A 72,089-nucleotide genomic window follows, 5' to 3' on the forward strand; every position below is an offset into this window, starting at 1 on the left:
TGGGTACATGTGATGAAGAGGTTGTTGCCGGCTACAGTCGTTGTTGCTGTAGCCTAGTTATAACCTCGTCCTGACAGGTTGTAACTTCAGCCTGACTGGTCGCGTCATGCTGGAGGAAGTCAACTATTTGCTGCAGATGGAGTAATAATTCCTCCAAATTTGTCGGAGGCTAAGCCATGATAGGGGTAGATGCTCGGGATGAGCTGAACGAAGGTAATCTAACTAGTGAATGACGAAACAGTGGGTGAACCCTGTCTGGCCCTTCTTTGTCTCGCCACCGGCAAAAGTGAAGCAAACACTGGCTGCCTCCGAACTAGGTCCCCGACCTTACAAAGTCTATCGACACAAGTCCAAAGTACTTGGGGGATATCAGAGCCTTCTGAAGCTATGGTTCCAGGACTACCTTGCAAAAGAGAAAACAGACAGCACCTCAGCTCAATTTTACTAGAACAGATATGATCACAACTGAGTGACTGTACTCCACACTGAATTCTACCCCAAAATAGAAACCAACTTTGCAACTGATATGCACATTCCTGTACAATTTCATTGTAAAGCACATACCAGTTAGGTGAGAACCAAAACATCCCTATAAGGGGATAGGGTTAATCTGTCCTAATTTCATCAGGAACTAAGGTTCACTATTCAAACAAAGCGGTTTTCACGCAATCCTGCATTTCAGGTGAGCATCCTGTCCTAAGTTTGGAATAGTCTCTATGGTTTTTCAATATGCAACTAGGCCAAATGGTCAAAAGGGGTACCTCAGCAAGACTACCTAATAAACCTCCCACACCTAACACCGAGAAGTGAAAGAAGGATCAAATGGTACAGTGGTAGTCCAGATCCAAGGGTTGTGTTCCCATCATGGCAGAGCCCATGAACGGTCAGCCTTTTAGCAAGCTTTTTAGGCAAGCCTCCGACAAACCGTCCAGGAATAATAGATGGCAAACATAGTGATTTGGGCGCACCAATGCAAATGCAAATGCAAAGAATATATAAGTGTAGATAAAATTTCACATCATGAAGTTCGAGTCAAGTTCTCTAATTCCCCCAGTAGAGTTGCCAGAAACGGTAACTTAACTTTTTCACGCCATCTTTCGAAAAACGAAATAAGCCCTACAGTATCGGACTCTCGCGGTTTTGAATCTGATCTCACAAGTGCAATGTGAAATAGATAAACACCAAAGAGTCCTAATCCAGCAAATCTTTTAGAAAATCGATTTTGAATCAAATTGCCAAAAATAAATTGTTTTGCTAGATACAGAGTCGCCACATAAATATTTTTTGAAAAAATTTAGGAAACCGATGACTCATGCCAAAGGCTACGTGTCCATCATCACCAAGATTGTCTCGGCTCGAGAACTTAGGTATGAGAGGGAAAGATCATGAATTGAGCATCCCTGCTCGCCCAATCAAAGATCGACCTCTACTAATCATGATATGAATCTTATGTACATCATATGCTCTTGTTCTGATTTATTAGGCTAGCATTACTATGTAATGCGCACACACACAAGTATAGACTAACTTGCAAGAATTGGAACACTTGATTCATGTTTGTATTTAAAATTGTTTCGAATACGTACCACTTGAAAAAGTGATCGCATATAAACATTACTCAAATTATTCCAATTCAAGCAACTAGCCTTCATCTACAAGCATTCAAGCAGTTTATCAATTAAGCATTTAGTCTCATGGCAAGCATGCTAGACATGGCAACATCAACATGCGATATGCTAAAGTGAGTAAAGACTTACCTAGTACTCCAAACCAAAAAAGAGGAACGAGTTAGAAAAATTCATGATCCTAACTATGCGATATGACTAATGCAACGAATGCAATATGCAATCTAAATAGGCTCGGCTACTTAACATGGCATACGAATCAATTAAATAACATTGGTCTAAGCACGTATTCAAAGAAGTGTAAGCAATAACAATGCAAGTTAGAATGATAAACTGAGCCTCGATGCATGCAATACAAGTGGATGCAAATCATAAAATATGCTAAATAAAACATGATGCTTTAATCTAAACCAACGTAAGAAGTTAAATAAAAGGGAGAAAGACATGGGGTTGGAAGACATACACATTATTATAACATTGCGCTCTCACGAAGGAGAGTCCGAATGAACTAACTAGCTAACTAATTAAAACTAAACTAATTAATTAACTATTACAAACTGAATGAATAAATATAGCTAAACTACTTAACTAATTATTACAACAAATTAATTAACTATTCTAGTTAACTAAAATATTTAAAAGATGAAATCGAATAACTAGTTAACTAACTAATTAATTACAACACTTTACAAAATTAACTAGGTACAACTGATTAATTGCAACAAATATTTAAGCTAAATATTTAAACTAAATAGGCTCGATATGCGAGAGATGCACATGTACATGCTCGGTTTCCACCCAAAAAGACCATTGTTTTGCTTCCAGAAGTTCTCCGTTGCACAGTAGAACACTTACACCTTTGTCCACTTCCAGAATAGCTCTACTCTACTCAAAAAACACACTGCTAAATTTTGCATTAGTGGCCGGCCGGTCAGGAGTGATGGCCTGCCAGCCATTGTTGCACAGTTCATCTTGCTGCAATAGAGAACAAACAAAGCATACACATGGTATTCTCAAGGGTTTATTTGCACAATTCACCCCTCCTTATCATGAACATATCAAAGGAGAGATAAAACTTGGTCCACAAACCACCAATTCAAGCAATTTCATTGCATGATGGTTCATGAACCAAAGTCTGCAATTTCAATAAATGCAACAAAATAATACTCTACCCTCCTCCCTTTCATGAATTGATCAAGGGAAGTGGTGATCTTAGAAACTTGAATCATTTCATCACTAATGAGTATGAAATGCCTCAAGCTTCCATGTGTTCAATTAACGTCCGATTGAACACAAAACCAGTTATTATCTTGTACCATTTTAGTCCCATTTTAATTACCAACCATACTTTAATTCATTGACTCCAATGGTGAGTTTAAGTCCTCTAATGGAAAGAGGGCTAAAACTAAGTGTTTTTTTTTTTGTATGAAAGAGACATCATACCGTTGGTAATAAACCCCAAAGGGATTAAACCATTAAGCATGACATCTCAATCTCATACTTAAACAAACAAGTAGTTTGAAACCACTTTCAAAGAAAAACAAAAGCCAAGAAAGGAGGGATGTTGGAGGTTGCAGAGATGATTAAGAGTGATCACAAGTATGAAAAGCCATAGATAAATGCAATCAAGTCAAATAAGATGATGTCTAAGGCCTAGAACACCAAACTCGAGAGGACAATTGCAATATCAACCAAAGCTTAAATGCAACTATCAACCAAAAATAGTCCTAAAATAGTCTAAAAATAGTCTTAAAACATGCTGAAATTTAGACAAAAAGAGCAAGATTAATATGCTAAAATAGACCACAAGCTAGGCTGATAGGCAAGACACAAGGAGGGGAGACTAACCCTTCAAAATTTGGACTTTAAGCCATGATTTTAACCACTGAAATAGCTCTGAAAAACAGTGTTTGAAAGCTCAAAAACAAATAGTACAAGGATGGGAAACACCAGGGAAAAGGCCTTCCAAACAAGGTACAAAGGAGAGTGAACCACCCCTCAACCTTCAATGGCCTCAAAACCCAAGTTTCAACCTAAAAATACAGAATTTTTACCACCCAAAAACAGTTAGAAAATAGTAAGAAAAAGAGTAGTTAAAGCAAGTAAAGAGGCAAAGCTTTATACCTTTGAAGAAGAAAATCAATTCCAAGCAATAAAACCAAGCAAACACACCCTCAAGAGCTCAAACAAGGCTCTAAGATACCTCCTCTCAAAGATGAAGCGGTTTGGTTAAGAGTGTATAGGCAAAGATGAAGGATATGTCGGCTAAAGTGTAGAAATTTACTAGAGAGAGAGAGAATTGTAAAGAGAGAGAAATAATTTTGCTCTAAAATTTTTCTAACTATAAAACATGAGAGGGAGGCCCTCTATATATAGAAAACATGAATCTCCCTTAAGAACATCCAGCCATACACGTGGGAGTAGATACATGCATCTGTGCAAACAGCTGGCACAACTGTCTCAAAATATCTACAAAAGACAATGGTGGCTGACCGGCCATAACTGGTGGCCGATAGGCCACATCAGTGGCCGGAAACCAAGAGTGATGGCCGACAGCCCAAAGAGGTGGTTGACAGGCCACCAGAAGCTGCAGGCTTGAAAATCTTAGGTTTTGTCCAAGAATGAGGCAACAGGTGTACAAGGTTTGAAACGCTCAAAGCTGTGGCATTTCGCAAAGGACTTCGAGCACTTGACAAGAAAATAGACTCATCATCGAGTGTGCAAGCAATGACGTCCAAGTCGTAAAGACCGTCAACAATGGGGTGTCTACACCAGGCCTCACTGAGGCACGACTGAGCCTCAATATGTTCCCTTGTTTTTCTGTTTCAATCTTAGCATAAGGTGGTACAATGTGTAAAAATGGATTTCTTGGGTATAATCAGTGGGAATATGGTAGATTTGGTATTGTTTCGGAGCCTAAACATTGCGCCTTCATTGAGATCTCGAACCACGCACAACACCACTTTCATCATCAAGTGTACCAGACAAAGCGTTCGAGCCTTGCGGGCGATCAAAATGAGGTGTCCACAATAAGTCCATAGGTTTGGACTTGTCCTCAATTTGACCATTGAAGAGCTTACTCCTTTGCCAACTGTGGTTCTCAGGCAAGTAGTGACGAGCACCCATATACCCTATCTTACTTCGCAAACCCTATGACGATGCATTCATGTTACAATTAAGGCAAGCCAAGTAACCCTTCGTACTCCATCCTGACATGTTACCATATGCAGGGAAGTTATTAATGGTCCACATGACTGCCGCATGCATTCTAAAAATTTGGCCACTTGATGCATCATATGTTTGCACACCATGCTCCCACAAATTCTTCAATTCTTCTATTAATGGTTGCAGGTAAACATCAATGTCGCTTCCAGGTGCTGATCATCTAGGAATAAGTAATGACATCATGCAAAATCACTCTTTCATACACTTCCACGGTGGGAGATTATAAGTTGTTAAGATTACGGGCCACATGCTATACGATGTGCTCATATTTTCAAATGGATTGAAACCACCTATCACCAGCCCTAGCCTTACATTTCGAGAATCAATAGAAAATGTCGGATGTTGCTTATCGAGGTCCTTCCATGCCTCACCATCAGCCAAATGCCTTAATATGTCATCATCCACATGCTTCTCTTTGTACCATCTCATATCTACGGCTCTTTTTTTTTTTTTTGACATATACAATCTTTTCAACCTCGATGTCAAAGGAAAGTACCGCAATAGCTTGTGAGGAATCTTTATACCCCCATCATTGTTCAACTTGTATCTAGCCTCGTCGCATGTAGGGCATTTCTCCAAATTCTCATTCTCCTTCCAAAACAGTGCACAATTATGCTTGCACGCATGAATGGTTTCATATCCCAAACCCAAGTCACGTAAGAACTTCTTAGCATGATAGTGTGTCCATGGAATAGTTTGATCACATTCTGATAGAATGTCCTTGAATACCTCCATAACCATATGGAATGACTTGTTGCTCCATTTGTTGTACACCTTCACAAAGCATCTTAATAACAAATGACAACACTGAGATGTTCTCACATACTAGGTAAATTTTGCGTTGAGCATCTTCAAATAACCTAATGAACTTCTGCAAATCCTCTGTCTCCAAACTATTAGGTTCTTCGTCTATATGATCATCCATAAGACCACTCATGTAAATTTCTTCCAATATAATAAGCAATTCACCCATCATCGAATGATCAGTATCTAGCATACCTTCTCCAATATTTCCAAAATGGTCATTTGATACACTAGGATGAGAAATGGGAATAGGTTCCCCGGGGTGCACCCAAGTTATATACGAAGACGCAATTCCTCTTCGAATCAAGTGCGTCCACACAACTTGTCTGCTATATTTTGTGTCATTCATGCAATCGACACACGGACACCTAATTTCATCATGTGGGCCTAAATTTGAGGTAGCAAAGTCAAGAATGACTTCACCCCTTGTTGATACTCTTTGCTTGTCAACCTATTATTTATCAGCATCCAACTCTTGTCCATTATTGTCACCTACAAATCAAGCAAAGATTAACCTAGGAACAAAATGAGAATTTTGGTTCAAGGATTGAAAGACATCCCTTCCAATTTCAAATTATGTCCAACCAACTTATTTAGTTACAAGTATTTTGTTAAAATTTTAATAGAATTAAATTAAGTGTTGTATCTGAATAACTTGGAATCAGTTATATAAATCATTTCTCATTCTTTTGTCATTAAAATTAAATTCTCAATAAAATAAAATAAATCTATATCCAATTTCTTAAGTCTTACTCGCATATTTGTGTTTAGATTCATGAATTCATACTCAGAAGAGATCCACTAAGTTATCACGTTACCTAATTTTTTAATTTTTTTTTTTTTTTTTTATCAAGGAAGGGCGAGGGTATAAGCAAAAGGATCCTACAGTGGGGTGCACGATTAGTCTACATTTTTGAACATGAACTTAGTACCGACGATGTTGAATATGTACAACACATAGGGAATTCATAAAATTCATAGTTATATATATGGATATAGATGTAGATATTTGTAGTATGAGTCTAAACTAGTGGGCTAGAAAATATTCTAAAAATTAAACAAATCCAAATAAGTACATAATGCATTATACAAAATTGTAGACTACATATAAATCAAAGTCCAATCAGTTTATCTAATACAGCACACAAGGCACAACAAGCTTGCCAACAAAATTTAATGAAAATTTTGGAAGAGCAATTATACATTGGCTAGACTAAATAAACAAAATGAAGTACTGATCTATCTACACTCTTACCAAGTATGTCAGGAAAAAAGTGACATTAATTTAGGCTTTTTTTAAAAGAAAATAAAAAATCAATTTTAAGTCTCAATATTGACAAAAAGCTCCTTTCATAAACACGGGCAAATGCTGAAACTTAGGAATATGAAATTGTAAATAGCATATCGTATTTGTTTCTCTATTTTATATGCTAGACAAAGATAAACACATTAGGTAAAATTAAAAATACATATGTATAGGCAAATTAACCTCTATAAGAAGATATGAAGAAGAATAAGCGGAAGAGGTAGAACATGTGAATTTATAATAGTAATAGGCTTACATCAAAAAACAGAACTAAGTTCTTATCTTTTTTTTCATTCTTTCTTTCCTTCTTTTTTCTTTTTGTTTTCCATTTGTTAAGAGAAGAAGCATCTAGGCAATGAATTGAAATACAATATGATAGAGCTACTTTGCAGAAGAATTAAGGAAAAGGCCTTTAAGAGATCATACTGCTTAAATTTGTGTAGTTAGACAAATCCATGGTTTCATTTGGATTATGAATTTGTCTAACCATGTCTAAGCCAACAGCTAAAGAGCCATGTGGCATACAGTGCATGTATATAATTATATATTTATATATATATACATATATTGAATTGAATTGTAAGTTGAGATGGTGTAAAACTTGTTCAGTGAGTCATAGACACGATATGAGGTCTGTTAAGCATGTGAGTTAGCTGTATTTTGGCCTTTTCTTAATTATCTTTGAAGATGGGCTGAATACTACTAACTGTAGTGACATGAACGCACACATGCGCGCGCACACCCACACATCAAAAAAAGAAATAAAGGAAAGGAAAAGAAAGGAAAGATTTTTGAATAACACACCATTTTCTTGGCACCTTCCAAGTTCTGGAAAGCTTCCCTTTGGGATGCTTAATCTAACAAGATTGCGGTTATCAAGAGATTTAAGATATCATGGTTGGAAATATTTCCAACCTAAAACATCATTAATAGACTACTACCAAAAGAGATATGTGGTAAATATATACATCTACCATCACCTGGAAATTAGTGTTCTAAAGCAAGTTACATAGGCAATATTTGAGTAAATCATAATTCCAGCCTAAAATATCATTAACGAGTTCATGCAAGTGTTTCTGATAATTCTAATCAGTTAAATTATTGTGCATGTTGCCAGTCACCTTTTTACTTTGATTAGAATGACTATGTGTCTAGGGATCATTTCCTTTCTATAATTTACTATAGCACATCTTCAGTAAACAATTGATTTACATTTTTACACAGGTAATACTGAAGCTGAATGTATTGCTACAGAATCTAGAGTCATTCCAGGCAATCCTGCTCTAAGAGCAAGGCTGATGTCTATTTTTTGTCGGTCAATTATAGCAACAAATAGTTGCCCATCAACTTTACAATGTATTTTTGCCTGAATATATGGTAAGCAGCATAGTCGTAATCCCTTTCTATTTTATTGGCATACTATGCTCTGAATTTGTTCAAAATTTGGCGTGTGATAGGAAGTGCTACCACCTCAAGGTTGAGGCAAATGAGAATGGAGTTCACTATTTAGGTGTTCAAAGCATGTAAGGGGTCCTATCATAAAAACATAAAAACAAAACAAAACAAAAACCATGCAAGGATTTTATGTTTCATTTCTGACTTTTTTAAGCTACAGAGTTAATTGCCCTGTCCTGAATTTGGCATTTCTTGGGGGAATTTGTAGTTGTCTGTTTTTGTAAATGTTTAGTTGTCAGTTTCATTTCTGATTTTTTAAGCTACATAGAATTTTTAATTCTGTTTTTCCGCAAATAAAAACAATAGAAACAAATGTCTGCATGAAAACTAATGAACATTAAAAACCAAATAATATTTGAAACCCTTCTCTTTGTTCCCATTAAACATTTAGAAAATATTTATTTTATCCAAAAAAATTAAGTCACATATACTTAAATCTCTTAGTTTGAAATTCTTTATTTTTTCTAATGTTTTTATATTTGCTTACAAAATATTAATATGCGGGGGTGGATCCTTCCTCAACTGCGAAAGGACCCTTTATATCCCTAGGATGCACACAAATAGCGTGACACATCCAATTGGGTCATTATAGAGACAGAGATTTGTCATCCTTTCACATGGATGCATTCTGCTCATTCAAGTGTTTGACCTCTTCATTTCCCTAGATGACATCATAATTGAGTTTGACACAATTATCTGGACAAGCATTTCAAACATGAAAAAAAAAAAGAAATACAATCAAAACATGCTTTTTTCATTAAAAACCAAATCCACCACTAGCACCAAGATATCAATAACTGATGTACTCCCTTTCAAAGCTAGGGAGTACAAGTCCATGAATCTAATCACAAATCAATGCAAAATGCAAGCGATTAATTTTCTACATAGAATAGCCATATGATGTCATATCACAGAAGAGTTTGATGAATTTGATTTTAATTCCCAATCAGGAACAGTTTTGTTGTTTATGGAGCACAAGTAAAAACCAAAAATTGTAAATGGGGCCAAACTCGCAATGAAATCAATTGAGTTTCTAGGCACATATGAATAAAATGGTGTAAGCATACAAATTACAAAAATAGAAAATTTAGAATTCAATAGTAAAATTCAATTAAAACTAAAAGCCACAATTCAAGTACAAATACAAATAAATTAGAAAGTTTTGGATTATATGTTCAATACAAGATTCATTGACAGACACAATAACATTGCCTCACAGGTCTTGTAAAACTTAACTAACACAGCAATAGAAACTTTATTTATTTGCTTATGTTTTTCATAGATTCAATCGCAACATAAAATTAACAAATGGTTAAAAGGGAACCAATATTGATGGCAACAGTGATTACTTGAAAATCAAAAACTCAAAAGCATCTAAATTTGGTTGAACCTTGCAAATTTCAAGCTTTGAAAGGTTTCTGTATTGCTTCATATAATTCATACAAATGGTCAACCATCACTTCAATCACACAAATAGTTGCTATTCTACTCATTTTATAAATAAATAAACCCAAGGACTACTGCTACTACTGCTGTTGTATATCGCTGGTTATAAATAAATGACATGAATTCATTAGTGTTTTGAGGAAGTTTTTTACTAAGTTTTATTAAAAACTTCCTTAAGTCCCAGCTTGATTGAAAAACCAATACTATTCTCTTATTGGATTTGTATATACTGGAGTATCTCTTCTTTTACTTTACTTGATTCCCAAAGCCTAGTGTCTTTTTTATTTAATCAACGATTTGAATAAATAACAAGATGAATAGAAACAAATATATGAATATTAAATCGTTGTAACCGAAATATATGACATAATAACAAAATCACTTAAATGAGCTGCCATTATTACGTTCAAAAGCAAAAGTTGGAAACATTTGGTATATTAACAATCAATCAAAGAACTGCCGACTAAACAATGTAGCCAAAAACTAAACAAGTCAAAGTAATACATAAACAAAATCAGCAGAGCAGAACAAAATATCAAAATTTTTTGGAAAACATCTTCTTTCACCTTAAAAATAAAACTTTCCTCTATAGAGTTCGATATTAGTTAAGAAAATTGATTAAAAATAAATAAAAATAAATAAAAAATAGAAGGGAAGGAAAGGGACCCATAAAATATTATCACCCTATAAAATCACATCAAAACAAGTAGCCAGAAATATGAAAACGAAAACAAGAGACTACCTAATATAATTGAAACTTAACATGCAATAAAAATCAATGTAAGAAACAAAATAGTGAACCAAAACATAATAAGTTGACATAATAATAGAGAAATGATGATTTAGCCATAGAAATCAAACAAAGCAAAACAAGAACATTCAGAAAAAATCCCGTAAACTTATAAACCTATGAAACTATCCTTTAATTTATGTATAACTAGTTAACCAAAGCATCAATACCTATCTTTTTATTTATGATACTAACTTTCCAAACCATAATTACGCAACATAACACTTTTTCATGACAACACAACACTGCTTAAACAACCCCAGAACCCTCAAATGTAACAGATAGAGAAATGAAGTGGACTACCATACAAATGTAACTTCAAAATACAAACATTAGAGAGCACAATTTCAAAATGTATTTCATACATACACATAAATCTTTATGAGAAGGGATAATTTTCCATGGCATCAAATCAATTTGGGGTTGGGTGTGAAGGTATATACAAATGGAAGAAGACATGGATAGGGAGACAGACAGACACACACACACACACACAGAGAGGACATACCTACCCAAGACAAAGCGACGGTGGTGCTTCTATAACCCTTGTGGTGTGCTCGTCTAACCATGGTGCTCCTCCAGTAACAGAGAGGAGAGCAGAGGCGTGAGGCGTACGAGAGAAGAGACACAGAAAAGTGAAGCGTGAGAGAGAAGATAAAACAGAATCGTGGGTTTATTCAATGAATGGATTATGCTTCCATTCCCGACCACCTCAAAAGGGGTTATTTGCGGTGTCTTAAATAAGTGTATTTTTTATTTTTTTGAATTAAAAAGTTGAGAAAAAAATATAGATATTTGAGTTAATTTTTTGACTTTTTATGAAAAAATATGTAATAAAAAATTATAAAAATTGGTTTGTATAGGAAAATTAAAATTGAAAGTTGTGCAGCCGTAATTGTTGACTTTTGGTGAATAGTATTAACTTTTTAACTTTTTGAATAACTTTTTAATTTTTTTAAGTATTTCAAACTTGGCCTTAGTCATTGATTCATTTAGGAATCCCTCCAATTTTTGAAATCTTACCTCCAAAAATGAAATTACAATTGCCGTCTAAATTTTAGTCACTAAAAGTAAGAGAAATGCCAACTAAATAACTTTTAGGCCTCGTTTGGAAACAGGCTAATTTAGTAACTTTTTGGTTATTTGGTTAAAAAGGTAGGTAAAAAAAATTTGTATGTTTGGGATGACTTTTTGGCTAATTACGAAAAGATGTGCAAAAAGTAGAGAGAAAAAAGAATCTTTAACTTTTTAGTATGAGTTGTTGACTTTTTGACTAATTTAGTAACTTTTTGACTAATTAGCTAAAAAAGTAAGTCCCCAAATGGGGCCTTAGTAGCTACAAATTAATAATTCTAATGGTAACTCGTACTGTGTACAAGACTTTAGAAATTTTAAAAAAAAAAAATTATTATAAATATATTAAAGTTATTTAATATTTTGTCTTGTTGTATACATGAAATTTATAAGTTAATTTTTATGTTTATAACATTTTAAATTATTAGTTTAAAAAATTATGTGTAGTTTTTGGATGTGTTTATCAATTTTGTTATGTGGACATAAACAATTGATGTTTCAATTTAAAAAATTAAAAATATAAATAAAAAAAATAGATTGGATTTTTTGAGATAAAAGAAGTCATCTAACTCCTCTATATACAATTTTAAAATGGACTATTTTAATTACATAAAAAAATAGAAATTATGTTTGAAAATTATCCCTATATATTATGTTACTATATACAAATATAGCAGTAACATATTAATTAATATATATGAAAAGTTATACTAAGCTTTCATTTTCAATTACTTGAATTATGAATAGGATAGAAAGAGGAAAAAAATAAAAAAACACAATGATATTTAAAAGTTTTAAATTTAGCTTGTTATGCAAAAATATAATGTTATAGTACAATCTTGAATTCCCAATAAATTTCACATTTTCTATAAAATAAAATGACAATAAGAAATAAAAAATTCGATACTCATTTTTTAACTTCAATTTTACGGTTTTCAATAAAAAAATAAAATCTGATCAAAATCTTTGGCACAGAATGGGCATAGATACTTCAATTGCAACCATCATCAGCAATAATTCTTCTCCACTATATAAACTTGTAAACAAACACATAAATCTCACTAAAACCGAAACCAAAACCAAAATCAAAACCAAAACCAAACCAACAACAGAAAAAGAGAATCACACAGGAAAAAAATAAAATTAAAAAATAAATAAATTTATGGAGTGGTAGGATATTACCCTCCAACAACTTAGACCTTGCCCCGCTTAATCCGTCAACTCCTTCACCAGTACCTGCGAAGTCTAGGAGTTAGGATGACTAATCAAATTATTCTGTAAGTAAGAATTTAAAATTGATTAATTTGTCATATTAACTGATTTAAAATTTTGATAGATATATATCAAAAAAATAGATAATTATATTATTAATTCATAATTCAAATTTAAATATTGTCACATCTTTTTCAGATCTATATCTAAATTCTTATCTTCTTTGTTTTTGTGTGGTTTCTATTTTTGTTCAATTTATTTAAGATGGAGTTGTGGGTTTCTATTTTTTTTTTTAAATTTAATTTATCTATGATTTCTTTTTGTTTTTAATTATTATTATTTAGGTAAGTTATGATGTGAGTTAGATATGTGATAAACATGTGAGTTTTATTGATTTAAAATATGATGGTGTGAGATATTTTCAAATTAGATTTGCTTAGATAGACTTTAAAGATTTTTAAAATTTAAAATTAGATATTGAGAGGCAAAAGAAAGATTTTAACTGAATAAATAAAAATCATATTTAATAATTTTATCTGTTTGTATATCTGAATTTATTTATTTATTTATTTATTTTTGGTTATGTTATAATATAATATATAAAATATAGATAGATACCCATAATTTTCATAAAAAATATTATCTAATTTTTTGAGGAAGAGAAAATGAAGTCAAGTTTTAATATTTTCTTTTGGAAATTGATAAGAGAAATTAGAATGGAGAGATTATGAAATATTTATCTTTCCATTTGAAATCCATAAATTAAGAGATAATTATTATTTCTAAAATAATTAAATAGGCATGGAAGAAGTTGAAAAGGGGGAATAATTAATTAAATAGGCATGGGAGAAGTTGAAAATGGGGGATAATTATTATTTCTAAAATAATTAAATAGGTATGAGAGAAGTTGAAAAAGGTGTGTATAGGCGAAGTCAAAAAGCTTTGGAAGAAGTCAATAAGTGCTGAGGTTTTTACTATACAACAACTAAAAATTTTTTTAGTAGCTGAAAATACATTTTTGACGACCAAATTTGGTCGCCACAGATAAAAATAAATTTTTTGTTTTCATTCGGTGACTAAATAATTTTAGTAGCTAAAACTAACTATACAATGACAAAAATATTTTTTAGTCGCTGAAAATATATTCTTTGCGACCAAACTGTTGGTCGCCAAAGATAGCAATTAATTTTTTTTTTTTTTTTCATTTGGTGACTAAATAATTTTAGTAGTCAAAACTAACTATATAGCGACTAACATATTAGTTGGTCACTGCAAATAAATTTTTGGCTACCAAACCTTTGGTCGCCAAAAATAAAAAGTAAATTTTGGTTTTTCATTCGGCGATTAAATAATTTTAGTAGCCAAAAGTAGCTATATAGCGACTAAAATTTCTAGATGGTCACCAATTGTGGCATATTTAGCAACTAAAAATTGTTTTCGTTGCCAATTGTGACATTTTAGCAACTACATTTTCTTTTAGTCACCAATAATCAATATACCCCAACTAAAAAAAATTAGTAGCTAAATCTTATACTTTTGCCTACTAATATAATGTTTGGTAGCCAATTCCACAATTTTTGGCTGCTAAATTTTTTTTATTGCCAAATTTGGTCACCAAAAGTATAATTTCCTATAGTGAAATAGTCAAAGGAGAAAATAAAGAATAAATAAAGCAATTGAGGTGTTCTTTTTTCAATAACTCGGTATCCGGCCTACTAGAGCAACTAATCCGGGGGACCAAACCCACCACCCACTAGCAATGGAGGTATTCTAAAGCGTAGCACTTCCAAAAGGATGCATAGATTATCATTACCATCAAATCAAAAGAACTAAAAATGAAGAAAGAAAATAAATAAAAATGAACACATCCTAAAACAATGAACTTCCAAAGAATACCAGTACAAAATAATCAGAGGGCATAGTTCATGTAATTGGCCCGATTACAGCAACATAATGGCCTCGTTTGAGAAGTGGCTATTTTAGTAGGCTATTTGGCTATTTTAGTGGCTATTTTAGTTTTTGTGTTTGGGAATGTGAGATAATTTTTTAGTTGAGTTATTATATTGTAAAGTGTGTTGAAATGATGTTTAAATTTGAAATGACAAATTTATCCCTAAAAATATATTTTTTTAAATTGATATCAAGGGGTAAAATGGTAATTTAATTATTGATGGGACAAAGGTTGTAGCTGACAGTGTAGGCACAGCCTACACTGCCGGCTGTGCAGAATATTTTTTTTTTTTTTTTTTTTTTTTGAAAAAGGTTGCAACAGTGTTGCTTTTAGGCTAATTTGTCAAAATAGGCTATAATAGCCTTATTTGGTGCTTCCCAAACAGCGCCAATAAGTGAAAATATAAATGAAAAGCAACAAACTGAAAATTCATAGTTTTTCCTTAGAATGACATGCTGTAGACTCGACTGTCTTTGCGCGCCCCCCTTTCGGAGGAGGCGTGTATTGGTCGTCCTACAGTTCGGACTCCTGTCACGGTTCTGAATCTAATCTCACAAAGTACAATGTAAGACTGATAAATCACCAAAGAGTCCAAATCTGGCAATTGGTTTTGAAAAATCAATTTTGAATCAAAAAGCCCCAAACATGGACTGCTTTGCCAGATTACAGAGTCGCCACCAAAATATTTTGTTTTGGGAAATTTAGGAAATCCTGACTCGTGCCAAAGGCCACGTGCCCGTCATCACCAAAGTTGTCTCAGCTTGGGAACTTGGGTACGAGAGGGAATGGTCCTGAAATGAGCACCACCGCTCGCCCGATCAAAGGATCGGCCTCTACTAACATGATATGTTGTTTTATAAACCTCATGTGTTCTTATCCGATTATTAGCTAACTTACTACGTGATGCGCACAGCATACCAGTATAGACTAAATCACAAGATTTAGAACAAATCAATTCATGTTTGTTTTCACAAATGGTTTGAAAGTGCCACTCACAAGTGGGCTAAAGCGCGGATTTGCCACCCTCAAGTGGGGTTAAAAACATGATTTGCCACTTCGCAAAGTGGGCTTAAAACTCGCATTTATCGAATTGTTCTAATTCAAGCAACAAAGCCTCCACCCACAGGTATTCATGCAGTTAAAGCAATTAAGCAAATAGCCTCATGGCAAGCATGCTATCTCACACTCATGCAAGTATGCTAAAGCGTAAACACTTACAGTGTACTCCAAGCCAAAACAGAAGCTACTTAGAAATATGCATGATCCTAACTATGCTAAATGCCTAATGCAACACATGCAAAATGCAACTAAATAGGCTCGGCTATCTAAGATGGCATATGAATGCAATACTTGATAACATGCTATGAAACACGTATTCAAATAGGTATTGAAATACAATGCAGTTTGAATGATGCGCTGAGCCCGGTGCATGCAAGACAAATAAATGATGCAAACATGCAAAGCATAAGGTATGCTAATTAAAATATGCCCTAATCTAACCATCGAAAGTGGGTAAATAAAAGGGAGAAAGACGTGGGGTTGGAAGACATGCACACACACACGCACACTTATTACAACATTACGCCCTCGCGAAGGAGGGTCCGAATAAATAAGCTAAGCTAAGCTAAGCTAATCAACTAATCTAATTAAGCTAATTAGACTAATTATTACAAACCAAACAAAATAACTAGTAAACTAATTACAAATTATTACAACACTTTAATAAAGAAATAGCTAAGCTAAGCTACTTAATTATTACAACACTTAATCAATTAGCAAACTAATTAATTAAATTACAAAACCAATGCTAACTAACAAGTAAAGTATTAAATTACACTACTTCAGCTCTGCTTCAGAAAGTTGAATCATGCATGCATTCGGTTTCTCGCCCCGAAAAGCCTTCCAATTTACTCTTTAGAGGCCTTATTTGCAGGGTGTCTCCAAGAACTTCTGCTGAACCTTACCAAAACACTACTGGAGAGTGCACCAGTGGCCTGCTGGCCATGATTGGTTGCTGCCGGCCATCTGCCGGGCAAGAATGGGCTCTGCCGGCCAAGGATGAAGCATTGTCGGCCACTGGTGTGGCACTGCCGGCCACTGGTGTGCTGCAACACCAAACTGCAACAGAGCACAAAACAAAGAAAAATAGAGGGTTTCCCAGGGACATGTTTGTACTATGCCACTCCTTATCATCTCAAAACATCAAAGGAGTGGCACCATTGGATCCAAAACCATCAATCAAGCATTCACAATGCATGATGGCCAAAGATCCAACTTGTACACATTCAATAAATGCGCAAACACAAGACTCTAGGACCATTACCTTATCATGGATAATCAAAGGCAATAGAGACAAAGGAGATTGGCTCATATTCATCACTTCAAGTATGAAATGAACCAATTTTCCTTGTGTTCAATATAACGTCCGATTGAACATGTTTTACTTGATTCAATTCTTGTTTACACATTGTACATTACCGAACCATTCATTAACCGGTTAAGTCCAAGTGATTGTCCTCTAATAGGAGGAAGGTCAATTAAAAGATGACTTAAGACATGGGAGAGACCATGCCTTTGACTAGGAGGAACCCTCAAAAAAGGGCTAAAGCCATTTAAGCATAAGCCTCAATCCCAAGCTTAAACACAACTTAAGACCAACCAAGCCTCAAAACAAATAGAAAAAAATGAAGAAATGAGGGAGGTGGCAGAATTTCAGTGTTGAAATGGCATGAAACACAAAACTCTAACATACAAACAACTCATGTACAACATGTTAGGGGACTTAAACATTAAAACTAGTGAAGAGCAATACACTAGAAGCATGCAATATCAAGCTCAAATGACTAAACCAGCTATGGACAGAGCTAATACATACCAAAACAGTGGCTAAATCATGCTGGAATTGAAGCATAGAAGGCAAGAAAAACATGCTCACATATTGGCCCATAAACAAGGCATAAGGCATAACTCTCAAAAGCCATGAAAGAGTGGAATATGTGAGAGTGTGAAAAGGCTACATGCACTGAAATCATGTGTGAAATGATGCTATGACATGCCAACAACTCAAGCAAAACATGTTAGGGGCCTCAAATCACAAAGCTAGTAAAGCCAACTACACTATAGCCATGCAAGGCAAGTCATCTATGACCAAGACCACTTAACACAGAGTTAAAGCATGCTAAAATAGAGCCAAAAACATGCTAGAGTTGAGCTAACACGAGATAGAATGATAGGCTAAATCATCAAGTGTGCTAGGCTAGTAAGCAAGATTACACTACAAATGCAAGATGCAAGCAACAAGTGGCCAAACTAGCCAAAAATAGAGTTATAACATGTTGAAATAAGGCCAAAAATATGCTTGAACTAAGCCACAAAAAGGTAGAAACACATGTTCATATGTTAGGCCATCAACACATGTAAACAAAACACAAGGAGGAGAGGCCACCCCCTTCTATTTTGGGCCTCAAAACCAAGTTTCTACCACTGAAATTCCTCTGGAATTAAGTGGTTAAAGGGCCAAAAGAGTTGGTTTGAAAGGTGATGAAAGATGGCACAAAAGGTTTCACAAGCCAAAGAGCCAAAAGGGGGGACAACCCCCTAACACAAAATAGGCTCAAACTACCATTTTTAGGACATAAAAACAGATTTTTTTTCAGTTCAAAACCACGCCAAAAACAGCACAAAAAGATGGCAAAAACAAGTATGAAAACAAGCTTAAAAGGTGATAGTTATATCTCTTGAAGGGAAGAAAGATTCTTGACACCAATTCAAGACAAAAGCCACTTAAGGAGCTCTAAGAAGGCCTTCTAGAACCTCAGCTCAAAGATAACCAAGTTTGGTCAAGGATGTATAGGCAAAGGAGAAGTGTATCTACACTTATATGCACAAAGGTTCTTGAGAGGGAGACATGTAGAGAGAGAATTGTAGAGAGAGAGGCTCCCAAAATTTTACTCCTCAAATGTTTCTAACCCTCAAAACCATAGAGAAGCCTCTCTATATATAGAAAAATACAAGCTTTGGCCGAAAATATCTCAAGAGAGACAACTAGAACAACTGGAACAAAAATATCTGCAAAAAATTGACTTTCTGCATCAATGGCCAGCATTTCATCACTGTTGGTCGGCACTTGATCATTGTTGGCCAGCATGGGACACCCTTGGACGGCATGGGGCCGGCATTGGCCATTCATGGCCGGTACATGGCCAGAAAATCCCATTTATGGCCAGCATCCTTCACCTCTGGTTGGCCAGAAAAATCTACTTTTTGGGCCCGACTTCAACTGGACATAACTCCTTCATCTGGACTCCTTTTTAGGTCATTCTTGAGCCTAAATTGAATCCCTGGAAATCTCCTTTCCAATGGTGGCACCTCACTTCAAAATTCCAAGTATACAAAAAGTTATGCCTCTTTTAGTGAAGACTGCTCAATTTCGATCCTACCCGGATTCATGCTGAACTTGTCCTCAACTAGTTTTCTTGCCTCCTCTCCTCTTTTCTTCAACTCCAAACCCCTAAATAAGGTGTTTTGAAAGATTTTTTAAAGATCTCACCTCTCTTCCATTAATTTCCACTTTATCCTTGCTCGGTTTACCAAAAAGCGTATCATTTAACGAAAGGCGAGCATTAGAACATCGTAGGAACTTTTTCAAAAATATTTTGAAAGAGAGGATTTTAAGGTCTCAAGATCATTTTGGTCAAAATAGTTTTAGTCCAAAAAGGGGCGTGAAGTTGGGATTTGAAGCCCCTCTTGCTGAAGATATCGAACCTTTGCACTGCACACCTTTCATCACCAAGTAAATAAATCAGTAGCACCCAAGTCGTAAGGGTGGTCAAAAATGGGGTGTCTACACATGCCATGCAGAAATTTATTAGCAACATTTGATCAGATATCAATTAGTTTAAGCAATACAAACCAAATAAAGGATTGAAACTTGCAATGTAACAGTTTAAATCGCCTATGAACCACAAAAGGGAGGAAAGCCAAGTTGTGAGAAAAGCCATTGCTGCAACAAGATTTTGGGATAAAAGAAAAGAACATTCCACGGTTGATAGTAGACTTTAAAGAGACAGGATTTTGGTTGTTTGATTAAAATCCACAAAGGCATTGATGGGTGTGTCACCATTGTTTGGGAGTGTTGGTAGGATTCTTGCGACCATGTGTTTCTGATTTTGTTTTCCTACAAGAAACCATGTATTGTATCATTTGATAATTGGTACAAAATGAAAAAAAAAAAACAACTATAGAACAAGTCTCTGCAATTTACGAGTCTATGAACCTATTATACACACCAAATAAGCATAGTTCAAGTGGTTTTTTTTTACCTTTTTCATCACCTCAAAGATTCGACTATCATTTGTTTCATGAGTGTTTAACATGATGGTTCACAATATGAATTGTATATAATTTGGAATTAATATGATATGCAGATATCTCTTTGCACTCTTGATATTTCAGTTTGTTTACATGATTGCTTATGCACTTATGATTCATACTTCAATAACTTAGGCCCTTTTTTTTGTAATCTTGTCAATTCCCAGCTGCAATATTAATAGTAATTTGAGTTTGGGCATATCATGCTTTCTTTAATAAACACAAAAACAAAACAAAGAAAAAAATAGTTGCTTTGCTCATCTTCTAACAGTAGAAGTTTTATATCATGCTTTCTTCAGTCAATAAAATTTTTATAATAATAAATAAAATAAAAAAACTTTGCTACCACTGTGATTGCACAAAGGTTGAATCTGTTCAATAAACTAATGACAGAGAAAGGAAAAATAGGGGTAAATGTATCTCAAACCCATACTTCGGGCATCAAACCCATAGAAGTTAGAAATCAATCTACAACAACCAAATCCATTCCAGAAATCAATGCAAAATTAAACTGAATCGAGCATATAAAATTCTAAAGCAACAACCAGAAATAAGGAAACAGAGAGACAGAGACAAAGACAGAGAGACACAGAGAGATATACAGAGAGAAAATATGAGTGAGAGAGCTCAAGCGAGAGAAAGCGACGCACAGATAGAGCGAAAGCGCGAGAACAAGCACGACCACAAGAGAGAGAGAGAGAGAGAGAGAGAGAGAGAGAGAGAGAAAACCTGTGATATGCAGCTGTGGTGGTGGTGGTGGTGACTTGCGCCGGAGGCGATGGCAATGTCCTCTGTACAGTAGGCTACGGTGATGGGTGATTCTTTGCGAGGTTTGGTGAAAGACAGGGTGTGTGTGAGAGGTTTGAAGTTGTTTGTCTAACAGACAAAAGGGTGCGCAACAATAAATTAGTTCGTGCTCTAAAACATTTCAACCTTTAGCGACTAATTTCAGTATTTGTTGGAAAATGACCTTATATGCCGACTAAATTCTTTCGTAGCCAAATATAAATCAACAGTGACTAACATATTAATCGCCAAAAGTCCTATTTCGCGACTAGTGTTTATTTTGGTCGAAAAAAAGCAATATTGCCGACTAATTTTATTTTTTGTCACCAAAACCTAATATTTGCCAACAACGGTTTTTGGTCGTCAAAGAGTAACCATAAAAATATGCTTATTTTTTGGCAACAAACATTTCTTTTGTTGACAAAAAATATAATATGACGACTAAATAAAAATTAGTAGCCTAAAATCTGGACTAACAGCAACTAATTACTTTTTAGTCACTAAAAGTTAAATTTTTGCCGACTACATTTAAATTTAGTCGCCAATAAGTAATATTTCTTGACTAAAATATTTTAGTAGCTATACTCTAAACCAATGTCGATCAAAATAATTTTTAGTTGCCAAAATTGCACTTTTTGTGACTAAAACTTTTTTAGTCGCCAAAAGTGCAAATTGTTGTAGTGCATTTGCCACAAAAATGTATAATGTAATTAATTATCTTTTATTTATAAGAAAATAAAAATAAAAAATTGATAGACAAATATATTTTCATTAAAGTAATGGGGACGGTCAAAAAAGATCAACAATGAAAGGTTGAAAGCGGTAGGCAATGATCGAATGTAGTGAAAATTCACTAGAGATAGCTTAAAATTGTCAAAGATGGTGACCGAAGGTAAAGAAGACTTGCAGATGGCAGAATGTAAAGAGTAGTATTTCTCTTTTTCTCCCTTCTTTCCATTTTTCTCTCTACAATGACAATACCAACACAATTTTGCTTCATCTCTCTTTCTCTCCCTTTCCCTCTCCCTCTCTCATATTCTTTGAGTATTTCTCTTTGAAAATAGGTGCTCCCACTATCTCTATTATACACTAGATTGACTATGTGAGTCACATATGCTAACTTTCTATTAAAAGTACCACAACCATTTTCAATTTGAATAAATTAAATATAGAAACTACAAATTAAGGGATAAATTTCTTATAAAAATAAATTACATGCATTGAAGAAAATTAAAATGACATGTTGGATTTATTTTCTGGTGTAGCCTAATAGCCTACATATCTATCACATGTTTTATTTTATTTGGACTCCACAACTAGATAAAACCAATATTTGAGATAAAGTTCTGTAATTAGAATTTTAAATATGGGACAATTACTCTTCTAAGATAAGAAGGAAACTTTGATTGACAGGAATTCTTCTGATAAAGTTTATCTGGCCCTCTTCTCTCCTCTATATAAGGATGGGTGACTCCCCTTACATAATATGAGTATTTTTCCATCACTCTAAGTTCTATAGTCATCCTAATTAAGAGAGATAGAGAGAAGAATGTGAGCCAAGAATTCAAGGTATAACTATTAAGGGTATTTTCTCAACTTCTCTAATTCAATAGCTAACAAATGTATGTTCATTTTATTCTCGAGTTGTATTAAATTCAAGATCCTCTAAAGTTCAATTCCGTATTATTATTATGGTTACATATACACTAATTTCTTAGATGTGGTATCAGAGCCTTAGTTTTGTGAATCAATACACCTTGGAATAATAATATATTTATGAATATTATTATTATAATTATTCATAAAACGGTACATTTCTTACATGTGGTATTAGAACCTTAGATTTTTGATAGAAAATAATTTCTTACATGACCATCATTTTAGTTTTTTTTTTTATTTTTTTTATTTTCTCATCTTTCCATGAGAATAGACACGTAAAGAGTTTTGTTTTTTTTTTCTTCCTCATCTTTCCATGAGAATAGACACATAAAGAGCACGTGATTATTTCTTATAAAGTTTGATTTATATGAGAAAATTGTAGAGGGACAGATGTGCTGAACAAAAACGTCCTAGCGATTAGAGTTTTCCAAGAAAAATGGCCGCTAATGGGTGGATTCCAGTAGTAAAGCAAAGGAAAATGAGTGAAGCCTGGCACAAGGGGGTCAACAAAGGATTATTCTCTATCTTTGTGGATAATCTACCTTTCAATATGGATCCTAGAGCACTGTTTAAACTATTCTCAAAGTTTGGAATAGTGAAGGATGTCTTTATACCTCAGAAGAGAAGGAAAACAACAAATACTAGATTTGGGTTTGTTAGATTTGATTGCTCAGTGGCGGCAAATGTTGCAGTCCAAAAAGCCAATGGTTTATAGGTGGAAGATAAGGAGCTTAAAGTTAAAATGGTAGAGTATGGTAGACTCGAAAACAGAGCAGCTAGAAGAAATCAGCCTAGAAGGGGTATCAGTGGACATGAAGCTAGGGGAAAGTATGCTCCAGATCTTTATGGGTTACAGAGATCTTTTGCTGATGTTTTAAAAATGGGCGTAAATATACTGGTAGGGAAAGCAGTATCTACCATTAAGGTAAATGAAGATGGGCATGGCTGGTTATATGACAGTGTGCTAATGAAATGCCAAAAAGAGTATTCTTTATAGAGCATTAAGAAGGTGCTAAAAGAGAAAGGATTGGGGCATGTACTGGTCATAAATGGAGGTGGTAGGAATGTAGTATTGACCTTCTTATCAAAAGATGATGTGTTGTCAAAATTATCGTCGATCAAAGCATAGTTCAAGGATTGGTGTGAATATGTCAAAATTTGGGAACCAGGATTATGTGCAGAGCCAGAGCAGTGCATATGGCTCAGATGTTATGGTGTCCCTCTAAGTATGTGGAATAGAAGTACCTTTTATAAGATTGGTAGCATTTGGGGTAGCGTTCTTAGTTTGGATGGGACCATTAGCCAACCACGGTCCTTTAATTATGGCAGAGTCAGAATTGCTACAGGTTGTATGGAGTTTATCAATACAACCATTAATCTGGAATACAAGGGAAGACTCTATCCAGTGTTGGTCTGTGAAGAACAGCCGCACAATTCAGTTGTGAGTGGAAGCATACTATCCAGTGAGGTTAAGGAAGACCGTAGTTCAAATGAGGCCGATTAGCTTGAACCTGTAGGGGTGGGCTATGGTGATAAGACTGTTGAGAATTAGGCTATGGAGGAGGAAGATGATGAAGTTGAGTTGGCAAATTCTGGGGATATGGCAGCAGGAAATAGGCTGGAATTGACATATAAAAGTAATCATGGGGACACAATAGCGGCGGAGACTCAAAGTGCGTGGGGAACATCTTGGTGGTTGAAGAGCGTATGGAGATGGCAGTTGCAGAGAATAGCTTACAGGCTAATGATGATAATCTAAGGGTTGATGAGCAACTAGTTACACCTATTTTTATTGGATGTTTAAGTGGGTCTATTGGCCATAAGCCTAGTATTAACCTAGAAGTGAACTTGGGCCATATCCTTGATCTAGTGGAGAATAGCAAATCGGGTTTGGTAGTGAGGGGCCTAAATACACATTCAACTTCTATTTGTAATTGGGCATCTACAAGGCCCAACATGTACCAGGTGCAAACAAACCCAGATAAATTGATAGACAACATATCTGGTGTGAAGAAGTCAAAAAAGAAAGGTAAAGGCAAGGTAAGATTTTCTACTGCTACAAAATCCATTACTGAGGTTAAAGGATACTCATATCTAGCTCGATTGTATGGTCATAAAGGTGCATCATCAAGCAAGTCCACCTCTAAATGTGTTGTATTTAGGGCTACTACAGCAACTTTGTCACTCTCTGCTTCAAATGAGGATAGCTCTTGCAATAGAAGTCACATTCTTAGTGAAGCACAAGCAAACATACAGGTGGAGAAAATCTTGGGCATCAACTACAAAGGCAGAGAGTTTGAAGCTTTGGAAAGGTGATTGATCTGCAATTAGTTAACAAAGAAAGGAGGAACGAGAAAAGGAAAGAATAGGGGTTTTGAGTCTCTTTATGGGGATTTTGGTGCTATAATAGTTTATATATGAAGTTGATGTCATGGAATGTTAGAGGGTTGGGGAAATTAGAGAAGAGGGAAAGGATTAGAAAGCTCATATATGAAAGAAATGCTGATTTTGTGCTTCTTCAGGAGACAAAGAAAGTTTCTATTTCTAAGAATGAAGTCAGAGCTTTGTAGGGAAGGAGAAACATGAATTTTATGGTTGTGGGTTTTGAAGGGACTGTTGGGGGTCTATTTTGCATATGGAACCCAGATTTTTTTCAATTGGTGGATTGTTGTAGTAGTAGGAGATTTATTCTCCTCTCAGGTACCTTGCTAAATGCCTTTGATTGTGCTATTTTGAATGTGTATGCACCAAATGAGGTGAGTAGTACATGTAAATTTCGGGAATCCTTGCTAAAGTTAAAATCTGAGTTCCCAAAACCATGGTGTTTCGGGAGTGACTTAAATGAGATTAGGAATATTGGTGAGAGGATGGGTTGTTCCAGAAGAGATAAAGGGATGTTGGATCTAAATTCCTTTATTGAGAGTTGTGAGTTGAATGATTTACCATTTCTAGGTAGGAAGTTCACATGGCGCAATGCTCAAGATGAAGGGAAATGGAGTAGGATTGATAGAATTCTGCTTAATCCGGAGTGGCTACTGAAGTTTAACTTCAAATTACGGGGTCTTCCTAGGCTATTTTCTGATCATTGTCCTATTTTGCTAATAGATGATGAGAGGGATTAGGAACTTAAGCCTTTTAGGTTCATTAATGCCTGGACTCTTCATCCAAGTTTTCCCTCATTCTTGGACAATGTTTGGCATGAATCTAGAATTATTGGGAGAGAAGGGTATGTTTTGTTTCAGAAGCTGAAAATTTTGAAGCTAGAGCTGAAAAAAATGGAATTCTCAAGTTTTTGGGAATCTATCCACAAAACTCAAGAAGGCAAAGGAGGAGTTAGTTGAACTGGACATTCTGGCTGAAGGAAGATCTCTGGTTGTGGCTGAGAGGTTTAAAAGACGAGAAGTGAAAAGTGAAGTTTGGAAGCTTAATAGAATGGTGGAATGGCTTTGGCAACAGAAGGCTAGGTAAACTGAACCATTAATGGGGACAAAAATACTAAGTTTTTTCATATTACGGCTAGCAGCAGAAGAAGTAGAAATTCCATTAATTCCATCACAATTGAAGGTGAAGTTTTTGAGGAGCCAGCTAAGGTAAAGTATGAAGTCTTACAACACTTCAAGAGGCAATTCATTGAAATCTGGGTAAGAAGACCAGTTCTAGGAGGATTATTTAAGTTAGTGCAAGCAAGTTCTGTATTTCATGATCTTAAAGCAATGTTCACTGAAGATGAAGTATGGGTAGCTGTTAAGGAGTGCAATGGTGATAAGGCTCCAGACCCAGATGGATATAATCTCCTCTTTTTTCAGAAATTCTAGAAATCAATTCATCATGAGGTTATGTATTTCTTGAGGGAATTTCATGCTTTTAGCAAGCTTCCCTATGGGATTAACAGTTCATTTATCACTCTTATTCCTAAAACTGATAATCCCTGTGGTCTGTCTGATTATAGACCCATTAGTTTGGTGGGTAGTTTGTACAAAATTCTCTCTAAAGTTCTAGCTCATAGACTCAAGAGAGTCCTTCCTGTAGTTATTGGGGAAACACAATCTGCATTCTTGGGGGGAGAAGTATATTGGATGGGGTGTTTATTGCTAATGTAATAGTTGATGGATGGAAAAAATCTAGAAGAGAAAGTGCTATTATCAAACTGGACTTTGAGAAAGCTTATGATTCAATCAATTGGGAATTTGTATTCTCTATGTTATCTAATTTTGGTTTTGGATCAAAGTGGATGTCCTGGATGAGGGAATGTATCTCTACAGCATAGCTATTTGTTTTAGTGAATGGCTCACCAACAGAGGAGTTTTCTCCACAGAAAGGTCTCAAACAAGGTGATTCCCTTTCTCCTTTCCTCTTCAACATAGTGGCTGAAGGTCTGAATATCTTAATGAACAGAGCTTGTGAGAAAGGCATTATCAAGGAGGTAAAGCTGGAGTGAATGAGGTAGTGATATCCCATCTCCAATTTGCTGATAACTCCATTATATTTTGTGAGGCAGATATGGATCAAAATGTGCACACAAAGAGGATCTTAAGATGTTTTGAAATATTATCTGGGATGAGAATAAATTTCCACAAGAGTGTGGTGTGTGGTTTTGGTGTGGATGAGGAAACTTTGGTTTCTTTCACTGATATTTTGAATTGCAAGGTTCATGGCATGCCACTCAAATTTTTCGGTCTTCCCTTGGCTGCTAATCCAGGAAGGAAATCAACTTGAAAGCCAGTTTTGGATAAGGTAAAATCTAAGTTGGCTGGGTGGAAGAGAAGGCTCATTTCCTTTGCAGGTAGATTAACTACGATTAAGTCTGTACTATCTAGCCTGTCTATTTATTATCTATCTTTGTTCATAATGCCTAGTGGAGTGGTTAGAGAAATTGAAAGGCTTGAAGCTTCTTTTCTATGGAATGGGAATGGTTTAAAGAGGAAGGTTCATCTGGTGAAATGGGCTGAAGTATCAAAAAAAATATGAATCAAGATGGACTGGGGATTAAGAGAATTAAGGATATCAATGCAAGCTTACTTATTAAATGGTGGTGGAAATTTGGAAGTGAAGTGAATGCTCTATGGAGAAGATTGGTGTGCAGTAAGTACATGATTAAGAAGGCTAATTAGCTCCCACCTATGAACTCATCATCTAGACATCCTAGAATCTGGAGATATGTTCTTGCAATTGCAGGTCATAATCAATCTCTGGTGGAGTTCTTTTTGGGGCAGTATCAGATAAAGTTGGAAATGAGGATAGAATTAAGTTTTGGTTTGATAAGTGGGTTGGAAATAGGTGCCTTAAAGATGAGTTCCCTAGACTCTTTAGTTTGTCAAATGACAAGGAGGGCACACTGTCACATTTTTCAGAGAGGAATCCAGTTTGGTGGAGTGGAACTTTGCCTTCAAAAGGGTGTTATATGATTGGGAGAAGGCAGAGGTCACTAGGTTGGCTACAGCTTTAAGGGAGACCCTTTCTCTAAGTCCTGATGTGGAAAACTGTCATGCTGGGAAGATATCTATAGGTTCAGTGATTCCCTTTTGGGCCCTCATCTCAAAATTTGTAAGTTTGTATGGAACAATGGTATTTTCCCCAAAGTTCAATTTTTTTGGTTAGTTGGTTGGCTTGGAGGAATAGAGTTAAAATAAGGGCTTTTTTACAGCATGTTGGTGTCCTTAATAGTAGTGCTTCTGTCTTATTTGCCTTTTGCAAAAGTGAAAATGAATCTGCTATTTATGTTCTATTACACTGTCCATTTTCATGGAAAGTTTGGTCTAATTTGCTGCTTTGGTGGGGGTGTTTATGGGTGGTGCCAAAGTCTATTGATAGCTTATTTCAATGGTGGTTAGGTTGGAATCATAAAAAATTGGTTCGGAGGTTGTAGAGGGCCTTACCTTCTATTGTTCTCTGATCCATTTGGAAGTTAAGAAATGATTGTATATTTTTAATAGAGTCCAGCCTAGTAGGTCTGAGTTATGTGAGATTATTAAGGTTAGATTTGCTTTTTGGGTTAAAGCTTCATCAAAGGGGATAATGTACTCTGTCATGGACTTAATCAACAATCTGGAGCAGATTAAGGACTACAGCTGAGGGCTAATAGCTGGTTTGGTACCTTGGTTTGCCACCATTTGTTGTGATTTATTCTGTCATTTGCTGGTTGTTGTTTTGGTGTTGTAGGTGGCTTTTTTGAGTCTGTTGGTTTGCTAGTTTAGGCAACATCTATTTCACTCCTGGCTATGTATCTATTTCTCTGAGTGCTAGTTTGCTAGTTTGGACAACACCTGCTTGTCTGCCACCATTTGCTAGTTGTTGGTTTGGTGTTTTGGCTGGCTTTTTGGAGTCTGTTGGTTTATTACTTTACTGGTTTGGGCAACACCTGCTTCCGTCCTGGCCATGTATCTATCTGCTGACTGTGTATCTATCTGTCACAGGGCTGCTGCCTCTGTGCCTCTGTGCCTTTGTGTTGTGCATCTGCTAGTCCTGCTGCTGTGTTTCTGTGTATTTGTTGGTCCATCACCAACAGATACTTGGTTCGGTGTTGTGTCACTATGTTGGCCTTTGCATCATCCCCCTTTGCATCATTCTCTTTATTGATGTCTTATTCTCTTTCTTGTAAAGTTTTTTCTCATCAATAAAAATTTTTTGTTGATAAAAAAAAAAGAGCAAGTGATTATTTTCTATCAAAAATCTTGACGATCATTAGATTGAATTATTTAGAGACAAAATACAAAATTCAAGGATAAAATTAGAATAATAAAAATATAAAAACCAAATTGACATGAAAAATAAATTACATGGACTATATGAATGTAATTTATCCAATAATTAAAAATGGTGAAGATGTTTTTTAGCCATTCGGCATATTCTCATCACATAATAGTATACAACGAATGCACTTTATCATGCCGTTGCATACATGCACATGAAATCTATAAAAATAAAGTCCACATATATGCAAGGGAAAAGAGTACACCATCGCGGTGTACCTGTTACACAAAATACTTCTTTCTTCATTAGTTAAAGTAGCGAGAGCAATGAGAAATTATTCAATATCCATATAATATGACTATGCGATGCCCCAAAATAGTTGCAATGAGTGGATATTATATTATCTATCATTTTAAGCTAGTGATTAAAAAATAAAGTAGAGTGACCTATAGAGTGATATTTTGTTATTGATTTGTGACATAGCAACATGGTGCATTGTGGACATCAAATAATTTTTTGAATAGTAATATATCCAAACAAATAAAATTTACAAACTTATACGACAGTGGCACCTATCATGTTCGCATAATGGTCACATTTCATTTTCTAAATTTTTCTTACTGCACGACACCTCAATCACTTTGTAAGAGCATCTCTGACCTCATGATCATATAATAAAGCTATAATATGATAAACAACACAGAAAACATTTGGTCTCATATTTGAAGAGTTTTAAAAGTTAAAGAAATTAATTTTTTTTATTCGAACTTTTTGTAAAGAAGATTTTAAAATGTGAAAAAAAAATCTCAATTAATATACAGACAATAAGATCCACATGGTAGATATAAAGATTTGAACTATTGACCTCTTAATAATGTGCATGTATTTTGGCCAATCAAACTTACCCCGTTTATTTAGAAAACTTAACTTTAAGAAAAAAGAGTATCATTGGAGTGTTCACTTAACAAAATAGTTAGACAAAAATATAAAATATATATTTTTCATGTACTTTTATTAGTCAAAACGTATGATAATGTTTGAAAGGTAATGCTATACAAACATATTTTTTATACAAAAAAAATTGATATAAAATGACATGACTATTTGTGATCTATTCATTTTTATTCAAAACATTAATTATTATGGCTCACAATTACAAACATGCAATTACCACATTATTTTGGATGTACTTCACATATACAAATTTTGTTTATAAATCACTTTCCATGTTCAAATTATTTTGTAAAAAAATTATTTTAAAAAAAAAAGATAAATTACATCGACCTCTCTAGAGATTTAGAAAAAAAAATAATAAATTACATAATTTTAACATAATTATATTGAGCTCGCTTGAGTTTTTAATTCACATAACACTTAACTCATTTTTCATCAATAATTTGTTAGTTATATAAATAATAATAAAAAAAGCATATTTTCATCTCTCTTATATAAAAATGTATGTTTTAGGTTTTTGATTTTGTATTTTCACACAATTTGTATTAGTTTCGGTCTATTTAACTATATTAAAATAAAAATTAGTATTATTACATTAAAATTATAAAATTTATTATATTTTTTTAGTATAATTTACTCTTTAAAAAAAATTTATTTGTATAATAATTTTGTTTAAAGCATTGTTATTCAAAACAAAATAAATAAATAAATTAAACGTACTTTGTATAACAATTTAAGATAATACTCTCTTTTATATTTTTCAACTATCAATAAATTATATCATTTATATATTATTAAGTCTACTGTGATGCTCTCTGCACTATCCTCTTTATTGATGTTTGCTTATCATATTTTGTATGTTTTTCATCAATAAAATTTTTCTTTTTGCTGATGAAATATATTATTAAGAGGTTGTTTGAGATGATCTAAATAAGTGTACTTTTTGACTTTTTATGTAATATGGGTTGGGTTTGGGTTGGGTTTGAAGTGATGTGTTGGAGATGTGATGTGACTTGAATAAGATGATGTGACTTAAATAGAACAGTAACTTTTTGACTTTTTGTCTTTTTCAAGTATGCCAAACTTGGCCTAAGTCTAAAAAATAAATTTACAAAGTGAATTTATATATATATATATACTAGCATATTACTCGTGCTATGCATGGATTGTGTTTACAATTATCTATATATGTGAATTGTGATTTTTAAATATTTTTTTTTATTTTAAATGTCTTCTTTTTTTCCTTTTTTATATTATATTAAAGTTTAATATTTTGATAATAATCATATGTGTTGGACTTTTCAAAGAATTAAATGTCTTTTTTTTATTATATTATATTAAAGTTTAACATTTTGATAATAATTATATATGTTGAACTTTTCAAGAATTTTTTTTATACTTGTTCTTAATACATTAAAATTTTATTATGAGGGATAATAATCATATGTGTTGGGACTTTTTAAGAAATTCATATATATTGGATTTCAAAGAATTTTTTTTTTTTATGCTTGTTCTTAATTCATTAAAGTGTTATTATGAGAGTAAGACTTGAGAGTTGGGAGAAGTTAATAAATGCTAAGATTTTTTTTTTAAATCAAAAAATCAAAAAATTTTGATTAAGAGATTGAAACTCCCATAAGATTTAAGATTAAAAATATTTTTTTACTTAATATATAGTATAGATATATATATTTGTTTTATATGGATGAAGATGTGCACCCACTTTCGCACGCGGACACGACCCCACACACTCACGCACACGAACACGCATCCTCACACAAACCCTAATTTCCAATGCCCTAGCTCAGCCCTACTGCACATGCATTATTTCTCTCTCATTTCTCAAACAGAGAGACAAAGTGAGAGAAAAACTAGGAAAATCATAGTTCCCCAAGACCCCCTTTGCCACTCCCACTCATCTCCACAACCTAAGCAACCATCACGACAAAAGAGAGAGCAGCTTTCTTGGTTTTCTTGTTCATCACCATCACCATAATCATCTCTTCTCTCTTTGTATGCTCTCTTTCTCACCTCTTTTACCTTTCTCTTTCTGTTACTTTCAGCTGTCAAGTCAAGTCTCTCTTCATCTATCTTCTCTTCCCAGCTTCAGCTCCAGATAATTCTTGGGCCCTTCAACTGATCCATCAACGCCCTTCTTAAATCTCTTCATACCCACCCAAACCCAATTCAATTTAGATCTCTCTGAGTCAATCACACAATCACCTTCTGTCCCCATCTCGATTTCTCCACCCAATTTTCTCTCAATCCAAACATGTCGAGCAGGTGGTGGGCCGGCCAGGTAGGTCTTCCAGGAATCGAACCATCATCATCGGCAGCTCTCAACAAACTACCAGATCTGGGCATATCCACCGCCGCCGCCAGCTACGGCGGAGAAGAAGAGGAAGAAGAAAGAGACAACAACAGCGACGACCCAAGAGAAGGCGCAATCGATGTCTCCAACCGCCGCCCCAGAGGGCGACCGGCCGGTTCAAAAAACAAACCCAAGCCCCCGATCTTTGTGACCCGGGACAGCCCCAACGCTCTCCGAAGCCACGTCATGGAGGTATCGAACGGCTCAGATGTAGTTGAAAGCATAGCACAGTTCGCTCGAAGAAGACAGAGAGGCGTGTGTGTGCTCAGTGCGAGCGGTACAGTAACGAACGTGAATCTCAGACAACCTTCGAGCTCAGTGATGGCGCTTCAAGGCCGGTTCGAGATTCTCTCTTTAACCGGTTCATTCTTACCCGGTCCAGCCCCGCCCGGCTCGACCGGGCTCACTATATATTTAGCTGGTGGGCAGGGACAGGTGGTGGGTGGTGCAGTTGTGGGTTCGTTGGTAGCGGCTGGGCCGGTGATGGTGATTGCGGCGACGTTTTCGAATGCGACGTATGAGAGGCTGCCTTTGGAAGAGGAAGAGGAAGGTGGTGGTGGAGATCAGGGGCAGGGTGGTGGTGGTGGATCGCCGCCGGGAATGGGCGGTGGTGGTGGTGGAGGGCAGAATCAGCAGCAGCAACATGGGTTGGGGGAGCTGTCGTCGTTGGCGGGTTATAATTTGGCGGCAAACATGGTTGGGAATGGAGGAGGAGGAGGACAACAACAACAACTACAACTGAACCATGATGCATTTGGTTGGGCTCATGGTGGTCGTCCTCCTCCATTCTAGAGGTTAAAAAAAAATTAAGGGAGAGAATTAGATATGATGAGAATTTATCATATCTATATTTTTCTTTTTTAGTTCATTTTAGGTAACCAAAAATAATAATAATAGTAACATTAAGAGAACTTTTATCTGAATTCTACTGCCAAAAAAAAAAAAGAAGTATCGTGCCGTTCTAAATTTTGTTTTCTGTTTTCTTTTTTTTAAAGTAAATTAGTTTAGTGAAAAAATAAAATAAAAAATAAAAAAAACTCGTCATTTTCATACCCTTTTCTTTCTTTTTATGAAAATTTTTAAAATAAATAAATAAATATATATATATATATATATATATGAAAACGAAGCGAAATAGACAATGGTTTGTAAATATGACAATTATGTGTCCTTTTTACCCTCTTTCTCTCTCTCAAATTTTCTCTGTTCTTCATAATCAGGTCAACTGACGTGATTGTATAGTGTAGAGGAAGTTTCGGACCTGCTTTTTCTTTTAATCTTTTCTATGAGGATGTATAATAGGTCTTTTAGTTTATCTTTCTCTTTTGGAAATTCAAGATGTTTAGCTATTAATTGATCATTTTCTTTTCCTTTTGTTCAAGATGGTAAGGTTTCTTCATTTTAGATTTTCTCAATTTGTTTAGATTTTGTGTCTTGAATGTGTACTTTGGTGTAATTAATAAAATTGATCCTTCTACAACTATAAACCTCTTAATTTATTTTAGTTTGTATTTGGATTATGGATTTGGATAAGAAAATGAAAAGGATGGATGAAATAGTAGCTATATTTTACCCATTTCTTCATTTACATTTTCAAATTTCTACCAAATTCTATAATCCAAGCACTATTTTTTCATAATAAACTGACTTTTGCATAGTGATATAGGACTGAGTAAGAAAATCAAAAAAAATTGCAAATCAAACCAGACCAGATCAATTCAGTAGGTTTGGTTTTGTTTTGTTTTTCTAATTCGTAGTTCGTTTCTGCTGTGAAAAATTAGAAAATCGGTGTTAGCGGATTTAAATCAAACCGAATGGTATAATTTAAATCATATATCATGCGTCATGATGCATACAACCTTAACCTTTCATATGTAAAATTCAAACCCTAATCTCATATATCATTATAGTACTGTCTCTTTTTGTTATGTTTGTTTAAGTCAATGGTTGAACAATGTGCATTTTTATGTTTTGAAAAATTATAACAGATTAATGTTAAATAACATGTTTACTTAATGGTATGTTTGTTTAAGTGGTGAACATTATGAGATTAGTTTGCTTAGTGGAAATGTTATTATTATTTTTTAAATTTATGACACGTTTAATTTTTTGAAAAAGGTCGCAATTTTTCTTGTAAACAGATGGCGTGAAACTGTAATTTTAAACCGAACTAAACCATATTTACATATTTTGGTTTTAATTTGTTCCATGATTTTAATGATTTAGTTTGATTTTAATAGAATAATGGATTAGATTGATTTCGGTTTCATCCCGAACCAAACTGGAGCATCCTATAGTGATTTACCAAAAAATGAAGAGTTTGGTCTCAAATATCACTGCAACATTGTTCATTCTCCCTGGGATATAATTTTTTCTAATTTTTTTCTTCCCATACAAAAATCACATTCAAAGAATTAATAACCCTATGCCATTTAAGGCTAAAGCAAAGCTTCATATACTCATGAATCATGATGAATTTAATTATGTATATAAATATTAGTTGAGAATTGCTATATGTCACTAATTTGTTTTATCATTATCTATTATAAAAATATATGATAATATATTATTTGTTTTCACTTTAAAATATAATATGATAATATATCATATTAATTTATACAAATGGTGACAAAAAAACTCAGTATAATATTTTCAAAGAAAATCAATCTCTTCTTTTTCTTTTTCCGGCTTTTTCGGAGTGTATGATTTGAAGGTTCATGTGTAGTGAACCTTCTAAACTAATTCTAAATTGTATAATCAGATTTAATTTTCAGATTTGCGACTGAGAATTTGATCCTCTTTGGCAGTGTTAAATTAAAAAAAAAAATGATTATGAAAACGAAATTCTTGGCTAAAATGATTAGTGTTTTTTACTTTTTATTTTTCCCCCAGTAATATCAAAAAATAAATTATGAAAACGAAACTACACAGAGGAAAGTGTTACTTGAAGTAAATGATTAAATGAACTGAAAAAGAAGAGAGGGGTAGGCGTTTATGTAAAATCAAAAGAAAATGCTATAGTTATCAAATTTTTATACAAAATTTATAAAAAGAATGATATAACAGTGACATTTTAAAAATATAAGTTATCTTAATAATTAAAATGAGGATTAAAATTTGTTACATCATTTTGTATTTATTTTTTGTATAATTATTTTGTTTATATTCGTATTCAAAAACTTTGGTTAAACATTTTTCTTAGCATGACTATTGTTGTGTGCATAAATTAATAAAATCATATGAGGGATTCAAGGGTAACATGAATTTGTCTTTCATTTGTATTTTATATCATTTTTCATCACACTTAAACCAAAAAAAAAAAAAAATGGTTGGGTGACTTGTGCCATTTTCCTGTCTTTGTCGTGACCATAATGCATTGGGGCAAGGATCATGTTTTTTTTTATCGACAAAAAAAAAAAAAAAAAAAAAAAAAAAAAAACTTTATTGATCGGAAAAAGGATAATGTTTAGTTAATTCTACATGATTTGCAATGAATTGGGAGGAATTAATACAAATCGTGTAGAAAAAAATTAAAGAAATACAATTAATTAATTTTTAACGATCACTTTACAATGAGAAAGTTTCATGTGTAACAGATACACCAGCATACAAATATTATAATTATAAATAAATTAAACTCACTCCCTAAGGTTTTAAAAAAAAAAATATAGTTAGTCTCACACATTTGACATAATTACATTGACCTTACTTCACTATTTTAATTCACATAACATCTGAGTCATTTTTCATCAGTAATTCATTAGTCGTATAAATAATAAAAAAAATGTAATCATCTATTTCCTATTAAAATGTATACCTATCTTTGTTTATTTCAGCATCTACCCATCATTGGCATTAGTTTCGATCAATTTAACTAAACAGAAAGAGAGGTCAGTACAATTATGTCAAAAAATTATAATTAATTGTATTTTGTCCAAACCTTAAGGGAGATGAGTGTAATTTGCCCTATCATAATTAAATAGTTGATGATATTCAAATGCATAATTTGTTGTCTATTATGATACTATGATAAACTATTGATCATTAACTCATTTAAAAATTAAAACACGCGAAAAGAATGGTTTTTATTTTATTTTTTCTCTTTGTATCCTCAACACTTAAGACACCAAACCAATGGCACAGTTCATTTGTAGGTAAAAAGTTGGTGAAAACTAACAATTATTGGAAGCAAAGAATATTATATCAAGTGAGAGGAAAGGTTTAGCAAGTCAAGATTTAGAATGAGGCATGCCAATCTAGCTATCTCACCTATCAGACTCGGTGGCACAAAGTGATATGGCCTTGGCATCTTTTTTATAGTGGAACCAAACTACGTCACTTACCATAATTTTGATCAAACAAACAAAGTGATTTTTGGTATGATATTTGTAATAATAAGATGTTTTGGTGACACATAATCAAAAGTTATATGCCAGTCCAAACCATAAAATAGTTATTTGAAAACTCTTTCAAGCAATGCGACTTCCCCACTTTTTTTGTACAGAATAAACAATTTACCTTTTTTTTTTTTTTTTTTTTTTACTTTTGGTATCCCTAGACTGATGAAACTACTGTTATAAAACTGGATAGAAAATAGATTAGAATTAAAATTTTCAAATTTTATAGAAGAGACAGAAGAAAGGGAGAAAAGGGATACCTTCCATATTAAAATATATTATATTACTTTCATCTATAATAGCTAAAAATATTGTCCTATGCTATTATTGCGATTTGGTGTTTAGATGCATTTGTAATACATATCTAACAACTTTTTTTTCTTTTTTTGTCACCTTTTGTCGGTAAAACAAAACAAAATGAAAGAAAGAAAGAAAGAAAATCATTTATTTCTGAATATAGTTGTTATTGTTGTTGTTGTCATTGTTGTTTTTTTGGTAACAGAATCAAGTAGGTTTATATTTGAGAGGGTCCTTGGTCCCATTAGTAAACAATAAAAATTCTACTATTAATATTATTAGAGTTACAAATAATGTAATTTGCTTTGTCAATGCGGTGACATTGTTTTGCTTGATTTGTTTGTTTGTACATCACTGTCCAAATTATATTTTTAATATATAGTAAGCAAGTGGTACCTAGCTATTACATGTCTTTGTTTTTGTTCCGTTCGTTGGTTCCACACCAACTAGAAGGTCGGAGTTTTATTTAACTCCAAACTCTTCTTTATTGATGTAATTTACTATACTTCGTATATGTTTCATCAATAAGGTTCTCTTTGCCGATCACAAAAAAAAAAAAAAAAAGTGGTACCTAACTATTATATTAAACAAGTCAAAATGGTCTGTCCATGATAGTTTCAAAAATAACAATTTCCATAATTTAATGTCCCAATAATTACTGTTTTTCCTTGAGTTTGCCCCAAAAAAATCCAAGAAAAAAAAAATCTTGACAGTTAACCTATATATGCAACTAATTTTATAGAAAAACCCGAAACAACCTTGTGTGAGTGATTTTCTGACCATACTGCCAACTCAGTAATCAGCTGGAGAGCACTGGCAGAATAGATAACACCTGGCAGACCTGTAACAAAAAAAGAAGATTCCGGTGGTGGTTCGTCCACCCGGGGGTACTCCGACGATCAAGTCAGTATATCTCTCAAAGATAGTCCACAATTCTAAACTCACTGTTCTGAATATAAATTGCGTACCTTAGACTCATGGGGGTGCCTCTCTTTTATAGTCAACTCAATCTTAGTCCCAATAGGAGCCTTGCTTCAATGGACTTTAGTTCTCTGTTTATCCTGGACTCCTTAACAGATAAAGATAAACTCCCTAAGAGCTTTATCCTTATCTAGGATGAAATCCTTTCTCATACTAGGATTCTTGTCTCTTATCTGCTTATCTCGGATCCCGATATCTTCGGAAGTAACCTCGGCCTAGCAGAGATAATCTCGGTGTCACGACCAGGACACGTGGCACTTCGGCTGACACGTCGGCGTCACCTTGGCCACGTGTTTGTACTCAGAAAATATATCCCCACAACTGCCCCCTAGGTTCTATTACCTCGACATTCTGAGGTGATGGAACCTATATCGGTACTTCCTGTCAGTACATCGGCTTAAGCCGAGATCATCATCATAGGCCGATATGTCTTTTTATAGATCAAGAATTCTAAGAGCTTCTTCACGAGTATGAGCTGTTATACATAACAACTCAACCGTTTCGGCCACGTGCCTTTCCCTTACTGGATTGTGTTTGTGACGTGCCTTTAAGTCGTCTTATACCTGTGTGCGCCGTCTGACAAATACGTTTTTCTAGGCTCATCAATTCTGTTTTGCCGCCGTTTTAAGTTTTTAACAAAAACTTTTTTCCCCCTTTCGTCTTTTCACTTTACATCGTCTTTATTCGAAAACTCTCTCTCTCTAGCTTTCTCTAATCCTCCATTTTTCCAAGCTCTGCTACCACCGCTATTTAACCTCTTCCAGCGAGGCTCTTTTTCTGTTACCGCCGCTTGTCTGACTTCGGCGATCTCAAGCATCGGCTTCTTTTCTCTAGTAAGTCACCATTCCTTCTGGTTTTTAATACTTGTTTGTCCTCCATGAAATTTTGCTTCATCATTAGTTGTCATTGCTGTTTTACTCGAACATTTGATTCATGAATCATGCATCGGAGCATGTTTATTTCACGATTTTGCTCTTTGTCCATGTCTTGAACACTCGCACTATTCACAACTTTTCTGTACTTTTGCCACTGTTCTTGGCCCCTTACCCTTCGTATTTACAATATTCTTGATAGTCCATCTTTGTTCTTGATTCTGAAGCGTATTCTTGCTTTTCTGTTTTCCAGATCCGTATACTCAACCTCTATTCCCACAAATTTTAGGTTTTGGGATTCGTTTGTGTAGCCCACAAATTCTAGGAAAAACTGAAACGGTTCCCCATAGACTCCGTGTATTTTAGCCGAGGTCCGTAAAACCGTTTAGAAACACACCCTTCTGAAATCCAACCCCTTTAGTTAAGCCGATATCATGGGTATGTGGAAACATAGGGTAGATACTCCGAGCAAATTAGAGCACTTTAGGCGAGAGTTTGACATCCCGGCCAACGTTCATCTGAGGTTGGCTGGGGAAGATGACTTTATCATGCCCACAGTTGATTCCATGCCTGTCACGACCCAAACCCGGCCCTATGGGTTTAGCACCGTAACCGGCCAGTAATCCGAGATTACCGAAGGCCTGCTTAACAGTAGTACAATAAAACAGAGTACAGGGCCTGGCGGAAGCCAATACAGTAAATAAATAATGTCCATTGAGCTGTGACAGTCTGAGTGCCAAAAGATTTTTCATGCATTCATACATACAAACAGTACAGTCTATATAAAATTTACAGTCACACAGTACATGGACCTAATCCCTGGATAACAGTACAGTTAGTAGCTGACAGTCTATACAGTAATCCAAACAGTATGGAGACAGACGGGGGGGGGGGGAAACAAAGCACCCCAAAGCCATAGCATGGCAACTCGGAACCTCGCAGTGAGACACAAAGGCTGGCTTGACAAAACTGGAGTCTAACCCACGCTCCTAGCTCCGATCTGGTGGCTGAGCACCTACATATATATATACAAACAGTGAGCTAAAGCCCAGTGAATAACATAATGCGTAAGGAGGTTAAGAATGAAATGTCCTTACAGTAATGAAAGCAGTTCATTAAACAATACTTCAGTCTTTCAGTCAGAACAATTATTCAGTCATATGTGGTACATCCATTAGCATAGCAGTAAACAGTAGGTCTTAAAGACCGAACAGTAATGATGGCCATCAATCAGTAAACAGTAGTGGTTCCACGAGGGAACCGACAGAGATCTCTGTAACAGTAGCAGTAACCGTATACAACAGTTGCTAAGGATGCCACAATACATTTCAGAATATAGGACATACATTCAAACAATTAACAATAATTACTTCAGAAAACAGTTTCGTTAAACAGTCAGAAAACGTTCTCAGTTGAACATATCTTTACACAATTGTTACTCACAGAGTTTGGGCTACAGTATGCTAGAGCGTGCCTCCCCAGTCGCCAACCCTACATAGTTCACAGGTTGAACACACACTAAGCTACACAGTTGGGAAAGATAATAACTTAATCCCTAATTTGCCTCGGTGTGTTCTACATCTATGTCCCCAATAAGATGTCTTAAACTAGGTCTAAGAATGCCCAGAATGAGATGAGGATGCAAAGATGCACTTTTAAAAGTAGTATCAGATTTTTCAGAAAATAGAGTCCCGCTCGAGTGTAGGTCACTACGCTCGAGCGGACATGCAGACAAAGGTACCCGCTCGAGCGTAGAATTACCCGCTCGAGCGTTCTGCAAAAACAGTCAAAAGTGCTGGATGGGTGGAATCTCCGCTCAACGGACGCTCGACACCCGCTCGAGCTTGAGACACGTGATTTCGCTCGAGCGGACTGTAAAACAGTTGCAAGATGCTGGATGCTCGAATTCCACGCTCGAGCGGCACTTTTCCCGCTCGAGCGGAAGTGCAAAATCTGGAAATTCCAGATTGCACCTCCAAGCCAAAAACCAAATTCAAAAGCATTCAAAACCGATCCTCTTGGGCTGAATTTCCAGAAAACACTTGTAAACATATAGAATAACATGGTTCAAAGCTCAATTTTAAGAAATCAAAGCCCAAGGGTGTTTAATTCAAATCCAATTTCAAACCATTTTCATGAACATGAAGAACATGCAAACATGCATGAATTCAAATCAATTCAAAGCTTCAAAACATGCTCTAGTGAGCCCATTGATTCACAAACAAGATGAAAACATGGCCTACACTCAAGACATGGACATGCATGTGACAATTTGCCATGAATTCAACTCAAAACTCATCAATTCAACATGCATGCATGAATTATGTTCTAATCCTACATGTATGTACTAAAACAAGTCTTAACTCTACAATTGAAGCATGAATCATGCAAGAATTAATTCTATTACAACAACAAGAAGATGAAAGTCCTACCTTAGTCTTGTATTCAAGGTTTAGGAGTCCAATTTGACAATTTACACTTCAATTCCAAGCAATTCAAGCCAATTCAACAAAATGAACTCAATTCTCTCCTATCTCCTCTCTAGGTCGGCAAGAACAAGGAAAAGGGCTGAGGAAAATGGTTTTTGATCAAGCATATACAAGTCTCTAAGTGTGTGAGGTAATGGCCCACTTAGTGGCAAGTTTGGTAAATAAGTCCAATTCATGTAATTAACTCATTTTAATCTCATTTAATCATACCTAATCAGTTTTCAGATAAATACACTAGAAAATCACATTAATTGTGAGGATCATAGAACATTAATCAATTTCAGATTCGGCCACCGATAAGGCCTTCAATTAGCAGTTTAAACATAACACGTGAACAGATCAAAGAAACAATCAAACAGATAGAATACAAATTAACACACATACTCAGTCAATTCAGTTCCAGTTTTTCAATCAGTCAGTTCGGTACTTTAATCAGTTCAGTTATCAATCATAATCAGTTCAGTTTAACGGTAATCAGTGTTTATCGATAAGCAATGGTGAGGGTTATTACAATGCCCCTCCCTGTTGTAGCTTTCATCGAGTGAGGACTTCGGCTCCCATTCAATATCCTTTTTCGCGAGATCATTCACTATTATAAGTTGAACCCAATGCAACTTGCCATTAACTCCTACCGAGTTATTAATGGCATCATAGCCTTAGCAAAACAAGAAAACGTTATGATCACTTTAGCCGACATCCAATACTGCTACACCATGTGTGGCCTCAAAAAAGATACAGGCTACGTTTACTACCTTAAGCCGAGGTCTACAGAGTACCAAATCGTAACCGACCTCCCAGACTCCAATAAGGGAGCTGGAGACGATTACTTCATTACCTCGGGGAACTAGGAGTTTGCTCCAGACGAGGACCTCCATCTCTATCCTGTTTCGCAATCAGTTTTTGTAGAGGGCAATGGTAAGAGCCCTGCGTTCATACTTGTTTTCGAAGTCTTCAATACTTTATCTGTTTCTAACGTCTGTTTTCCTTGCAGCTCTTCCTCAGCCACCAAAGGGCTTCCGTTAGTCTTTCTTTCCCAGCAAAGACTTGAAGAAACTTTTGGATCTTCCAGTCCACAAATGGAAGGCCCCTCTTCTGCTTAATTTCATTCCTACGTACAAATCAGCTCTTCCCGACATCCCAAAGAGGAAGAAGAAGAGTTAATCTCCGCCTTCTGCTACAACTCCTGAAGTTACCTCCTCATCTTGGACAGATCAAGGGTCTACTTCTGATCCAGCAAATCAGTCGTCAACCTCGGCTTCATACCTAATCCCACCATCTCAACGCCGACGTCGTCGACGAACGGTCTTTGCTGCTGAAATGGGCCGTCAAAAAGCAGTTGCTAAGGATCTTTTGGCCGACATTCCTGAGTCTGTTGATGCCCTTCCAGCGCAATCCCAGCCCCTTCCGAAGCCGAAAAGAGTAAAGAAGGCTCAACTAAAGGCGAAGGTGACTCAGGTTGAGACTGAGGATACCCTGACGATCTCCAAACTGGCTGAGAGTGATAAGTCTCACTCTGCCGCGGAGAAAAGGCGCGCTGAGGCCCCACCGTCTAAATCCCTAAAAATGAAGAAGCCAAGGTCATCCTCCGCAACCACTTAAGGGACCAAAAAACACGATGCCCCCTGGGCCTCAAAAATCACTTTGGAAGATAGGCCAATTATGGCTAGTGATAGTGCCGATGACATCAACGTCGGTGTCGCCCTTAGCACCGCTATGCTCCTTCCCGGCGATCTTAACTGAAACACCGAGATGAGCCAATATGAGAATTATGCTCTGATGCTTCAGCACTCTGTTCAGGTAAGTTGCTTTATTTGGTAACTTTTCTTTCTTTCTCTTTATTTCATACTTGTAATATTTCCTAACAACTTCTATTTCACTTTTAGGCCATTCAGCATGCTCACTCTTTCTCAGTGCAAGCCTTTGAGAATCGACAAGAACTGGCCGACAAGAAGAGAGAAGTTGCTAGTTTACAAAAGGCCAACAAAAGCTTACAAGCAAAAATGAAGAAGTTGGAAGACCAAGCCGAGGCTACAATCAAAGCTAAGGATGATGCTGATGAAAAAGTAGGTGCTGCTGAGGCCATTAACAAGGTTCTTGAGGCCCAGAAGAAAGAGGCCGAGGACAAGATGGCTGAGGCCCAAAAGGAACTTCAAGACGCCCTGGCCACCAGAGAGGTCGAAGTCAAGGCCACCGACGAGAAGGCATATGCTGAGGGGGTGGCCGACGTCACGGCGGACTATGAAAAGCAAGTAAGGCAAGCATGCAACAAGGGTTTCACCCTTGGTTGGATGTCCCTTCTAAAAAAACTTGAAGTCCCCGAGGACTCACCCCTCAGAAATGCCGACGCCATTCCCTTTCCATTCCCTCCAACTTTAACTCAATCTAATAATGACTTTGATTTTGAAGAGGAGGTCTTGGTGCGGAAGTCAAAGGATGCTGCTGGGGCCAAGTCCCCTTCTCTGAATGAACAAGTCCTGGACTTGATTCAAGATGAGGAGGGTGAGGAGGTTCCAAAAGATGCTACAACTGAAAAGGCATCAGCCGACGTGACCCTCGCCGAAAAGAGCCTTGATGAAACCCTTAAGGAAATTGATGCTGAGCTTGCGGCCGAAAAGTCCACCGAGATATCTTCCCAGCACTCGTCTGAACCTCAAATCCAGCCTGTTGACACTGAAGAACCTTAACTTTGATGTCTTTTTCTTTTTCTTTTGTCTTTTGTACTTTTGCTTTTCTTCCTGAAGTAATGTAAACTCTTCACATCGCCGATGTGTCTTTCTTTTTTTTAAAAGTTAATACAACTTTCCTTTTTCTGAATGCTTGTACCTTTGTCTTATCTTGACTGCTTTTGCATGATTCTATACTTAGAATATCTTGTATATCTTCTAATATACACTTCATTCTTTGTGCAACCTTCTCGGGGTGAAGCACCTCGGCAATTACCCAAGTATCTTTTTTGTAAACTTTTCTGACAAGTGTTTAACCTTAGTCTTGTAAATTTTTCTCAAGTTTCAACAAGTATTTAAACAAAATCTTGGTTTAACTTCAACTTGTAAACTTTTCTCAAGTTTCAACAAGTGTTAAACACTATCTCGGTTTAACTTCAACTTGTAAACTTTTCTCAAGTTTCAACAAGTGTTAAATATCATTTCGGTCTAACTTCAACTTGTAAACATTTTTTAAGTTTCAACAAGTGTTAAATATCATTTCGGTTTAACTTCAACTTGTAAACTTTTCTTAAGCTTCAACAAGTGTTTAAACAGAATCTCGGTTTAATTTCAACTTGTAAACTTTTCTCAAGTTTCAACAAGTGTTAAATATTATCTCGATTTAACATCAACTTGTAAACTTTTCTCAAGTTTCAACAAGTGTTAAACATTATCTCGGTTTAACATCAACTTGTAAACTTTTCGATCATTTCTTCTCTCTGCCCCCTAATGTGAACCTAACTTTCACTTGGGGTCTCATTATGCATGTATTCCGAAACAACGTTATGTATCTTCATCAGCCACAACTATAGAAGAATTCTGCTAAAATTTTATTTATTACGTCGGCAAATAACAAGAAAAATCTAATGAAAGAAAAACTTCAGATTACAAGTATTCCAGGGTCTTGACAATTCTTTGCCCTTACTATCTTCAAGCCGATATGCCCCATTGCCCAATATCGAAGTGATTCTGTAGGGTCCTTCCCAGTTTGGGCCAAGCTTGCCCTCCCTAGGATCCTTCTTGTTACTGATGACTTTTCTTAAGACTAAGTCACCGACTTGAAACCCCCTTGGGTTGACTCTTTTATTATAAGCTCTGGCAAGCTGCTGCTGGTAGACTGCGAACTGAATTGCAACTCTCTCCCTTCTTTCTTCAAGTAGGTCCAGATCTCGGGCTAAGAATACATCATTAGTCTCGTTCTCTACTCCTTGGGTTCTGATCCCAGGGATGCCGACTTCAAGTGGAATGACAGTTTCTGTGCCATAGGTCATGGCAAAGGGAGATTCTCCCGTTGATCTTCTCGGCGTAGTCTAATATGCCCAGAGCACACTTGGTAGTTCATCCACCCACTTTCCTTTTGCTGCTTGCAACCTCTTTTTGATCCCATCCAAGATGACTTTGTTGGATGCTTCTGTTTGTCCGTTGCTCTGAGGAAAACTCGGGATAGAAAAGTAATTCTTAATTTTGAACTTTGCACAAAAGCTCTTGATTAGCTTACTGTCAAATTGTGTTCCATTGTCAGCAACTATTGCTCTTGGAATCCCAAATGTGGTGATGATGTTCCTCCATATGAAGTTCTTCACGTCCGTATCTTGGATTTTGGCTAGGGGCTCAGCTTTTATCCACTTGGTGAAGTAATCCGTTGCTACCAGCAGGTACTTCCTTTGTCCAGTTGCTTGGGGGAGTTGTCCTACAAGATCCATGCCCCATTGGGCAAACGACCAAGGACTGGATACTAGGTTCAGGTCTGTCGCTGGTTGGTGTATCAGAGGTGCAAACCTTTGGCACTTTTCACACTTTTTGACATAGGCATCGGCATCTTTCTGTATGTAGGGCCACCAATACCCCTGGGTAATGGCCCTATGGGCAAGTGATCTGCCCCCAGCGTGGCTTCCACAAATTCCTTCATGAATTTCATATAAAAAATCTTCAACTTGTGAAGGATGTACGCACCTCAAAAGGGGTCCAGTGAAGGATCTTCTGTAAAGATGCTGTCAGACTGAATCTTGCCGACTTCAATCTGATCTTGTGTGCCTGTTTGTGGTCATCTAGCAACTTTCCTTCTTTCAGGAATGAAACAATTGCATCCATCCAGTTTGGTCTCATGTCCACACACATTGCTTCGTGCTCTATGGTCAATGGTTCGATGCTCGAGCCCGACAAATAGTCAACCATTATTGTCCTTGGTTTTCCAGGTTGTACTGCACTAGCTAGGTTGGCCAATGCATTGCCGTGACTGTTATTATCTCGGCTAACTTGAAGTAGTCGGCAGTTCTGAAACAAGGTTGCCAACCTGATGACCTCCTTTGCGTAGGCCGACATTCTTTCATCTCGGGTTGCAAACTCACCCGTTGTTTGGTTAATTATAAGTTATGAGTCACAAAAGACAATTACCTCATCTGCTTCTACTGCTGCAGCCAGATTCAGTCCTGCAATGAGTGCTTCATACTCTGCTTCATTGTTTGAGGCCTTGAACCCCAAATGAATCGATTGTTCTAGTATCTGCCCATCTGGAGATACCAGTACTACTCCTGCCCTCGCTCCCTGTCGGTTTGAACTCCCATCAATGAACAGTCGAAATGAGTCGCCGATGTAAATGTTGTAGGGTCTGAATTTTTTTTCTTTCCTTTGTTCTTTTGCTTTCAGCTGGGCTTCTTCTTGTTTGTTTGAACATCGTTCATCTTGGCTCAACGGAGCCTGATGTACAATGGATTCTAGTGTGAACTCGGCCACGAAGTCGGCCAAAACTTGGCCTTTAATAGCTGTTCTAGGTCTAAACTCCAGGTCGTACTATCCCAAGGTTGCTGCCCATTTAGCTATTCTTCCTGTCAGATCTCCTTGCTGTAGCAAGGACTTCAAGGGGTGCTCAGTCAACACCACGATTTTATGGGCTTGGAAGTAATGGTTCAGCTTCTTTGAAGCCATTACCAAGCCAGTGCCAATTTCTCTAAGGGTAAATACCTTGTCTCTACATCGGCAAGGGTTTTGCTTACGTAGTAAACAGCTCTTTGCTCCAATTTTTCTTCTAGAATTACTACTGCACTTATCGTATGTTCTGAAACTGCCAAGTACAAAAACAACTCCTCTCCTGGTTCTGGATTTGAGAGGACTGGAGCCGTGGTCAGATACTTCTTTAGGTCGACCAAAGCGGCTTCGCACTCCTCGGTCCATAGGAAGTCTGTGGCTTTCTTTACTAAGTTGAAGAAGGGTCTGCCCTTGTTTGAGCTTCTGCTGATGAACCTATTTAGGGCTGCGGCCCTTCTAGTTAGCATTTGCACCTGCTTTGCCGACGTCGAGCTCTTCAACTCCAGTATGGCCTTGATCTGATCTGGGCTGGCCTCAATGCCCCTTTTGGTCACCAGGTATCCCAAGAACTTACCAGATCCAACTCCAAATGCGCATTTTCATGCATTAAGTCGGAGCTGATATGCTTTAAGGATTTCAAAGACTGTTTTGAGGTCGGCCAGATGACCTTCTGGCTCCTTGGTCTTCACAACCATGTCGTCGATGTAAACTTCCACCGTTCGGCCAATCAGGAGTCTGAATATCTTGGTTACCAACCTTTGGTAAGTTGCTCGTGCGTTTTTCATCCCAAAAGGTATCACCTTGTAGCAGCACAACCCTTTTGGGGTGATAAACGCAGTTTTCTCTTCATCCGCTGGGTACATGGCTATCTGGTGATACCCACTGTAGGCATCTAGGAAGCTCATCATTCCATGCCCTAAAGTGACATCCACTAGCTGGTCAATCTTGGGTAGAGGGAAGCTGTCTTTGGGACAGGCCTTCTTTAGGTTGGTAAAGTCCACGCAGACCCTCCATTTACCATTCTTCTTCTTTACCACTATTGTGTTTGATAACCATATCGGGTAATTTACCTCACGAATGGCCCCGGCTTCCAGCAGTCTGTCTACTTCCTCTTCTACTGCTTCGACGTGAATCAACGTCGGTCTTCTTGCTCGTTGGATCATAGGTTTGGACGACCTGTCAACGTTCAAGTTATGGCAAGTGACCTCGGGGTCAATGCCAGGCATTTCGTAGGGCGTCCATGCGAATACCTCAATATTTGCTCTCAAAAAAACTTCTAGCTCATTTTCCTCTTATTCGGCTAAACCCGAGCCGAGAAGAAAGAAGCGTTCTTTATCCCCCTCCTGGATGAGGATTTTCTTCAGTGCTTCTTCACTCTTCTCGGCTGGCTCTTTGCCGACATCCTCTAGGACCTCTACGTCCTCGTCTTCGATCTCTGCCTTCTCTGGTTCTCGAATGCTGTAGGTGGATTTCATTGCTGCCATGGAGCAATTCTTTGCTTGCAGCTGATCTCCTCTAACCTCTTCAATCCTGTGCTCTATTGGGAACCGCAATAGTTGATGCAATGGTGAGGGAACAGCACCCATTGCATGCAACCATGGCCTTCCCAAAATGATGTTGTAGGAGGAAGGTACGTCGATTACGGTGAACTCTGTTGTTATCTTCTTGGTGCCTGCCTGCACCTCCAAGCTGGTTGTTCCTAGCGGCCATGTCGGCGTTCTATTGAACCCGGCCATTGGGCTGTTGGATTGCTCCATATCGTCTGGGTGAAGGCCGAGCTCCTTGTAACATCGGACGTACATGATGTCACAAGAGCTGCCTTGGTCAATCAGGATGCGCTTTACTTGGCATTCCCCAACCTGGAGGGACACTACCAAGGCATCGTTATGCGGGTGATGTACCATCTCAAGGTCGACCTCAGAAAAGGACACCACTGGTCCTTAGCATTCCTCTGCCCGATGTCTCTTCTTCCTGACTTGGTAGACATGCTGCAAGTGCTTCACCTTCTAGGTCTCCCCCCTGATTTCGTTCTCGTTGACCTTCGAGTGAATTACATTAATTACCCGAGGTCCTCCTGCCTGAGGTTGCTATGCTGGGGGAAGCAGAGCTGCTAGTGCTTGAGGCAGTCTTGCTTGTTCTTCCCTCATTCTGGCCTTATCGACAAGGTCTCTCAGATGGCCTTGCCTCACCAGATCTTCCAAGTGTGCTTTCAGGGCTCTACAGTCTTGAGTCATATGCCTGTCTTCATTGTGGTAAGCACAATGTCTGCCAAGGTTTCTTCCCATAAATTCCCCTAGTGCCCTTGCTGGTGTTCTGAAATAGGGTTGACTCCGAATTTGATCCAGGACTTTGTGAATTGGGATGTGGAACACAGTTGTCACTGCCTGTATAGCCCTCAATTCTGTCTCTTGCTTGCTCGATCCATTGTTACCTCGGCCTCGCTTCGGCGAGCCGTTTCCTTTCTCTTGCTTTGTCTCCTTATTTCCCGATGTGTCTTCCTCGGCTCTGGCATACTTCTCGATTCTCGCCATGAGCTCTTCCATGCTTTTTAGCAATGTCTTTGCCAAAGATTTTCGTAGTGGACAGTCGTCTTTTAGGCCGTTTTTGAATGATACGACCGCCACCTCTTGATTACACTCTGGTATTCGGTTGAATACCTCATAGTATCTTTTTGCATAGGCCCTAAGGCCTTCATCCTTACTGATCTTCAGAGCCAACAATGCGTCCACCCTCAATGGCAGCAGCTTATTTGTCACGAACCTGGCTACAAACATCTCGGCCAAGCCTTCTCAAGTCTTCACGCTTCCCTTTGGTAGTTTGTGGAACCAATCTGATGCAATCTCCCCGAAGGATGAGGGGAACGCTTTGCAGAGCAACGGCTCGTTCCCACTGTACAATGCCATTGAGTTCAAGTATAATCCAACGTGGAAGTTGGGATCAGACTTACCATCATATATTTGGAACCTCGGCATACTGAATCTCTTCGGCGCCTCGAATTTGTTCAACTCTACCGAGAATGGTGTTCTCGGCTTAACAGGTAAAGTTACCTCAGCATCAGCATTATGTTGTTTCCTTTTGAGGTAATCTCTCAGGTCTTCCTTGCTCCGCCCAAGAGCTCGGCTATCCCCCGACTTCAGTCTTTTCGGCATACTACTCTCAGCTTCGTTATGGGCCCTTTTCAACCTTTCTCCATGAGTTATGTCGAAGCACAGCTCCTGCCTTTGAACATGCCGATGTTCTTTGGGGTTTGTTTCTTTAGTTCGATGTGTCCTTCGTAACTCTTCCCTTCTTGACTCTCCCGTCCGTCCTCCCTGGAAGGTCGGTGAGAGTGTCTTTCGCTCCTGGTGTGCTGAGGTGCTACAGGGATTGTTTTCTGCCCTCCCTTCGGGGCATTGGCCGCTGGAATCGATGTGTCCTGCAGTGGGAATGGTAGCTGCATGACATTGTTTTACATCATGAAATTGACGACCGATTGTAGGTCTGCCAATTTGTTTACCATCTCTTTTACCTCTCCGTCCCTCCACAGGCATCCGTCCTTCCATACCTGGAGGTGGACCTCGTTGTAGTATCCATTTTGATCTGGTTTCTTTGGTACGTCGCCAGTTTGACCGACGTCTTTCACTCCGTGATCCTGGTCACGAGTTTCTACGTTGCACTCATCTCCTTCGATTTCAAGGTCAATAGGCCTCCCACTCCCAACAGGAGTGTCGTCCCCAATCTTTTCATTCTGTCCGTTACTAGCCATCTATTTTCCTTTCTTTCCCACAGATGGCGCCAAATTGTGTGAGTGATTTTCTGACCACACTGCTAACTCAGTAATCAGCTGGAGAGCACTGGCAGAATAGATGACACCTGGTAGACCTGTAATAAAAAAAGAAGATTCCGGTGGTGGTTCGTCCACCCGGGAGTACTCCGACGATCAAGTCAATATATCTCTCAAAGATAGTCCACAGTTCTAAACTCACTGTTCTGAATATAAATTGCGTACCTTAGACCCATGGGGTGGCCTCTCTTTTATAGTCAACTCAATCCTAATCCCAATAGGAGTCTTGCTTCAATGGACTTTAGTTCTCTGTTTATCCTGGACTCCTTAACAGATAAAGATAAACTCCCTAAGAGCTTTATCCTTATCTAGGATGAAATCTTTCCTCATACTAGGATTCTTGTCCCTTATCCGCTTATCCCAGATCCCGATATCTTCGGAGGTAACCTCGGCCTAGCAAAGATAACATCGGCGTCATGACCAGGACACGTGGCACCTCAGCTGACACATCGGCGTCACCTTGGCCACGTGTTCGTAGTCAGAAAATATATCCCCACAAACCTCATTCTAGAAACCTAAAACAGTCCTATTGTGGACACTCATAGAATCAATTCAAATTCCATAAAATGTGAACCCATTTTTAGTAGATATTACTTTGATAAGATATTGCAAAGATTTTTTTTGGTGTGAATTGCAAAGAAGTGATGACAACAGTTCATTTTCTGTGCATGTTCATAGCTGAAAACAAATTGGTTATTTGGTCAACTTCTGTGGGAAGAAAAATATGCATTCATTATTTAAATTATCAAGCAAAACCAATTGTGTTAATGGATAATTGTATTCAATTAAGCGCAAACTCATTGTAATTATCTACTTTGAATTAATAAGTTTCTTTTTGCTGTTAAAAAAAAAAGGAGCAAATTGAAGCCAGATTTTGGCTACTTAAGGCTTCATTTGGGAGTTAAAAGGTATCTTATTAGCCAGATAAGCCTGCAAAAAAAATTAACATTAAAAAACCTAGTTTGTCTCATACATTAACTTCTTTCTTTTTCTTTGGTTTTTTTTTTAAGGAGTTTTTAATTTAAGGTCCCTATATTAAGATTTTATAATATAAAAGATATGTAATATTTTTATAGTAGTTGAGGTCCCTCAATAATGTTACAGAAAAATTTCGGCACAAAGAAAATTCGGTACAGAGAAATTTCGGCTCGTTACAAAGAAATTTATAACAAAGAAATTTGAAATTTCTCTGTGACAAGTTGAAATTATTCTAATAATATTATTGAAAGATCTTAACTAATAAGAAAAAATATATTGGGTCTCTCCTATTACTAAAAGTTGGAGAGAGATGTTTTATAAAAAAAAAATTTAATAACATTTCAAAGTGACTAAAGTAGACTTCCTTTTTTGTTTTTTTTTTTTTTTTTTTTTTGCAGGAAATGGATTTGCCAGATGAACTAAGACATTTTTAATCAAATGATATTTTTTAAGGTAATAAACTGATTTTTAAACCATAATCAAACGAAATCCAAATTAACTTTTGAATTTGCATGTTAAGCTGCAAGAAATCTTTATGCATACATAATGGAACCCAAATAGAAAGGGACTTGCAGCTGATTATGCTACCATAAACATGAGCGACAAAAGTTCTTATAATATTAATTAAGATTAAGAAATGCACTAAACACAACTTTGATTGGCTAAATGTCATTGGTGCCCTTAAAAAAAGGATGTTATACTTTGACACTCAAAGGATCCAAGAGGTTTTGCAACATGGAGGACCCTCTTCACATGGATTCACATGCCATAGCTAATAAACCGTAATTTTATAATTACTTGAACACAACAATTTCAATGGCAAAGCGACCATATCAATGAAGCACATAGCTTTATTATCTAAATCTCATCTGCCCAAGAAAACAATTAATTAAAAATGTGCTTAAATTTTGAATATATATATATAAATATATTTTTTGATCAGTAAAAGAAAAAAAATTCTTGATGAAAATGTATATACATATGATTAATACATCAGTAAAGTGAGGAAGTACTAAACACGTCATAATAAAATTTCTCAATCCTAACTAAGTTGGCACTAAAGCCCCTACATGATTCAAAGTTATCACCAACCTCAAATTGGTGAGAAACCAACAAAGGAAAAAGAAAACGGATGAACGCCCTCCCACCGCTGCAACCCATTCCACTGCCTGGCATTTTAGCCCAAGCTCTATCATAATATCTTTCTAACATGCTGCAAATTATTCACAAACTCATGCACTGAGTAGAAGCAGTCTCTTAAATCAGCTTAAACCATAATGCAACTCTTGCCATTATTAGCTCACTCAGTTCCGCCACCATAGGCTCAAATTTTGAATATATAATGGATATTTAAAATTAGTTTCAACAAGTGTTCAAAATTTGCCGATCAACCAAAAAAAAAATGTTCAAAATTTAAATATCTATCTATCTATACTGTTGTAAAAGGAAAGCAGCAACTCGTATTAATGTCTCATTTTTTAGATTTTTTCAAATAACCTATAGTAATTATTTGGGCAGTTATGCCCTAAATTTAGGGAGAATTTTTTTTTCCTTTTTTTCAAATCTCTCAACTTCTGATTTCTACAAACCAGAAAATTGAAATCAATAAATTTTTGAACTTCTGATTTTTTTTAATCATATGCGCACTCAGTGCGTGTGCGGCTAATACTTAATTAAAAGAAGGCTAGAGGCGGTGTTGCTGCCTCATTTTTTTGATTTTTCCAAAATACCCCTATAGCTACATGAACAATTATGCCCTAAATTCAAAGGGTTTTTTTTTTTTTTTTTTCAAATCTCTTAGCTACTGATTTTTTTTAATTCATTTCAATTTTCAGTTTTTTTAATTCAATCATGTAGTTTACATTCTTATTTTTCTGAAATAAAATGATCATATACACACGCATCACATGTGTTACCACTTCTAGTATAACCTTTACTTAAACTTGATTTGTTGTGAATTACTTATAGAATAATTTTTATTCACACATTTCAAAATATAATACTTTTTTTTTTAATATGTAACATTGTTGTATTTTATAAACCTCTTGAATTAAAATAATCTTCATCAAAGACTAACAACATACGACTTTTAAATTTTTTTTCTAATAATACCACTGTTATGAGAATAATTCTAATATATTGAATTGAATAAATAATACAATAGCAAAAGCTTGTATATATAGGCTAAAAAGAAACCTAGATAGGTACATAAGAATATAGAGATATAATGAGATTGAGATAGAGATACAAGGAGATAGAGATAAAGTATAGAAGGAGATTTTTTTTTTGATCAGCGTATAGAAGGAGATAAAGATAGAGATATATCTACAATACAAATAGATAAGTATAATAATATACAACTAACACCCCCCTCAAGCTCAAGGTGGTAAGGCAGATATCAACTTGATCTCTTGGCTCATGCTGGCCTTACCGATTGCAAGACTGCCACTACTCCGGTTGATCCTCAGACTCATCTTACACCCCTTGACGATTCCCTATTGACTAATATCGCTTTATATCGTCAACTAGTTGGCAGTCTTGTCTATCTCACGGTTACTCGTCCGGATATTGCTTATGCTATTCACATTGTCAGTCAGTTTATGGCTGCTCCTCGTTCTCCACACAATGATGCTCTGGTTCGCATTTTGTGCTATCTCAAAGGAATTCTGTTTCATGATCTTCACTACTTCCCTCACTCTTCTCTACAACTGCATGTATTTTCTGATGTCGATTAGGTCGGGGATTCTACCGACCGTCGTTCCATTATTGGGTTCTATTTTTTCTTGGGTAACTCTCTCATTTCCTGGCGTAACAAGAAACAAACTCTTATTGCTCGTTCTAGTACTGAGGCTGAGTATCGTGCTCTTACTGATGTTACTTAGGAACTTGTGTGGCTTCATTGGCTTCTTTCTTAAATAGGAGTGTCTCATTCTGTTGCCACCAATCTTTATTGTAACAATCAAAGTGCTATTCAGATTGCACATAATGATGTCTTTCATGATCGCACCAAGCATATTGAAATTGATTTCATTTCATACGCCAGCATATTACTAGTGGCCTTATTCGTCTTCTCTTTGTTACCTCTGTTGATCAGACTGCCAACCTCTTCACCAAAGCTCTGATACCATATTATGAGAATAAATCTGATATATTGAATTGAATGAATAATACAATAACAGAAGCATGTATATATAGGCTGAAAAGAAACCTGAATAGGTACATAAGAAGATAAATATATAATGAAATTGAAATAGAGATAAAAAGAGATAGAGATGAGTATAGAAGAAGATAGAGATAGATATATATCTACAATATAAATAGATAAGTATAATAATATACAGCCAACAACTACGATGATTACATTTGTCAACTAAAAATTGTTTATCACTTTATAAGTCCTCGTCACATTGCTAATATACATAAGTGGTGGGAAAATAATTTTTCATACACACATGCGATCATCATAATATTATTATTATTATTATTTTGCACCAGCTGTCTTTTTTTGTAAGTAGTGTAGGTTCGCCAACATTTGGAAACCCTCGGTGTCCTAAAAAGTCTCACAAGACAATAATTAATTAACGGGACATTTATCAATTAATTTTATTAATTAAATTTATTTACTTATAGGTTTTAATTGATAAATTTATCATTATAAATTTATTTATAAAAATAAAAAAAAATAATAAATTTATCACTTAATAAATTTAATAATAAAACTTTATGAGTAATAAATCTCAAAAGTTAATAATTTACTCTTAATTAACTATATAAAACATTGAAAGAGAGTCCGCAAAACCTGCTTTAAGAAAATGTGGACCACAATAAGATAAAACCTGAATTTAATATAATATGCAATGTGATAATAGTAAGAGTATTGTAAAAAGTAAAAGTGTTGATTGATAGTATAATAAAGAAACAAATCCAGTAGTGGGTGATGCATCAGCAATGGGGAAATTTGATCAGAAGCATAAGCATTGTATTGTTATGCTGCAAATTTTGTTCTTCATCATCATGTACCTGCCTTGGAGTTGGTGGTGGTGGGTTGGAGATAGAGGTGGTTGCAATGGTGGTGTAGTAAGAGTGGCAGTGGTGGCGGTGGTAATAGTGTGCAGTAGTGATAGTGTAGCGATGTTGATGGTTGTGGTGGTGGGAATGTGGTGGCATGGATAAAATTTTAATTTGAAATATATTTTTTATTTTTTAAAAGTGAAGAATATTTTATATTCAAATAGATTTATTTTTCTAACCACAAAAAATATGTTCTGTTGTTTTTCATTTTTCAGTATATCAAACACCCAAAAATGTGAAAAATATTTTTTGTCCACAGAAACGAAGGGTTAGTTATTGAAGCTTGACCACCGTGAAACTTCATAAAATTTTAAAAAGTGTTAAAATTTATTTACCTTTCGAGTTGAATTACTTTATACTTACAATGTATACAAATTTATCGAGCCAAACTTAAAATATAACAAATTTTAAAATTTGTTTAATTTAATTAGTTTACATAATGAATTGATCTCGAATAAATTTAAACAAAGAAGATAAATACTAATCAAACTTATCTTTATTTATTTAGACAATTTCATTATATATTGCCTGAGAAGGATGCAACAGCTCCTCGCATTCCACTTGTTTCAATTTTTGAATGCAACAATGCTAGGTATCATGAAAAATCTTTCATGAAAATGATCATGAAAGATTTGTGACCTTTGGATTAGACTTAGAATAAAGCACCACACACTAATCAAGGTAATCTAAGGGTTACAAATCTTTCATGATCATTTTTATGAAAGACTTTTCATGATCCCTAACATTTCTCTTTTTGAATGAAATGGTGACAATGCTCTTCTCTGTTTAACATAAGCTACCTCTTGTAATCGAATTGGTGAGCAATTAATTAGGTGGTATTAGAATTTTGGGGATAATCAACTTAAAATTAATCTGAACCTGATCCGAATATAATAAATTTGACAAAAGATTATTCGAATCTAGCCTGCTTGGGTATCTATTTCAAATTCCAATCAAACCCAAGTTATTATAATATTCTTTTTTTTTTAATTCAAATGTTACTTTCTTTCGTTTTTTTTCGCTTTTTTGTTGTTGTTGTCGTTACCCATCATTTTAAAAATATGATAGTCTTATATGTACTTATAAAAACTAGAGTATGAAAACTGGATCGGATCAGTCAAATTCAAAATTTATCATATTATCCAATTCAATATTCATTAGCAGGTTTGGGTTTTTAGGACATATTTAACTAGATGGAGCTATGGAGAGGTATATAGAGAGACGATGTGCGATAAAGTAGACAAAGTATCTGACCATGGATCTTGAAAATTAGATTCACAACAAAAGTAGTGATAGTTAAAACCAAGGTGAGGGCTAGTGGAATCCGGATTTGATGAATTTGGGTTCCAACTTTTGTAGTGAAGTTAGAAAAATTCCAACCATTGTAGAACAATGAAATGGCTATGAAAAAAGAGAGGAAGGGGGAGGTAAATTCATTTTCTTATTAGAAAAACCAGTGGGTAACTATTTTTCAAATTGATACCGTAAGAGGAGCTAATTTAAGCCCACTAAATTATTTAGGCCCAATAGCCCAAGATTAGTGGGCCCAAATTTATCGCAAGTCCAAGATTGGTGGGCTTGGATTTATCGCCGTCAAACGGGCTGAATGGCTCTAAGCCTCGAAAGGGTTCGGATCCACGAACCTAGAGACTTACTCGAGCCCGGACTCGAAAGGGTATTAAGCAAGCCTAGAGATCCGAGGCACTCGGACTCGAAAGGATTCGGACCCACGAATCTAGAGATCCGAAGTATTTGGCTTCGAACGGATTCAGACGCAATCTAGAAGTCGCTCCGTTAATGAGTCCCAGAACACTTGCGGGCTCGGAGCTTTCCGGGATCTACGCGCCAGAACCATGGGCGTAATGGAGTTCGAACAAAGGACCCGATCCCGAGGACGGTGAGTGGAGATAAATTCACTCTTCGGTTAAACTAGCCTATACCCGGGTCGAGGTGGCACGACCCCGGGGGGTCCATGAGACTCGGCAATATTTTGCGGCAGGACGTCCTCTGGGACTACCCCTGACCCTTTGGGATGATTGGGGATCATTGGTTAGGTGTGGCTAAGAAGAAGGGTTCGCCGAGGGAGTGATCTCCTCTTCGGGGTTTTCTCATCCTCGGAGAAGTCACCTCCTCGGAGAAGTCACCTCCTCGGACAAGGTGGTTAGAGAGAATATCCCCCATGTGCCTTGCACATGGGCTCCATCCTACATCATGAGGTGCCTATAAATAGCACCCACCCATAGCTTTACAAGGGACGGATTTTGGAGATTTTTTAACTCTTGGGAAAGAACTAATTTCCCTTCTCCATTATCAACCTTGAGAGTGAAAGTGGGAGATCCATGGGAGAACCTTGCCATTATTCTATTCTCTAGCCATTTTGCCTTCTTCTTCACCCAATCTCTTATCTCCATCATCTCCTTTGTTGTCGTGTTCCTAAGTTGAGATTATTGAAGAATCTAAGCCTCTCATCATATTCTAGAGAATTCGAAATTGTTCTTCAAGGATCTTCGAAGATCTTCGAATTTTCCAACTCCTTTCTTGAACCCTCTCCTACAGATACAATCGAAACTGATTAGGCAAATATTTTGTGATTTCTCTAATTTTACCACTGAAGTTGAACTCCAAATTTAACAAATCCATATTCAAGTTGGTTGAAAAACCAATAAGTAGAACAAACCCTAGGTATTTGCAGAACTTGGTTACTCTAACTAGGCTCCATTTATAATTGCTTAAGGGGTGGTTAGAGCATCTCCATTGGAAGAAGAAAAAAAAAAATGGAGCAAAGGCGGGATAGAAAGCAACAGCGAGATGGAGTTACAGCAGGAGGATGGCAGCCGGTGTTGTATGGCAAAAGAAATCAGACTGTGAAGGAAGACAATCGAAGTAGTGGGACAGGGTTATTCACCATCTTTGTGGACAACCTACCCTAGTCCACGAATCCAAAGGAGTTGTTCTCACTTTTCATGAAGTTTGGTGTAGTGAAAGATGTATTCATCCCAAACAAAACGAGGAAGATAACCAGATCAGGGTTTGCGTTTGTTAGGTTTGACTGTCCAATCGCTGCGGATGTAGAAATACAAAAAGCCAATGGTCTATGGTGTGACGACAAAGCATTAAGAGTAAAGAAAATAGAGTTTGAGAAGACACAAGGAAATTTGAAGGATAACAGTTATACGAAGAATATAGGAGATGTTTTTTTTTTTTTTCATCAGCAAGAATATAGGAGATGTTGGTGGGAGAGTGTAGGATTCTCGGGGAAAAAATGAAGGATTAGCAACTAAGGGGAGAATGGGAATTCAATCCTATAGAAGTGGTACATCAGGTGAGCAGAAAAGGAAATGAAGGACAACTCATAATGGGTTTTGAAGTAAGAAATGAATAGTTATACGAAAGTATTATTGTCAAACTCAAAGGCTATTTCGCTTTTTTAGACTTTTATAGTAGTATTCATGAGAAAGGTTCCAAGGATATCATGGTAAGGGAACGGGGTGGCAAGATGGCTGTGGTGACATTTAGATTGAGTGAGGATAAGAAGTCACAAATCGTACAAGTGAAAGATTGTCTCAATGAATTGTGTGAATAAGTGTCAGATTGGGAACATGGAGTACACCTTGATCAAGAAAGCACAGTGTGCCTAAGTTGCTATGGAGTGCCTCTAAATCTATGGAGCACATATACCTTCAACAAAATTGGTAGACTGTAGGGAGATATGATAAGCATGGATGAAGAAACACCCAGACCCAGATCATTGTCTTTTAAGTGTGGGAGAATTAGGATTGCAACAAGGGTAATGAACTCCATTAATACAATGATTCATATTAAGTGTAGAGATATGTTTTATCCAATTAGAGTATGTGAAGAATAAGTAGTGGTAACCAAAACCATTGGGGAAGCATGTAACTGTGCCTCATACCAGAAAAGGACTGATCAATAGAGTAACAATGTAATGGAGAACCATTGTACCAGCCATGGTGATTAGACAAGGAAAGATGATGCTGAGGTGGCTACCACGTACATAAGGATGTGGACATAGATGATGAGGTGGCAACCATCCAAAGGGATGAGTTGGCAGCTGTAGACGTCCCCGAACGCCCCGGGAGGAACGAGTCCCCTGTTCCAATCGATATTGGGCTCACTACAGTTCAGACTCTCGATTTTGTCACGGTTCTAAATCTGAATCAAAGAGTCCAAATCCGGCAAATCGTTTTGAGAAAACAGATTTTGAAAGAAGTGCCAAACATAGACTGCTTTGCCAGATACAGAGTCGCCACCTAAATATTTTATTTTGGAGAAATTTAGGAAACCCTGACTCGTTTGCCTAAGGCCACGTGTCTGTCATCACCAAAGTTGCCTCGGCTCGGGAACTTGGGTACGATTGGGGAAGGTCACTTCGTGAGCACCGCCGCTCGCCCGATCAAAGATCGGCCTCTACTAACCATGATATCTATTTTTGAAAACATTATGCGTTCTTATTCCGGTTATTAGCCTAGATTTACTATGTGATGCTCACAGCATACAAGTATAGACTGGATCGCCTGAATTAGAACAAAACATTTCATGTTTGTTTGTTTGAAAATGGTTTGATGGTGCTACCTGCAGGTAGGCTAAGACGTGGATTTGCCACCCTCGGGTGGGCTTAGAAAACATGATTTTGCCACTATCTAGTGGGCTTTAAAACACATATTTGATGAATTGTTTCAATTCAAATAACCCAACCTTCATCCACAGGCATTCAGGCAGTTATATCACATAAGCATATAGCCTCATGGTAAGCATGCTATTCATGGTAGTCACTCACACGCATGCAAGGATGCTAAAGCATAAAACTTACCGAGTACTCCAAGCCAAAACAGAAGCTAATTAGAAATCCATGCATGATCCTAATTATACGGAAATGCCTAATGCAACACATGCAAAAATGCAACTATAGCAGGCTCGGCTATTCTAAACATGGCATATGAAATGCTACAGCTAACATGTATTCAACTTGGAATTGAAAATACAATGCAGTTAGTATGATGCGCCGAGCCCGGTACATGCAAAACAGATGAATGAATGCAAACATGCTATCATACTGTATGCTAATTGAAACATGCCCTAATCTAACCATCATAAGCTGGTAAATAAAAGGGAGAAAGACGTGGGGTTGGAAGACATACATTACACACACGCACACTTATTATAATATTGCCCTCGCGCAGAGGGTCCGAATAAATAATATACAGTCCCAAATAATTACAGTCCAAATAAATAATACAGTCCAAATATATACAAAAATCCTAATTAATTACCAAATTAACTAAGAAAACAATAAACTGGCATGCAAGCCAGGGACTGCCTTGACTCTTCTTCAGATGATGAATGATGCATGCTCAGGTTGCCTTACGCGAAAATCCACTGCAATGCCCCAATTAGCCTCTGTTTGCGATTGATGCCGGAATGTTGTGCAAGGCCTTTGAAAGGCTACTGATTCTTGATTTGCTGCAACAGAGAGCAGGAAAAGGGCATGACAATGTATTTTCACAAATGTATGCATGCTTCAATCCTCGTGCCACCAATCACGCATATCGATGCAAGATGGCCGAGGAGTCGAATTGCACGACTCAATATGAAATGAATGCACATATAAACACCACAAAACCTAAACTCCATCATGGATAATCCGGAGTATCGGTGACTGGGAATTGAGACACGTTCCGTCACTCGATGTACGAAACGTCCCTCGTTTCCCGTGCTAAGGCTAAGTCCTATCCCAAGCACAATGCAATATGTATGACATGCATGAATGCAACTAATATACAACCTAGCATGCACAATGCTATGAGATGGCATACACGATGCACGAGGTAACATGGCATACACAATGCGCTAACGTACAACCTAGCATACGCAATGCTACGAATTGAAATGGCATACACAATGCACAATGGATTTACACCAACATGAGTGGACCTCAGCCACACTCACATCAGAGGCCATGAGATGAAAATGAGACAACTCGAAATGCGTGCCTACGTGCACGCAAACCGAGGACCGACCCTAAGGCACAAATGCCACTCTAACAAAGCATGGCAAGGCATGGAGCATGGTATGAAAACACGCAAATTTCAGCACTGAAATGTGATGCAAAATGATCCTGAAACATAGAAACATGGCACCCGATGCATGGAATGAATCCCGAAACATGAAACGAGGTACATGGAATGACCTATGGCTATGCAAAGCATGTATTATTTGAACATGAAGTGTGAAGACAGAATCAAGACAGTCCCAAAACAAGCATGTTTACAGTTTTAAGTAAGGCCAAACAATGGACACAAATAGGACTAAGCTAGCATGCAAAAATGGCTCCAAAATAGAGATAATGAAGCAAGTAGCAGCTGCTGGCCCCAAATGGCTAAGAGCCCTTCAACAAAGTTGAAGAGGGGCTCAAAATGAAGCACTTTATAATTTACAATAAGCCACGAAAACAAACACAAGTATGGCTAAACTATTGTGCAAGAAATGGGCCAAAAGGGAGACAAAGAAGCAAGTGATGGTTTCTGGCCTCAAACAAAGGAGGGCCCTTCAACAAAGTTGAATAGGGACCCAAAACATGGTATTTTACAGTTAGTGACCAAACCCAAAACAGTGCACATGCAAGCCTAAAATACTATGCAAAATAAGGCCTAAAAAGAGGTTTAAACACAAAGAGCAAAAAGGGAACCTCAAACAGCAAAGGTCCCTTGATCAAACATGAAGAGGGGGTCAAAATGAGGCCATTTACAGTTCAGACCAGAGCCAAAAAATATAATCACAAGGGGATAACAAAACATGCAAAAATGAGGCCAAAAGAGGGATAAAGAGGCAAGTGACAAAAGGAAGCCTCAAACAGTGAAGAGTCCTTCAACAATGTTGAACAATGGATCAAAATAAGCCACTTCATAGTTTATAACCAAGCTCAAAACAGTTTAAAAATAGGCCAAAAATACTATGCAAGAAAGAGGCATACAAGAGAGGTAAAGAAGCAAGTATTAAAAGGAAGCCTCAAACAGGAAGAGGCCCTTAAACAAACATGAAAAAGACTTCAAAATAATGCTATTTTCAGTTAGGGTCGGAGCCCAAATATGCAAGCAAGTATAGCTTAGATTGTATGCAAAAATAGAGCCAAGAAGAGAAGAAAGAGACTTACCCTTGAAGACCAATCTTTGACAGCCTTTTGGACCAAGTTTGGGTGCTCCTAAGCTCTGAAAAACAGCCTCAAGCTGCTGGTATGGAGTATGGAGGCCTTGTGCTAAGGGGTGTAGGGTAAATGGTGTAGGACTTGAGAGGTTTTGGTGCTTGGAAGAGGAGGAGAGGGAGGATCAATGCAAGAGGCTTAGGGCAAATTTTTGTAACCCTCAGATGGGAGCTGGAGCTGCTGTTATATAGGCAAAAGAGGGGGAGAAAAGGGGGGAAAATGGGGAGGAAAGAATTCAAGTTTCCCCCCAAAAATACAGCCCCCCCGGATACAAAATCTGGGGGGAAACAGAATACATTTCTGTAAAGTGCCTGGAGAGAGGATCATGGCCGGTTGGTTATCTAGGGTTTAGGTGGCCTGCCGGCTCTCCCCATGGCCAGCCTGCCAAGGGTCAAAAGGGTCAATCATGATTAGTGGTTGGCCACCCAAGATTGGTGGCCTCCCATGTGTGCACAACACAACCATGTGGTCACAAACTGGAGAAAGTGAACCAGGAGAGAGAAAAGGCCACTTTTAGGAGGGGTTCAAAAGGATCACAAAGAATTACTGGCCGGCCATGTGATATTGGTGGCCTCCCAGGTGTGTATAACACAAATATGTGGTTTAGGACTGGAAAAAGTGGCCTTAAGGTGGTCAACATTGGCTTTCAAGTGAGAAACACGGGCGACGGAGGGCGATGGAGGGATAAAACTGGTTGTCAGAACAATTACTGGCCTCCCACCCTTCTACGACCTTTCTAACAATGAAACAGAGGTTCCTGCCAAAAATGAACCCAAACCGATGCAAAATGAAGGTTCGGGGGCCGAAACGCACAGCCCAAGGCCCTGAAAACTGACTGTTAGGCATCGGAAGTGGTGTTCGACCACGAAGTTGGTTTCTCGAGCCACAGTGTCCCTCAAAAGGGAGCAAATAAGATGCATGCCAAAAACCGAAGCAAACGAAGGTGGTTAAGTGGTCCCGAACCGAGACACACGGCCAACGGCTCCGAAAAATCGGAAACCAGACTCCAAATGGGCAAAATGGCCTACGGCCACGAAACGTAGCCTACGGCCACTGAGAGATGATCTACGAGACCTCTCCCTCCCTTCGGGAAGAGAAAACAGAGAAAACAGAGCCTGATTCGCAAATCGAGGCAAAACATGAAAGAGTCCGGAAGTCAAGAGGCAAGGCTCGCAGCCGAGACTCTGAAACCTCTGAATGAGCACGATATGCAACATCAGCAAGCACTCAATCGGTGACGTCTGAGTCTCAAGGTCGGTCAAAAATGGGGTGTCTACAGTTGCCCCTCTTTGACAGAACTCGAAAGTCATAAGTGACGGGAGTGAATGTCAAAGCCCAGAGACGACCCATTTTTGACAAGGCCGAAGACTTAGACAAACAGGTGAGATAAACAGAGATGTGCCCGCAGGTGTGCCCGCAGGCAGGGGCAAAATGCAACCAACAATGCAAGAAGCCAAAGGTAACCCAAGGATCATGCGAATGCAGCAAGCTGTACTGAAGCACATATTCACAATAGATGCAACAGTTTTAAGCAAGAATGCAAAGCAACAACTACATTTCATGTAGTTAAAAATGCGGAGAATTATCCAATTCTCGCCACGTCTCACATGGAGAAGATATGATACCTACGCGATTCATCTGGTCGCACCAGCTTCGAATGAACCGTACATACAATATAGTGCCTGCAAAATAAAGAAACTCAACAAGCACAACATATCTAACAATATATGTTCAATGTGATATTGAATGCAGACAATCGCGGTGTTGATAGAAAAGCGCATCGCAATGCGGGAAGAAACGCGCGTGGCAACGCGAGTTTAAGCACGGAGGCTCGGTAATATCAAAGAGACGTGCATAACAATGCAAGTATGTGCATGAGAATGCAAGTTATGTGCATGATAATGCAGAACAAGCGTAAACCAGGATGTATGTTTGTCACAAAACAACGAGCAAAGAAATGCGCGTTTCGGCGAGGGCGACTCGATCGCGGCCTCCGGTTCACCTCCCGGACGGGTTACAACATGTTCAAAAGGATACATCTCACTTTCGATGAGTAATGATGAGACACGCATCGGAAGTTGAAGCTGAGGTTCCAGCGGAGCGATTTCGCGATAGAAAGTGCACTTCTATTGTACTTTTTCAGGTCCCGGGGACTCCAATCCTCCTCAAAATTTACAGGGACCTTGGGGATGTGGGGAACACCACCGGCCACCTTTATTGGGAGAGGGAGGCCACCGGCTAGTTTTTGAAAAGGGAATGGCCAGCCTGCCAGAAAAAGTGGCCGGCCGGCCACTTTGTCCAGATTCGGGGCAATTTTGTCTTTTCAGCCTCATTTCTTTAAATACACTCATCCAAACACTTCGTGCTCATAATTGCAGCTCCAAAAACATCTCCTCTTCCTTCCCAAACCATTTTCTCCCTCAGATCTGGGCTCTATACGTGTTTTCCAACGTCCCACGCAAGTTGTTTTCGCGAAATCTTTCAGTTTTAAGCACTTTGAACTGATTAAATCTTGATTTCGGGGCTTCTTTTCTCATTTTCGCCACTTGAGGTGAGTTTGTCTCAATATTTGGAAGATTTTCTCAGGAGTTGACTTTTGTTGACTTTTTCATTTCCCGAGAGTTGACTTTTGTGGACTTTTTCCAATTTTGGCTCATTTTTGCCCCCTTTTGCAGATTTCTTGAAATGGCGGGTCAATTTCCCCACGGCGGAGGTTCTCCAGGCACTGGAGGCGAGCCTGACATCTTGTCTCTGCATCCGAGGGTTCGCCCCTTTATCCCCGAGAGGTACGCCCCTCAGGCTCATATCCTCCCACGGGCTGTTTTCTATTACTTCACCGATTTCGACGAGCAAGCACCCGGGGATCTCCTTCTGCGGGAGCCGGAGTATCACCTCTCCCATGAGGCACGAGAGGTATTTACTTCGTTTTTGCCTTTTCTGTAACATATTATGAATTTTTCATGCATTCTGTTTGCACTCTGAACACACGGTTCGATCACTTGAATTCCTGAACACTCAGCCCATAAATTGATTGTGAACACACGGCACACATCGGTTGAGGGTTGAACATGCAGTCCACACACTGATTTTTCTGAATACATAGTCCGAATTAAAGGTGAACACGCAGCACACACTGATTGAGAGTTGAACACGCAGCCCAAAACACTGATTTTCTGAACACACAGCCCAAATTGAAGGTGAACATGCAGCCCAAAACATTGATTTTCTGAACACACAGCCCAAATTGAAGGTGAACACGCAGCACACACTGATTGAGAGTTGAACACACAGCCCAAACATTGATTTTCTGAACACACAGCCCAATTTGAAGGTGAACACGCAGCACACACTGATTGAGAGTTGAACACGCAGCCCAAACACTGATTTTCTGAACACACAGCCCAAATTGAAGGTGAACACACAGCACACACTGATTGAGAGTTAAACGTGCAGCCCAAAACACTGATTTTCTGAACACACAGCCCAAATTGAAGGTGAACACGCAGCACACACTGATTGAGAGTTGAACATGCAGCCCAAAACACTGATTTTCTGAACACACAGCCTAAATTGAAGGTGAACACGCAGCACACATTGATTGAGAGTTGAACACGCAGCCCAAAACACTGATTTTCTGAACATACAGCCCAAATTGAAGGTGAACACGCAGCACACACTGATTGAGAGTTGAACACGCAGCCCAAACACTAATTTTCTGAACACACAGCCCAAATTGAAAGTGAACACGCAGCCCAAAACACTGATTTTCTGAACACACAGCCCAAATTGAAGGTGAACACGCAGCACACACTGATTGAGAGTTGAACACGCAGCCCAAACACTGATTTTCTGAACACACAACCCAAATTGAAAGGGAACACGCAGCACACACTGATTGAGAGTTGAACATGCAGCCCAAAACACTGATTTTCTGAACACACACTGATTGAGAGTTGAACACGCAGCCCAAAACACTGATTTTCTGAACACACAGCCCAAATTGAAGGTGAACACGCAGCACACACTGATTGAGAGTTGAACACGCAGCCCAAAACACTGATTTTCTGAACACACAGCCCAAATTAAAAGTGAACACGCAGCACACACTAATTGAGAGTTGAACACGCAGCCCAAAACACTGATTTTCTGAACACGCAGCCCAAATTGAAGGTGAACACGTAGCACACACTGATTGAGAGTAGAACATGCAGCCCAAAACACTGATTTTCTGAACACACAGCCCAAATTGAAGGTGAACACGCAGCACACATTGATTCGGAACACGCAGCTCACTTTCTTTACTTTGCACGCAGCCTATTCATTTTATTTGCACGCAGCTTATTCATTTTATGCTGAAACATGTATTCATTATGAATGCAGGTGACTTCTCGCACTATGCGGGGATATGGCTCTACCGCGGCGAGAGATTGGTACACCGAGCTCCCGGAGGCTGTTCGAGATTTGGTTAACTTGGCGGGGTTTGGGCCCTTCTGTACTAGGCTATCTCGTTGTCCTGCCAGGAGGACATTGATGGCCGCCTTGGTAGAGAGATGGTGGGACACCACCAACTCCTTCCATTTTTCTGCCACGGGGGACTTGACTATGACCCCGTTTGACTTCGCCGTACTGACTGGCCTTAACGTGGGAGGTTGGCCTATCCCTTACGACGAGGGCATGGGCCAGTGGGAGGCCGCTTGGATATATTTGCTGGGGGTTCGCCCGCCTGTTGATAGAGCTTCGGGGAGAGTCCGATACACTTGGTTCTCTTCCCATTTCCGGCGGGTGGAGATGGAGCCCGGGACTCTTGAGGAGGCAGCACAGTATGCCCGCGGCTTTTTGATGTTCCTCTTCGGGACCACTTTGTTTGCCGACAGGGGGAACACTGTTGGGCTTTATCTGTTGAGTGCTTTGGTGGGCCTGTCACAGGTCAGACGGTATGACTGGGGTGGCGCCGGTTTGGCTACCCTTTATTGCTACATGAGCGCGACCTCCCGCGGATGGGGGGACTTACTTGGTGGCTATTGGAGAGCCTGGGAGGTACTTTCTGCCCTCTTGATCTACATTTCTGCTCCTCATTACTTGCACATTGCACACACGATGCACTTTATACTCTGTATTGTGCACTTTACCCTCAGCACTTCGTATTCTGTTTTGTTTTCCACAGTTATGGGTCTATGTGTATTTCCTGACATTGGCCCCGGAGTTGGTGGTAGAGGGACCTCTCGTGACCCCGTACTCACTTGTATTTGAAGGCCAGCACCGGCCAAGTCCTCGGGAGTCTCTCCTTTATCTGCGGCAGTACTTCGACACGGTGCGGTCGACGGAGGTATTTCAGAACTCTCAGTTCTTTCTGTTTTCATCTTTGATTTGACCTGTATATTTTCGATTTCTAGTTGGTTTATGCGTCTGTTATCTGCAGATTACATGGCAGCCATGGGCGCCTTTAGGTGAAGGTCTCCGATTCCAGTTTGCCGGAGGGTGGGGTGCCTCCCGGTACAGGCTCCTGTTCGAAGGGCCAGTTGGTAGGGCCTGGTTTTTGGGGGACCGCTTCTTGCGTTAGGTCTGGGGGTACACTTCTCAGGACCCTCCCTCAGTACCCCCAGTCGATATGCGGATTGCTGATAGGCTCTCTTCCCGGGATGTTGTTAATGCTATGCTAGGTACTGATGCCTTGCTACATCTTGAGGAGGGGGATTACGCCACTTACCGTCACATATACCTGATGCCTCCATTGACGGGGGTTCGTACTCCGATGATGAGGCCAGCTGGCATGCCATCTTCGAGCCAGGCCCGGGCTCAGGCTGCAGACGCCCCTTCCACCAGCAGGGCTGGTACATCTAGAGGTGGGGGTGGATTGGTTCCCCCGATTCCTCCGACTTATCCTCATCCTGGATGGCCGAACATGCCGACCGAGTTGATGGGGTGGTAGTATGGGACTACCTCTCCGATTTCGATCCCGATAGAGCCTCCGATGCCCGGCCATCGATATGTCAGAGACCCCGACTCACCACCGGTATGTTTTACGGCTTTGATTTATTACTCAGATACTTGGACGCTCATTCCTTTACTGATACCCTTGCCTTTGCATCTACAGTCCCCTGTTGAGTACATGGATCAGGTGCTCAAGATGGTAGCCTCATTTGAGGGGATGGTCCTGCGGAGGGAGGCGCAGTTGTCCATCATGGGCTTCCAGGTACCCTTTAGTTTTCTAGTATTTATCATACTTCTGATGATATACTGATTTCTACTGCATTGATAGGCTACTTGTGTAGAGCACATCCGACACACACCTCACTTATACACTGTGTTTACATGTACCCACTCCATGTAGTTTTCTTATATCTGCATCTGATGTACATATTTGGACTGATGTATTTAAATTGAACTCTTTATTCTCAGATGCCCCCGGTATATGCTCAGCCGCAGGCCGGGCCACCTGGGCCTTCTCGAGGAGGTGGACCATTCAGGCCTTTTCGAGGAGCTGGGCCATCTGGGCCTTTTCGAGGAGCTGGGCCATCCAGGCTTTTTCGAGGAGCTGGGCCATCCAGGCCTTTTCGAGGAGCTGGGGGGGCCGTCTCGTAGACGTAGAGCACACATTATAGAGGAGGAGCCTGGTGAGGATGAGGAGGGGAGGAGGCTGCAGATCGTCAGTCGGAGACATCTGCTGACAGAAAGAACGGCTCCGGTCTTGGTTCCGGGAGTGGAGGCGAGGCTGAGAGGGATCCCGAGGATGACGACTCTGATTCAGATGATGATGATGGCAATGGTGGCGGAGAGTCTATTCCGCAGAAGAAGACGGAGAGGGCCTCTTATTCTTGCTCTTGAGAGCACAGATGCGGCTGTTTCTTGTTTTATTTATCTTTTTGCTAGTAGTTGTAGCACATTATACATTATCGGGCAGTTTTATTCTTTGTAAAACTTGTGCCTTAGCCTGTAAAATGTTGTAACAAGCGAGGCACGATGGAATGAAACAGCTTTTGAAAAAGTGTTGTATTTTAAACTCTTAGCATCATATCGCATCATTTTGCACCGTAATGAGATTGAATGGAAATGTGCATTGTGCATTTTGCCCAGTCAGGTAGCGAACCGACGCAACAACTTAACTTTCTAAGATATAACAAAACCTTAGCAAGTTTACAACTCGATAAGCAAAACACAACTCGATAAACAAGACTCAAACAAAAATTGCTTAAAGAAAGAGTAACAACTCAAAACACGAAACACGACAGCTCGACAAACAACTCGATAAGCAAAACAACAACTCGATAAACAAAACGACAACTCGATAAACAAAACTTTATCAAAACAAAGTGCACTTCGGACGATCTGGGCAACGGAACGCATCTGAAACAGAGGGAAATAGAGGCCTTCGAGACACCCGTTACATGGAAATGCTTGAAACTTTCTCTTGGAGGGTAAAACAGGGCCAAAGACACACATTGGAGCATGGCCGACTACTTTTGGGAGCCGGCCGGCCAGATTTATTGCAAAGGAGAGGCCACCAGCCAGTTTTTGAAAAAAAAAATGGTTGGCCTGCCAGAAAAGGTGGCCGGCCGGCCACTTAGCTCAGCAACCGTCAAATTTTTGACACTTGTCCCCCGAATAGTGTCTTTTCCTCTTTAAAAGCCTTAGTTCCGTGTTTTGATTCAATTCATCTTAGTTTTGCACAAAAATGGAGGCGTTTCTCGTTGAAAATCTCACATCTTGGATTGCTTCTCTAGATGGCTCGGAGAAGTTGAACTTCCAGGGTTTCGGGTTGAATGCACTATTCACACTGAGTCGTACTCCGCTGCACCTTCCTTTCCTCCATGCCGCGGCGAGGTTTCGGAACCCAGTGACGCATGTCTTTAGCTTTGGCGGGCAAGAGGTATGTCCAACTTTTGAAGATTTTCAAGTCTTGATGGAATCTGAATGTCATGAAGAGATCTTGCCCCAGTTCCGCTTTGGCCACGCCCAAGCTTTAGGGCGGATGTGTGGACTCACCGCGCATGACGCTCGGTCTCTGATCTGTAATGGGGAACTGGATATCCTCGGTTTGATCCATCGCTTTTCTGATACTGGTGACCGCAGCAACCATTATTGGCAAGGTTTCCGGCAACATGCCCTTTGCTTGTGCCTGCTGTCTCACTTTCTGCTTTCCCCGGGCTTTGGCGGATTTAGCATTCGTCTGATTGAAGTTGCTCAAGGCTTGAAAGAAGGGAAGAGCTACATCGCCATGACCTTGGCCGAGACACTGATGGGCTTGGATGCTATCTATCGCCGGGAGACGACTAGATTTGCTGGGAGTCCACTGCTGCTGTAGGTAATGTTTCCCACCTAATCTTACATATGTATTTGCTCACATCACTCGGCCCTCAGGCTCGGCTTTTCTCACAAAAACCCTTTTCTCACTTTTCTCTCACCGTACATCTCTCTATTCTTTATTCTCTCATTTTTCATCCCTCCCCAGGTATGGTTGATGGACAAATTGCAGGTTGTGGACTCTTGCCCAGCCTACTCAGCTCGAGGCTATTTCTTTCAACAGCGCCTAGTCGATGCCCCTGATGAAGGGTGGTGGTTTGACTGGATGTGCAATTTGTCTGCAAATCGCATTGCTTGGCGTTGTCCTTGGCTCAATCTCCCGACAATGAGCTATAGCATGTCCCGACTAATCGGGATCCAGTTGATTGGTCTGACCCACTGTGTGTTCTACTTTCCGTTCCAGTTCCTGCGCCAGTTCGGTCATGATCAGATT

The 72,089-nt window shown here is 37.9% G+C and overlaps 1 protein-coding gene across 1 annotated transcript; it reads left to right on the forward strand.

Moving 5' to 3' along the window:
* Nucleotides 1-32,010: 32,010 nt before the first annotated feature.
* On the forward strand, nucleotides 32,011-34,199 carry LOC114286424 (AT-hook motif nuclear-localized protein 20). Its single transcript, XM_028229590.2, has one exon. The coding sequence runs from the start codon at nucleotides 32,620-32,622 to the stop codon at nucleotides 33,508-33,510; it is 891 nt and encodes a 296-aa protein (XP_028085391.2). The 5' UTR covers nucleotides 32,011-32,619; the 3' UTR covers nucleotides 33,511-34,199.
* Nucleotides 34,200-72,089: the final 37,890 nt, after the last annotated feature.

Source organism: Camellia sinensis, unplaced genomic scaffold (genome assembly GCF_055761805.1).
Source record: "Camellia sinensis isolate YWXY unplaced genomic scaffold, ASM5576180v1 Unanchor12, whole genome shotgun sequence".
In the NCBI taxonomy this organism is placed as follows: Eukaryota; Viridiplantae; Streptophyta; class Magnoliopsida; order Ericales; family Theaceae; genus Camellia; species Camellia sinensis.

What these genes read in the sequence shown, in the direction of transcription:
- LOC114286424 (XM_028229590.2), top strand. Translation starts at nt 32,620, where the DNA reads ATGTCGAGCAGGTGGTGGGCCGGCCAGGTAGGTCTTCCAGGAATCGAA.